Source organism: Hylobates moloch, unplaced genomic scaffold (assembly GCF_009828535.3).
Source record: "Hylobates moloch isolate HMO894 unplaced genomic scaffold, HMol_V3 SCAFFOLD_16, whole genome shotgun sequence".
Classification (NCBI taxonomy): Eukaryota; Metazoa; Chordata; class Mammalia; order Primates; family Hylobatidae; genus Hylobates; species Hylobates moloch.
Window position 1 is genome coordinate 23,321,025 of NW_026652291.1, and position 72,089 is coordinate 23,393,113.

Genomic DNA, 72,089 nt, shown 5'->3' on the forward strand with positions numbered 1-72,089 from the left:
GATTTTTACTTGACTTCAGTGACAGTTTCCTGTCTAAGTGGAATTCAGTTTTAAAGAATGCTGGAGATATTTTACTCTGATGCCTTATTGTGACCCATGTTTCTCTCTGTAAGGCAGGATTTCAAAAACTCGGTTTGGGGGTTTCCCTTTTTGGTGGAGCTGTCCTGGGTGCTGAAGTGAATACCAAAGCAATATTGTACAATTTATGAATTGAAAGGGCGTTTTTTTCTTTTATTTTTTCTTTCCTTTTGTCAAACAGAATTATGTTTTAATCCTGGCTGTGCCATATATTACTGTAGCATCCTCGAAAAAGCTATTCAACATCTAAAAGCCTTTATGTTCTCGTGAGTCAAATAGAATAAAGGCTAGCTTGCAATGATTTTGAAGATTAAACGAAATGATAGAAACAAAGTGCTTATCACATTGCCTGACTCAGAATATACACTCACAAAAAGTGTAGTTGTTATTATTGTTGTCAGTGGTTGTGTTAGTATGATGAGACCTGGTTACTTTTTTGTTTTTCGATAGAGGACAACCTACTTTGAAATATAATATAATCAGTAAAAAGATAACATTAACTAATAGAAATAAATGTCTCAGACAATATATTTAGAGAAACACAAATAGAAAAAAATATATCATGATCCAAAAACGGTTATAGAGGGAGTGAAGAGTCAAACTGAATTTTGAAGGGGGAATTATATATTTATTTGGACAGCCAGAAGATGGTAAGGGAGAAAGCATAGGCAAAGTTTTGGAAGAAGGAATGAGTATTACATAACTAGATGAAAGAGAATAAACTGATCTAGATAGAATAAAAAATTAGATTGTTATATACTGAAAGGTAGAATTTGGATCCTTTTAAATATTAAATAAAAATGGCTGATAACTTGAATGCCATGCTGTTGAGCAATGATTTAATCTTGATGTCATAAGTAGTCATTTGATTTTTGATCATGGGAACAATAGTATGTAATTGGCATTTTACAAAGTTAGTTTTAAAAGAACAAATTAAAGGTGATAGGAAGTGAAGGCAAGAAAAAATGGAATGAGTTGAAAAATATTTGAAAGAAGATAGAAGCTTTGGGAATAGAAAAGGCCAGATGCACAAGATATTTCAAAGCATGGATAAGTCAAAATTAGTGAATTGAAAATTTGAAGATGTTAGTTCATTTCCATTGAGGCTTTTTCTTTTATATTTTTATTCATAAAGTTCTTCTAACCCTTGCTTGATCTATCTCTTTGGAGAAGAAAGAGAATAATAAATAACCTCATCATTTATGTCTCAAGTCTATATCAACATCCTTGGCTCTCAAAATATAAAGGCCAAGTTTATAAATCAAGTGAGAGGGAAAACATATTAGACTGTGAGCCTCAGTGTATTTCAACTTGACTTGAATCCGTGACAGATATAGTGGCTCTGTCACAGGCAGTTTTAAGAACTGAAGATATTAAAATAAAAACAGTTCACTGATCAACCACCATACTTAGTAAAACAGATCCAGTGGCCTTCTAAACATATAAGAACAACTAATGCATTTAATATAATTCTTCCCAGAAAAAAAGGCTTGAAATATATGAACCATTTTCTAATACAGAGTACAAGTAAACTCATTTAGAATCTTGAACTCCAGTTTATAATTTTGATGAAAACCAAACATTTTGTTAGCAGCAAAACCATTCCTTCATGCATAATTTTACATGAAAACTTATTAACACAAGCAAAGCTGTTATAGTGAAATCGGTAGGGAGGCGGGAGGGGTCTTCGGAGTCCCAGCAGCACTGCTCTCTCCTCATAGCTGGGGAGTTTTGAAATCCCTCAGGCTCCACAGAACACAGTTTGAAAACCACTGCCTCAACAAGGCTCTAACATGAAATTGTTCTCTTGACCAAATCAATTCTAGGGTTAAAACATGGCCTTGGGCTCATTTTTTGAGTACCCATCCAAGTTCAATAGACTAATGCACCAAAGTTCATTCATCAAAATGAAAAAGAAAAACTTATTCACCCTCCCAATTTGAACTAGGTGCAAACAGTCAGTTTAAATCATTGTTAAACCTACATTTGATTTGGGATCATGTAACACACACACACACACATACACACACAAACACACACACACTGTATATTCATTACAATGGGGGTAGGGTTTTAACAAACAAATTTAGGGGAGACACAAACATCCAGTCCATAACAATAATCTTACATAACCTTTTCAACAAACTCAGAAAGTAAGCAACATTATCATTTCCCCTTAAATACACAAGGAACTTGGAACCTAAGGTTTAGATAAAAAATAAAATTTGTCCAAAATCATGTGAATAGAAAGTGACAAAGTCATGACTCACACAGGACTTCATTTTGAATTCTGAAGAAGAGAGGAAAAAAGGAGAAAGAAAGATGCAAAAAAAAAGGGTACAATGCACGATTCATTTAAAAAATCATAAATACGACTTCATTAAAATCAAAACCCTTTGTAAAACCCAATGTTAAAAGAATGAAAAGGAAAGCCAGAGACTGGGAGAACACATTTGCTAAAAACACATCTGATAAAGACTTGTATCCAAAATATACAAAGAGCCCTTAAAACTCGGCAATATGAAAATATCATAATTAACTTTGAGCAGACTCTCTGATCAGAGACTTTATCAAAGAAAATAAACAGATGGCAAATAATCACATGACAAGATCCACAAGATCATGCCACTAGGAAATTGCAAATTAACACAATGAGGTACCACTGCACACGTATTAGAATGGCTAAAATTCAAAAATGACAACACCAAATACTAGAGAGGATACGAAACAACAGAAATTCTCATTCGTTGTTGCTGGGAGTACAAAATGATGCAGCCACTTTACAAGACAGTGTGACAGCTTTTTACAAAATTAAACATAGTCTTACATAAGCTCAGTAATTACACTCCTTGATATTAAGCTTAAATTTTTTTTTTTTTTTTTTTTTTTTTGAGACGGAGTCTCGCTCTGTCGCCCAGGCTGGAGCGCAGTGGCACAATCTCGGCTCACTGCAAGCTCCACCTCCCGGGTTCACGCCATTCTCCTGCCTCAGCCTCCTGAGTAGCTGGGATTACAGGCGCCCACCACTACGCCCGGCTAATTTTTTGTATTTTTGCCTGCACAAAAACTTGCAAATGGATGTTTCTAGAAGCTTTATTCAAAATTGTGAAAATTTGAAAGCAACCAAGATGTCCTTCAATAGGTAAAGTATAAATAAACTGTGTCACTTACATACAACTGTATATAATTCAGTGATCAAAAGAAATGAGCTCTCCAGCCATGACAAATACAGAGGAATCTCAAGTGCATATTTCTAAGTGATATAAGCCAGTCTGAAAAGTCTACATAGAGTATGATTCCAACTATTTGATATTCTAGAAAAAGCAAAACTATAGAGATTGTAAAAAGATTAGTGATTTCCAGGGATTCTAGGGCAGAGATAGGAAGGGATGAGTAAATGGAGCACAGAATTTTTAGGGCACTGAAATCATCTTTTATGATACTATAGTGAAGAGTACATAACATTATACATATGTCAAACCTATAGACTGTATGATTAAAAGTGTGAACCCAAGTGTAAACTATGTGTTTTAGTTAATAAAAAAGAAAAAGAAAGAAAGAGAAAGTAAGATAAAGGAGAGAATGTGAAGAAGAAAGAAAAAAAGCTAGACCCAAGTCAAGAAGGTAATGGTGAGAATCCCCAAGACTGACCAAATACATTTCTTGCATTACCTCAGTGACTATCGTTACATTTGGTCAATTAACTATTACCTTGTCATGATAATATTCTTTATGTTTTACCTTTTCAGTTAAGAAAAATCTTCACACCAAGTCTTCCGCAAGCTAATCTTAACCCACTTCTGAATTAATCCCTTTCTCGATATATAATGAGATTATTCTTTGTTATAAAGCCTTAACTTAGTGATCTCTCATTTAATTAACTTAAATTTTCAGAAGTACTGATTTATGTATTGGCTCCCTGAAAGAAAAGTAATGCACAGACAGACATAGGTTTGCACTCACACACACAAACACCCACACTTGACAAGAAAACAAGTCTTCTGCTTTTTACTAGAAAACCCTGATTAAACTTGACAGTAAAGTCTCTAGAGAACTCTAAGAAAAAGAAAAAGCATGAAACTCCTAAAATTTTAGAATATAGAAATAAAAAACAGGTGACAAGTCACTAATCATGACATGATTATCACAAACAGACTAAAAAATAAATAAATTGAAAACTTGAGTAGGAAAACATTGCATTCTGGTGAGCTTTCAGGAAAGCAACTAGCCCTTGAACTTAATTCTCAGTTTAATGGGCCTCCAAATAATTGAATAAACAATAAGTGATGTAGGAGGACCAGGGATGAGAAGAACTAAAGTAGAGGCATGATTCTGCATAATCTGTCTAGAGACTGGAGAAGGGGGAAGAGGGAGTTAAGAATGAAGGTGAAAGGATTAATATTCAGTGTTATTTTACTGCAAACACAGACAGGAAAATAATGAATGCTGGACCTGGCTCCTGAGATGCAGGTTACCTCCATCAAGGCGAAGGAGGCATGAATAATTAATAATCCACTTCAAAGTTCACAACCCCATCTCCTCCCCAAGGGAGCCATCAAGAAAGGCAACAGCCAGCTAATTGGAGGATTGCTTAGTACATCTCATGCAAATTGAAGCTGCTCTGCCTCAAGGTTTTCTCTCCTTTGCCAGCTCAGGAAGCAGCTGGTTCCCTGAACTCCAGGAGAGAACATTTAGCCCCTTTCAACCACAAATCAGCCACCAGCCTTAGCTTCTTTAAAGGTTCAAAACACCATAGGGGTCTGACCATCAATCAGTGATTGTGTTTTCCACTCAGACCGCTGGAGTTGGAAAGTTATTGTTGCTGGAGAACGAAGTCAAAACACAAAAGCACAGAGCTCAGTACATGCCAGGACCTAATTTATCTGTTCAACCATTCCATACTAGAAAGCCATTATCTTTCATTACATTTTAAAAGCCAGCTTTCTTGCCTAATGAACAATTGAACATCAGGCTGAGTGAACTCAATGATTTTATGTATTTAATTTTCAATTTTTTCTACCAAACCCATTATTACAGTCTCAAACTTAGGTGTATGCAGAAAGTGTTTCAAGAATTCTTTTTTAAAATGAAAGCTCCTGGACTACGCCCTTAGAAGCCCTGAGGAAGGATGTCTTAGGTGGGACCAAAGAAGCTGTATTAATACTAAAAAGAGCTCAATCAATTATGATGCAGGAAATTCTTGAGCTAGAATTTGAGAAACACTGATTAATACATGATTGGTATTTACACATTTATCATCCATAGACTAAATGTATTCTCAGTTTTGACTCTTAGTGATCAAATCACAATGTGAACATCTTATGTTTTGTACCTGAGGCACCAAATTGAAACTCATACACACCAATAAACTCTTTGCTCATCTCAAGGTGATGGCTTTATTTTTGTGTGCCCACTTTTTTTCTGCAAGAATCCTCATGAAATGACTTACAAATAAATAAATAAATAAAAACTATCTTTATGGCAAATCGTCATCAAATGAAAGGGAAAATGTAGAGATGCATAACAGCTTTGTGGAAGAACAATCTAGGAAAAGCCAGATGAAATTGAGCTTACTCCACAGGATTCTCGGATTCTCAGCTGTTGTTTAGTAACGAGAGAACAAGCAACAAGGAAATTTGCCTACACATATACACATACACTTATACACAGTCACACATACATATTCTGCCATTAAAAGCAGAGTAATGAGAGGAATATAAATCATTCTACCAAAAAGACACATGTACATGTATGTTCATTGTAGCCCCATTCACAACAGAAAAGACATGGAATCAACCTAGATATCCATCAATGGTAGACTGGATAAAGAAAATGTGGTACATTCACACCACTGAATATTACACAGCCATGAAAAGGGAAATCATGTCCTTTGAAGAAACATGGATACAGCTGAAGGCCATAATCCTAAGCAAATTAACATAGAAACAGAAAACCAAATACCACATGTTCTCACTTATAAATGGGAGCTAAATATTGAGTATGCGTAGACACAGAGATGAAAACAGTAGACATGGGGGCTTCCTTGAGGGGCCAATGAAAGAGGAGGGTAAGGGTTGAAAAACTACCTATCAGGTACTGTGCTCAGCACCTGGGTAACTAAACCATTTGTACACCAAACCCCAGTGACATGCAATTTACCTATGTAATAAACCTGTACATGTACCCCATACCTAAAATAAAAGTTGAAAAAATAAAAATAAAAGAGTTAACAAGCAAGTTAGTCTCTTGGAAAATCTAAGTTTGTCACCTGCAAAATAAGGTTATTTGACTAAGTTTCCTTTGGCAAAATTACCTATGATTTCATTTACCAAAAATTTCACAGAACTCACTGCAGTGCCTGTGTTAGTGTTATTCTTTAACTTATTGTTGAAACACCAATGGCTGCTATTTCTTAGTTATATCTAAATAATGGTGTGTGTGTGTGTGTGTGTCTCCAGATTTCCTATCAATATTTAGCTATGGCATAAGTGAGTGTTTTAACATCTATATTAGTTACGCTTCCAAAAGTAGACAATTAGTTCACACGAAGTGGGTAATATAAGAAGAGTTCATTTTTAAAGTGAAGGCATTTGTAAAGAAAATCATAATGAGAAGAGAAGTGCACTGGGGCTAATAATTGCAAGTGAGCTATTATTCTTAGGGCTGAAGAGGCCATGGGGCAGAAGAAAAAGGCCTACTGAGCTGCAACCTTTGGTGGAGGTAGGCAACCAGCCTGTAGCAATGCTGCAGAAATGGAGTTAGAGAACTAAAGTTCCCACTTCATTTTCCTCCTTGCTCTCATTCCCTGCTAGTGCTCCCTATTGTCCAAAACAAATAAGGAGCCACAGGACAAGAGAACCCTCTGATAAAGTCCACAAAGATCAGCTGGGGCAGAGAATATGGAGAAGAAGCATAAAGAGTAATTCTAGGTGGATTTTTTTTCAATGGGGAAAAAAATCCAGCACAGTTTTTGTTATTTCTTTTGTAAAAAATTACTAACAACCCAGCATGAGATTACTTTAAATTCCCACAGGTTTATAATTCTCCTGGTCACCTCTGAATTTAATACTCTATTTTGGTTTAATTCTGATGTTCATTTTATCACTGTTTCATGTCACCTCATACTTACAACTTGGCTGCTTTCCTTTGATTTCTACAACCACTGCATAAGGCTTGTGTGCACAGAACAGACTTTACTCAACGATCAGGGAGGTAGGAAGGCTTAGGCCACAACAATGAAACAAATGTTAGAGTTCCATTTTCTCCAAAGATTCTCAATCCTTCCCACCAATTTGAGCTCTGGTTCCCTGCCACATTTTTGAATCCTTTTCCTATCCACCATCAAGTCCTAAATTAAGACCCATCTTAAAAAATAGTTGAAGAAATTTTAGAAATCACGTAGTCCCCAAGCCATGCTTCTCATGGATTCATACACATTTCACTTGCTTCTGTTTCCTTCCCCTTATCACACTATCCTGTAATTTCTTTAATTATCATCTCTCCGCTCCACTAGGCTCCAGGCATTTTTTTGAAAGCTGAGTCATAATCACATCTAGATATCCAGGGTCTACCATCATACTTAAATATAATAGGCACTCAGCTAATGTTTAATAAATAAACATGTGATTCCAGGATTTGGGGTACTTCCCACCACACACACAAAAAACATTCATCATGTACAGACATAAAAACTGAGGCTCTTAGAAGATAAATAAGATGCCTCAGGTCCACAGAACAAGAATCAAGATATATGATCTCTTCAGATTAATATTCCCTACGATACTCTGCAACTCCAACAGTTTACATATAAATGTGTTAATGAGTTTCCTTGTCCTCCTCACTCTGCTCTAAAACACCTCATCAACTTTTTTCTTAACAAGTTAAATTTAAGAGGAACAAATTAGGGGAAAGTTCTGCTGACAGAAAAAAAAAATTCCCTACATATTGTTTTCATCAACGTGTAAATTTGTTGTATTTGCAATATTAATATTAGAAACCAAAATTTAATCTCTGTAATTGGCACTAAACCAGAAGACAGGAAAGGAATCAATGCTTGGTGATAGGGATTTTGCCCCCAAAGGATCCTTTTAGATGTAATGTTTAGCCTAATACTGTTTTCCATGTGTGAGGCAGCAAAAAAGCAATTCTTACAAATGGTATATTTTGTTTTCCCAGTGAAAATTCATGAAGAAAACTTTTTCAATATTTCAAAACATCTCGATGCAAATCTGTTAACTTTTTTACAAGGTTTTTTTTTTTGTGATGGGAGTGGATTTCATCAGAGAATGTTGCTTATAACTTCATTATTACTGATCATTTTTTGATGATTAATCACCTCTTCACCTAAAATCAGTTGGATATTTTCACTCAACTATTCACACCAACAAAGTGAAAACACAACATCATCTTCTAGAAGTTTTGTGCCTCCAGGTTGGTCATACTACCATAGATTCTATGGAAGCTACCAACTGTGGAAAGAGACCCTTCCCCTCTGTGTTACCTCCTGCAAGCCCTTCCTCTACACACTATATTCTAAAAACCCTTCCTCTGCCCATTGCCTTGCATTATCTACTTTATTTTTCGAGTATTATAGACAAAATAAGAGAAATATTTTAATGAGAAAATCACTCCTGAAGTATATTTTTCAAATAGCTACATTTGTCTCTGGTTTATGCTTGGCAGCATAAAAACAGCCTTTAACTACTTTTCTTGTCACTTCTTGGTTGACTTTTTCTTCCTTCGATCTCACTTTGTATGTAAGAGCATAATTCAAATATATTAGGCTTATTATCAAATTCATTAATCAGAATCTGCCATGGTGGAGGCAGGTAATCTGCATGTTTGAAAGGACCTCCAATAATTGTGACAACTAGCCAGGTTTGAAAACAGACCCACTAAACCCCAAAATGCACCCATGTAAGCATTAAAACTAATTGTGAAATAGTTATGTGCATGTGTTATTTATTTTTCTGGAGAGAGGATGACTTCCCTTTTTTAGACTCTCAAATGTACCTTCAAGAATGGGATGGCACATGGATTAAAATAACTCATATGCTGAAAGATTTTGGGTATTTTAAGAGCTCATGTCTCTTGAGTTGAACCAAAAATAGAATCAACTTTCCTAAATTCTGTTCTCTGTTTACTATGAAAAATTATTTTTCCAGAGTACATGGGTCTAAAGAACCATAACAATAATTTTTACCCTATGCCAAAAAAAGGAGTACTTCTAAAGGTATCTGTTAGCTCATACTCCTTTCTTAATTGACCCTCTCAATACACGTGTCCACTATCATTTATTCCTTCTATGCCAGTACCCGCACTGGACCATATAATCCCTTCCACAGCCATCTATTTCCCAGCAAATTTACACCTGACTGCCGTGCATTTGAACAGGTTGGTGCTGTCCAAGGTGCTGGGCAGAAGGCAAATGGCTCAATGCACCATCAACTCAGTGCTGCACTACCCAGAGGAGGAGCCTCTTTCTAATTCACATAAAAGTGATTCACGTGGAAGCAGTAACCTTGCTTTTGCCTCCTCTTTTTTCTTCCTACTGGGGGAATGGCATATGCATATCCAAAGATAATGAGTCATATGTAACCTGTCCCCGTTCATCTGAGAGCCTTTATCCTTCTTGGGTTTTTCCAAAGTGTAAAAATTTTGTGAGTTTATTTCTACTTTACTGCATTAATCACAATAAAGTCAGAGTTGAGATAACAACAATACTGAAATCTTCCTACTTAGTAATCAATAAATTCTATGATATGTTTTGACTTTTGATAAATAACTTAAATTTTCATTTGATTCTACTTTTTCATCTCTAAAATTAGAGTAGACACCTCACACACAGGACAGTGGGGAGAATTTAAAAGATCACATACATGAAAATATTTTGTAAAACTCAATAAATAATATAAATATAAAATGGCATTAATCTTATCAATATGATTATGATAAAAATTTACTATTGGCAGACAGAACAGTGTTTAGAAACATGAGAATACAATGAGAATAAGCCTCAATGAGGCTTATTGAGAAAGTAACAAGAAACTGACAAGAAATGACAATGAGGCTTATTCACATTGTATTATCATATTCCTAAGTATTAACCTCAAAGAGCTTACAACTCAGTGAAGGACTTAAGACAATCTATATAAATAATGTACCATAGATTAGAGTGGCATAAAAAGTATCAATTGAGTCAAATGAATAGTAAGAGCAAAAATCTAATCATTGGACTAATGCAGTCCAAGAAAATTCATGGAGGATGCAGCAGCTAAGGTATATTTTAAGAGATGGTTAGGATTTAGGTAGAAAGAGTAGTGAGAAAGCCTGAGAACTGTTACTTTTAATTATGATACTTTTCCTTGCCCACCAAGTTTTTCTGCTAAATAACATTCCAAATGTTTAAAAAACTCCTGATCCTCCCAGGCAAAGTCATTAGAAGCATAGCGTAATGATACTATCAATAATAGGCAGATCAGAATTAATAAGAGAAAGGCAATTAGAGAAAATGAAAGGTCACATTGAAACTGCCTTGGCTTAGAGCTCGATTATTGTGTCAGTGTTGGTTGCCTTGTCATATCCACCTTGCTCATGGCAAGGGGTGTGTTGAAAAGTTTGTTCTAAAAAAAAAATGAAGTTAATAAAAGGGATATTTTCTAGGTGGATGTGTCCGTTGGGCATGGAGTAGAGAGATCTGTCTCCAAATTTTTAGTCCTTTTTTAGAATCTCGCAGCTTACAGAGGCTCTCCTCAGTGAACTATTCTGCAAAGCACAGGCTTCCCTTCCTATTTAGCATACAATTTATGCCTCAGGTCTGGGCATATTTATGAGGCCTAACTCAAATGCTGACTTGATAAACAACAAACTGTAGGCTCTCTATTAACAAGCCTGCAAAATTATCGTAGGCTTGTTATTATGATTATAATAAAGTATTTGGGCCCAAAATAAAATGAAACAGCTTTGGATTCATATAGGCATAGAGAATCATAAAGAATTAGGAAAATTCCTGTTAACAAAAGGACTCCATATAACATAGTTTATATTCCAACATTTCTATATACCTCATATTTCTAGGAGCATGTGATATAGTTCATGGCAAGTACATTTTTTGATAAATCAATGATTATCCTTCAAAGGAAAGCAGGAAGGGAGCACAAAAACACCATTAGTCATTTTTACCTCGGTCTTTCTTGTTCTCTTTCTGATGATTCTCCTGTAACTGGTCATCTGCTGTCTCATGAGGCCTCCTGAAAGAATAAATCATCAAAATATTTATTGAATGAATAAGTAAATAAACAAATACATAAAACAGAGATAGTGAAAGCATTTAAACCTGAAAGACACATGATTATGAAATCACACTTTCCTTAGCATTGGTAACAACAGCAGCAGCAGCAGACCTAGCATTGATTGAGTGCCTACTATATGGCAGGCACGATGCTTTTTTTACACTGAGTAATGATTAATTACTATGACAACCTCTGCACGTGGGTTCTATTATTATGACTATTTTATAATAAGGAAACTGTGGCTCGGTAACTTGTCAAAGGTCACACAGCTCACAAATAGACCAGAATTAAAAACCAAACCCATCTAATTCCAGAGTAGATCTCATAACCTCATATAGTTTCTATTTCTATTTCTTTACATTTCACAGACAGAAGATTTCTGGGCATGGAGTAAAAAAGGACAGCAGAGGAAAGCGTGGATTATTTGGAAGATGGGACAGAGATTGCAAAAAAAAAAAAAAAAAAATCCTCGTATAGAAACCCAAATTCTGAACTTAGGTAAATAAATGGATAAGACAAGCATACTATATTGAATGGGAAACAAACTACAACTTATATGCACATACTCTATGCAAGATGTTAACTTCAATCTGATTTTGAATTATATTCTGCAAGCTTCTTCAGTTATGGTTGCCATCAGTAGTAAGAATATCGACAATTCTTAATAAAGTCACAGACTCTGCAGGGCATCTACACTTTAACACTGAAGTAAGAAGAAGTTCCTGGAGTTCATGACCATCTTGTTCCCAAGAACACATGGTGATATTACTTAGTAGCCTGAATTGTCTTTACTCTTCATACAGGGGTGACACTTATTGTGACATAAATGAACTATTTCTAGGCACCAAGAGGAACGTTAATCATTTATCCTGGTGCTATCCTCTGGTTTATGCTCTAGAAGCTTCAGTCTAATGCTCTTATCCATTGCCCACTTCCTTGCCCCACCCACTTATCATCTACAAATAATTGAACCAAGTATTTTTGAGTGAAAGGTAACTCTAGTGTTCAACTGAATTAACTTGGAATAGTATCTAACCAATTGAATATAATCTGTCCAACTGCCTTTATTCTGGTTTTGAGGAAATTGCATCAAATAATATAGAAGGCAATATAAAAATGTTAGCTGTTGTGTGGAGATAAAGATACGTGGGTGAAGGAAGATTTCCATTAACGATTTTTCCAAACATTTTAGGAGACTGGGTGACAAAACACTCCTGCTTTTCCCATTATCATAGGGCCCCATTTCATGTATCTAAGCAACACCAAATAGTGACTTAGCTCACTATCAGGTGATGTGATATAAACACCTGGAATAGTGCCTGAAGTCCCCTATGACATTAAAATGCATTTTTCCCTGTCTGACTCTTAATTTTTTAAAAAAGTGTTTCTTTAAGTATCAGTGTATAGCATAGTTTTTCTATTACAGCTAAATTCACTACTTCTACTAAAAATTTCTAGTGACAGTAGATAGGAGAATAAGATGGGTACAGGGAAAAAAGACTATTCAAAGATGGCAAATTTTAAAAATAAAGTATTTTTTATAAAAGGTTTTTTTGTTTTCCCATAAATCATTGTTAATTTTCTACTTCTGCACATTTTCCGAGTTTGTCAGTATCGTTACCAATGTGAGGCAATTTTTATTCTTGTTATTAACAAATATCTAATTATGAACCAAAATACTTACATGATTTTATTTATCAACCCCATTTTAGAGATGAAGACTATTATACTGAACCGGTATTTAAATACGGATTTGTCTTGCTCTGAAATCTGAACTCACTTCATTCTGCTATACTATGGCCAAAGCATGACATTGAAAATGACAAATTGTGAGGATATTTCTTATGAAATTATCAGTGCTTGGTTAACTGTATAATTTTAAGTTTGTTATATTCTTGAGGACTAATCTTTTTATTCTCCAGGGTTCAATTTTGGTTGGATCAGACTTCAGAAATTATAGTATAAATGAGGGAAAGATGGTTATCATACAATAATCTGATTTACAAACCTTTGAGTTAAATGAAATATATTTATCATTGAATTTTCTTTTTCTGCAATATATTAACACGCAAAACTGAAATATTGTCTTTTAAAGATCTGTTTGCCTACTGAGAATCTCACAGGTCTCTGAAATAATGAAATCTTGCCTCTGCCTGAAAGTATCTCTGTAGATAGACAAGAGCGAAATGAAAACAAAAATAGATTTTTTTCCATGAACAAAAAGTGTTTCATCAAAGGAACAAAGAAACAGAGCTCTAAATGCTGGATTGTCTGCTTCCCTGAGATGTTACAGATCTTCAGAGGATGACAGGTTCTGAGGTTTCCATTCTGAATTTTAACCCTGTGACATGTCCTTACCACACTCCAGACATCTGGGGAACACAGGCATGAGAAATTATATTTATTGATTGTCCTCTATATGGAACACAGCTACATATATATATATAACAATAAACTACAAGTTATGTGCACGTACTCTATGCAAGATGCAAAGATATATATAATATATATATATATCTTTGTGTGATACAAAATTTATCAGTTTATGAAAAATGTTAAACTACATTTCTCAACTGTAACTTGAGAAGGAAAATATAATAATCCATTTATTATTACATCAATGCATAATGAGATATGCAATGCCAAAAGAAACTAAATGGATCCTATGCTGGCAAGACTTGTTTTTACTCAGAAGGAAAGCATCCACATATCCCAAAAAGGGATATAGGGATAGTCACCATGTAAGAAAGAACAATGGCAGAGATTAACTTGACAGTGAATATCCAGGCATGAACTAGGGAAAGGCATCCTTATCAAATAAGCACAGCTGTCCTGGTCACATTGCCAAGTCCTTCCCCAAAGGGAAGGTGGACAATAGGATTCTAGCCAAAGCACTTCGCATTTGCCAGTCCCAAAGACATGTCTCAGGGTGTCTCATCCTGTTGCCATTCAGCAAAGCATTAATCTAACTGCCCTTGTTCAGAGTCAGTGTTCTCCAAACTACCTTCAGCTATGACTCGTCTTTCCAGGTTTGTCTGTTGGCTGGTGGAAAAGAAGGTGCTTGGGGAAATGTTAAAGATTTCCACCTATGTGTTAGAATTTTATTTTTAATTATTAATCAATATACTAGAATCTTGATTACAAACTATTTCCTAAGCCTGTCAATAGACAGAAAACGGACTCATCAGTTTGACATGTCTTCCAGCCAACAGGAGAGTTCTACATCTCATTGAAAGTTGATGAATCATCATTGTAATTTTATGCATCAATCTCATATCTTGATTCACATGAGCGCATCCCAAAAAAGGGACATGATATCTGAGAGCTGGATTCTAAATCTGCAACCTGAAAGCTAAGCCCTGAACCTTGGTATTTGCTGAGAGTATCCTGTGCCTGCTGTAACAAATTACCAGAAACTTGGTGGCTTAATACAACACACATCTAATCTCTTACAGTGTTGAAAGTCAGAAGTCCAAGTCAATTTCACTGGGCCAAAATCAAGGTGCCTTGAGGCTCATGCTCCCTCTGGAGCCCTATGGAGGAACTGATTTCCTTGCCTTTTCCGGAGTTTAGATCTGCATTCCTTGCGTTTGTTGACTCTTGGCCCCTTCCTCCATCTTTGAAGCCAATGTGTAGCATGCTAATTCAGTGGTCACATTGCCTTCTTCTGTGTCAAACTTTACTCTGCCTGCCTTTTAAAAGGATACTTCTTATAGCATTTAAGTCTCACCCAGATAATCCAACATAATCTTGCCATCTTGAGATCTATAACTTAATCACATCTGGCAGATCTTTTTTGTCATATGTAGTAAGGGTCACAGGTTCTAGGTATTAGGACATGGGTATCTTTTAAGGCCTGTTATTCAGACCACCACACCATTTTTTGAGGCCTCTCCAACTAAAACCTGCTGGATGTATCAAGAACTGAGTACATACCCCTTTCTGCATTTGTTTGGCAGATCTTTCAATATTTTCTTTGAAATTCTACATGCATTACATATCAATCAGGGTTCCAACAGAAAACAAGATTTGTCTCAGATGGTTCAAAGGAGTGTGTAGTGGACAGGATTAAGAAAACAAACAATGGCTGGGCATGGTGGTTCACGCCAAAGTAATTCCAGCATTTTGGCAGGCCAAGGCAGGTGGATCACTTTAGCCCAGGAGTTTGACACCAGCCTGGCGAACACGGCAAAACCCCATCTCTACTTTTTAAAAATACACAAATGAGCCAGGCATGGTGGCATGCACTTAGGGTCACTGCTACTCAGGGAGGCTGAGGCACAAGAATCACTTGAACTGGGGAGGCAGAGGTTGCAGTGAGCCAAGATCACACCACTGCACTCCAGCCTGGGCAACAAAGTGAGACCACATCCAAAAAAAAGGAAGGAAGGAAGGAAAACAATAAATATGAGACACTCAAATATCAGAACATTAGCAACAGTGGGATACTTTTACTTGACTTCCTGGGGCTTTGGGGCACGGAGAAAAAATGATGTCACTGGAGCCCAGTGAGAATAGCAACTATGGAGTAGGTTTCACTCAACAGGAGATCTATCAGAACAGAACAAAGCTGCTGCTGTGGTTGCTAAAGTAGGGAGGGGAAACAGGTACAGTGGTCTGTGCCATTGTCCAGTGTGCCAGTGTCCTGGCTACTCCTACTCAAGAGGCTGAGGTTGGAGAATCACTTGAGCCCAAGAGTTGGAGTCCAGCATGGGCAACATGGTTAGACCCCATCTCTTAAAAGAAAAAAAGCCAGGCACAATGGCTCATGCCTGTAATACCAACACTTTGAGAGGCTAAAGCAGGTGGATCACCTGACGTTGGGAGTTCAAGACCAGCGTGGCCAAAATGGTGAAACTCCATCTCTACCAAAAATAAAAAATTAGCTGGATGTGGTGGCGCATGCCTGTAATCCCAGCTACACAGGAGGCTGAGGCAGGAGGATCCTCTGAACCCGGACACAGAGGCTGCAGTAAGCTGAGATCATGCCACTGCACTCCAGCATGGGCAACAACAACAACAACAACAACAAAAAAGGAAGGGACAGAGTGAGAAAGAAACACCTGAACACCTAGACTACTCTCTCCCTCTACTGGTACCTCCACAGTCTAATCTCACTCTGAAGTCAGCCAGCAGGTGAGTCCAGGGGGTGCAATCACAGGGACCAGTGTATCCAGTGCAAAGCAGGACAGAGAAAGGTAGAAACTGGATGAAGTCTTGGTAGGTGGGAGGGGTAATAGCTACCGTGCATATTGTCCCAATATTACCTATACAAAACTGAGACTCCAACCAAAGCAATTTGATATGTGGCTGACCCAAAATTCGAAGCCATATCTGAGTCTTGAATATCCTTTATATTTCTCTCAAGGCTTTCTACTATAACATTTAGAATTCAAATTTGCCTCATTTTATATATTTGCCTTTGAACTGTTCAACAACAACCAGATGATAAAGAATCATTCCTGATATTTATAACCATTCAATACACAAAATTTTGTTATCTCTTCATTTATTATCTCAAATTCGTTTGAATCCTCCTCTGTCTCTCTCCCCCGGCGTTACTCCTCTGTCTTGAAGAAAAAAATGTCTTAATTATATTCAATATTTCATTCTTATTGTAAACTCTGAATCAAGAATAATTAATTTCTATATTTTTTAGCTCCATGCCACATTCAAAATAGTTTAAGTTTCTTCTATGATGGGTCTCAGTTTCTAAGGATGTTCTGCTTGCTCATCAATGCTCACATAAAAATATTGATTTACACCCAGAGTCTACAAAGAGATCCATTATATTTTTGGTCTCTGCCTGATTTCCAGATTATACATTTCCCCAGAAAACACAAAGTATTTTAACCAACCATTCTCTCCTATTTCTCCCAGAGTTAATGCACTCAGTCTGACCTCCTTCGGAGCAGTGCCTGCTGTCTTGTCTAAACTGAAGCCAGTTCTTATCCACTCATGGAATTATTCTCCCCTACCCTTTTACTGGTATCCTTGGCTGATCACTCTTGTCTCATATCTCCCCACTCATCACCGTTTTAAAGAGTCTGCATTGAGTGTCACTACATCTGCTGCTTGGGAAATTACAGCCTTGTTCCAAATCTTAGGCACCATTAAAAAAAAGAAAAGAAAAGAAAAGAAAAAAAACCTTTTCCCTTGCCCTTTTCCTGACATCGCCTTGCAGCCGGAAACTCTCCCAGAAGAGAAGGGGAGGGGAGCAATCAATAGCGTCTCTAAACAGAAGATGCCATTGGCAAAGAGGTAGCACTCAACCACTGCGGTGAACCACAGGCTTCTGATTAAGACACCCGCACCAGCCTGATTGAGCTGCCTGTCCGCACGGCATGCAAACCAGCCACTTAACCCTCCCTCCCTCTGCTGCCTTATTCCCCTCACAGAAAATAGAGCACTCAAAGAGAAAAGTGGTGCTTGGGTCTGTAGAGAGCTTAAAAGGAATTACTGACAGCTGAGTGTTCTCTCTGAATTCAGATTCTGCAATCAATTAGGAGAGATTTCATAGAAATGATGATCGGAAATGAAAACTCCACATTAGGTCACATTATCCAGACTCCTCGTAGCCCTCCCCATTAAAGACAGCTAGCTCCCAGTGGTCTGCTCAACTTCACTCAGTCCAACTTTGGACAACTCAGGTGCCTTCCCCACACTGAGGACCTTTATGCCACAGTCAAAATTGCTTCACAGCAACTAACATACAGCCAAATTTTGAAACATGAAATTGGAGAATAGGTCTGGTGAATTTACTTATGTCTTCCCAAGGCAAGAAATGTTCAGGCTAATTCCAGTTTTTGAGGCTTCAGGTTTATATTAAATACATACATCAATATATAGTATGTAGTATGTTATATGTATATACATAAATGTCAAAACAAAATTTCAAAAGATGTGGCAAGTTGTAAAAAGCTTATAATATGTGAACAGGTTACTGTGATGGTCGAATTTAGGTGTCTGCATAGAGGGATACCTAGAGGAATTTTTGCCTGCATAAAGGGATGCCTATATGGCTGGTGAAACCATTTCTAGGTGTGTCCCTGAGGGTGTTTTCTAGAGAAGGTTGGCCTGTCAATTGGTGAACTGAGTGGGGAAAACCCATCCTCAATGTTGGTGGCCACCATCCAAACGGCTGGAAGGTTGGGTGGAACAAAAAGGTGAAATCCCAGCACTTTAGGAGGCTGAGGTGGGAGGATCACTTGAGCCAGGGAGTTTGAGACCAGCCTGGGAAACATAGCAAGACTCTGTGTCTACAAAAAATAAAACTAGCCAGGGGTGGTGGCACATGACTTTAGTCCTAACTACTTGAGAGGCTGAGGCAGAAGGATTGCTTGTGCCCAGGAGCGCAAGGCTGCAGTGATCCATTAGTATAGCCACTGCACTCCAGCATGGACAACAGAGAGAGAGGGAGAGAGAGAAAGAAAGAGAGAGAGAGAAAGAAAGAAGAAAATAAGAGAAAGAAAGAAAGAAAAAGAGAGGGAGAGAAAGAGAGAGAAAGAGAGGAAGGAAGGAGAAAAGAAAAAGAAAAGAAAGAAAATAAAGATAAGAAAGGAAAGAAATGGTGAATTATTTCTCTTTTTTGGAGTGGGAGGCCCTTCTTTACCTGCTCTTGGACATCACAACTCTAAGTGCTTTTGCCTTTGGACACTGAGACTTGCATCAGTGGCTTCCCAGGGCTCCCGGGCCTTCCACCTTGGACTGAGCCACACTACTGACTTCTATGATTCTCCAGCTTGCAGATGGCTTATCTTAGGACTTCTCAGCCTCCATAGTCAAGTAAGCCAATTCCCCTAGTGTGTTAGTCCCTTTTTGTGTTGCTATAAAGGAATAAGTGAGACTGAATAATTTATTTAAAAAGAGGCTTATTTGGCTCACAGTTATGCAGGCCATACAAGAATGTCACCAATATCTGCTCAACTTCTCATGAGACCTCAGGAAGCTTTTACTTATAGCAGAAGGTGAAGGAGGAACAGGCCTATCACATGGTAAGAGAAGAAGCAAGAGAGAGAGGAGAAGGTTCCAGGCTCTTTGAAACAATCAACTTCCTTGTGAACTAACAGAGTGAGTACTTGCCTATTACCACAAAGACAGCACCAAGCCATTCATGAGAGATCCACCTTCATGACCCAAACACCTAGGCCTACCTCTACAATTGGAGGCACATTTCAAAATGAGATTTGGAAGGAACACACATCCAAACCATACACATCTAGCAAGTCCATATATGTGTGTGTGTGTGTGTGTATATGTGTGTGTGTATATATATGTGTGTGTGTATATATGTATACACACACACATATATATATACTATGGCTTCTGTCTTTCTGAAGAATCCTAATACAGATTTTGATAGTAGAAAGGTTCTAAAGAAACAGAATTTTAAGATGAGTTTTCTTCATTCTTAATTGGGCAGTTTCTGGGACTGGCTCTTGTCAGGCCTCTGACCCCAAGCTAAGCCATCATATCCCCTGTGACCTGCACGTACGCATCCAGATGGCCGGTTCCTGCCTTAACTGATGACATTCCACCACAAAAGAAATGAAAATGGCCTGTTCCTGCCTTAACTAATGACATTATCTTGTGAAATTCCTTCTCCTGGCTCATCCTGGCTCAAAAGCTCCCTCACAGAGTACCTTGTGACCCCCATTCCTGCTCGCCAGAGAACAACCACCTTTGACTGTAATTTTCCTTTACCTACCCAAATCTTATAAAACGGCCCCACCCCATCTCCCTTTGCTGACTCTCTCTTCGGACTCAGCCTGCCTGCACCCAGGTGAAATAAACAGCCTTGTTGCTCACACAAAGCCTGTTTGGTAGCCTCTTCACATGGACTCGAGTGAAATTTGGTGCTGTGACTCGGATCGGGGGACCTCCTTTGGGAGATCAATACCCTGTCCTCCTGCTGTTTGCTCCGTGAAAAAGATCCACCTACAAACTCGGGTCCTCAGACCCACCAGCCCAAGGAATATCTCACCAATTTTAAATTGGGTAAGCGGCCTCTTCTCACTCTCTTCTCCAACCTCTCTCACTATCCCTCAACCACTTTCTCCTTTCAATCTTGGTGCCACCCTTCAATCTCTCCCTTCTCTTAATTTCAATTCCTTTCATTTTCTGGTAGAGACAAAGGAGATACATTTTATCCATTGACCCAAAACTCCGGCGCCGGTCACAGACTCAGGAAGGCAGCCTTCCCTTGGTGTTTAATCATTGCAGAAACGCCTCTCTGATTATTCACCCACGTTTCAGAGGTGACTGACCATGCAGGGATGCCTGCCATGAGATGCTTTACAACCTAGACCCTAAAAGGTCAAAAGGCCGTCTTATTCTCAATATACATTTTATTACCCAATTCACTCCCGACATTAAATAAAACTCCAAAAATTAAATTCCGGCCCTCAAACCCCACAACAGGACTTAATTAACCTTGCCTTCAAGGTGTACAATAATAGAGTAGAGGCAGCCAAGTAGCAACATATTTCTGAGTTGCAATTCCTTGCCTCCACTGTGAGACAAACCCCAGCCACATTTCCAGCACACAAGAACTTCCAAACGCCTAAACTGCAGTGGCCAGGTGTTCTTCCAGGCCCGCCTCCCGCAGGAGCTTGCTACAAGTGCCAGAAATCTGGCCACCAGGCCAAGGAATGCCCGCAGCCTGGGATTCCTCCTAAGCCACGTCCCATCTGTGCAGGACCCCACTGAAAATCGGACTGTTCAACTCACCTGGCAACCACTCCCAGAGGCCCTGGAACTCTGGCCCAAGGCTCTCTGACTGACTCCTTCCCAGATCTTCTCGGCTTAGCAGCTGAAGACTGACACTGCCCGATTGCCTCGGAAGCCCACATGACCATCAACAGACGCTCTGGGTAACTCTCACAGCGGAGGGTAAGCCTGTCCCCTTCTTAATCAATACGGAGGCTACCCACTCCACATTACCTTCTTTTCAAGGGCCTGTTTCCCTTGCCTCCATAACTGTTGTGGGTATTGACGGCCAGGCTTCTAAACCTCTTAAAACTCCCCAACTCTGGTGCCAACTTAGACAATACTTTTTTAAGCACTCTTTTTTAGTTATCCCCACCTTCCCAGTTCCTTCATTAGGCCGAGATATTTTAACTAAATTATCTGCTTTCCTGACTATTCCTGGACTACAGCTACATCTCATTGCCGCCCTTCTTCCCAATCCAAAGCCTCCTTTGTGTCCTCCTGTTGTATCCCCCCACCTTAACCCACAAGTATAAGATACCTCTACCCCCTCCTTGGCGACCGATCATGCACCCCTTACCAACTCATTAAAACCTAATCACCCTTACCCAGCTCAATGCCAATATCCCATCCCACAGCATGCTTTAAAAGGATTAAAGCCTGTTATCACCCGCCTGCTACAGCATGGCCTTTTAAAGCCTATAAACTCTCCTTACAATTCCCCCATTTTACCTGTCCTAGAACCAGAAAAGCCTTACAGGTTAGTTCAGGATCTGCACCTTATCGACCAAATTGTTTTGCCTATCCACCCCATGGTGCCAAACCCATATACTCTCCTATCCTCAATACCTCCCTCCACAACCCATTATTCTGTTCTAGATCTCAAACATGCTTTCTTTACTATTCCTTTGCACCCTTCATCCCAGCCTCTCTTCGCTTTCACTTGGACTGACCCTGACACCCATCAGGCTCAGCAAATTACCTGGGCTGTACTGCCACAAAGCTTCATAGACAGCCCCCATTACTTCAATCAAGCCCAAATTTCTTCCTCATCTGTTACCTATCTTGGCATAATTCTCATAAAAACACACGTGCCCTCCCTGCCGATCATGTCCAGCTGATCTCTCAAACCCCAACACCTTCTACAAAACAACTCCTTTCCTTCCTAGGCATGGTTAGATACTTTCAACTTTAGATACCTGGTTTTGCTATCCTAACAAAACCATTATATAAACTCACAAAAAGAAACCTAGCTGACCCCACATATCCTAAATCCTTTCCCCACTCCTCTTTCCGTTCCTTGAAGACAGCTTTAGAGACTGCCGCCACCCTAGCTCTCCCTGACTCATCCCAACCCTTTTCATTACCCACAGCTGAAGTGCAGGGCTGTGCCGTCGGAATTCTTACACAAGAACCGGGATCGCGTCCTGTAGCCTTTTTGTCCAAACAACTTGACCTTACTGTTTTAGGCTGGCCATCATGTCTCCGTGCAGCAGCTGCTGCCGCCCTAATACTTTAGAGGCCCTTAAAATCACAAACTATGCTCAACTCACTCTCTACAGTTCTCATAACTTCCAAAATCTATCTTCTTCCTCACACCTGAGGCATATACTGTCTGCTTCCTGGCTCCTTCAGCTGTACTCACTCTTTGTTAAGTCTCCCACAATTACCATTGTTCCTGTCCCGGACTTCAATCCGGCCTCCCACATTATTCCTGATACCACACCTGACCCCTATGACTGTATCTCTCTGATCCAACTGACATTCACCCCATTTCCCCATATTTCCTTCTTTCCTGTTCCTCACCCTGATCACACTTGGTTTATTGATGGCAGTTCCACCAGGCCTAATGGCCACATACCAGCAAAGGCAGGCTATGCTATAGTACAAGCCACTAGCCTGTCTCTTAGAACCTCTCACTTCCTTTCCATCGTTATCCTCAAAGAAATAACTTCTCAGTGTTCCATCTGCTATTCTACTACCCCTCAGGGATTATTCAGGCCCCCTCCCTTCCCTACACATCAAGCTCGGAGATTTGCCCCTGCCCAGGACTGGCAAACTGACTTTACTCACATGCCCTGAGTCAGAAAACTAAAGTACCTCTTAGTCCGAGTAGACACTTTCACTGGATGGGTAGAGGCCTTTCCTGCAGGGTCTGAGAAGGCCACCGTGGTCATTTCTTCCCTTCTGTCAGACATAATTCCTTGGTTTGGCCTTCCCACCTCTATACAGTCCGATAGCAGACGGGCCTTTATTAGTCAAATCAGCCAAGCAGTTTCTCAGGCTCTTGGTGAGAGAGTGACTCTCAGACTTAAGACCAGTGCATACCGGCTCGGCCAAGAGATCTTTATTGGAGGCAGCAGGCTAGGCAGGGCCGGGGAGAGAGCGCTGGGGGGTTTGCTTCTTTTATGCCCAGGAGGGCTGCGTGGATGTTTGTGATTGGTTGGGGTGGGGCTTAGAGCGAGGCGGGAAAAACACCTCTCTCTGATTGGTTTTTCCTTTGGCGGGCTTGCATTGAGGAAGAAGAACCCGGAACCAGCGCCATTAGGGTGCTCTAGTTATCTAACACTTGGTATTCAGTGAAACCTTTATATCCCTTATGGTCCTCAGTCTTCAGGAAAGGTAGAACGGACTAATGGTCTTTTAAAAACACACCTCACCAAGCTCAGCCACCAACTTAAAAAGGACTGGACAATACTTTTACCACTTTCCCTTCTCAGAATTCAGGCCTGTCCTCGGAATGCTACAGGGTACAGCCCATTTGAGGTCCTGTATGGATGCTCCTTTTTATTAAGCCCCAGTTTCATTCCAGACACCAGACCAACGTGGACTGTGCCCCAGAAAACTTGTCATCCCTACTATCTTCTTTCTAGTAATACTCCTATTCACCATTCTCAACTACTCATACATGCCCTGCTCTTGTTTACACTGCCGGTTTACACTGTTTCTCCAAGCCAGCACAGCTGATATCTCCTGGTGCTATCCCCAAACTGCCACTCTTAACTCTTGAAGTAAATAAATAATCTTTGCTGGCTAAGGCTATGCTGAATCTCCTTAGGCACTCTCTAATTAGATGTCCTGGGTCCTCCCAATTCTTAGACCTTTAATACCTGTTTTTCTCCTTCTCTTATTCCGTTTAGTTTTTCAATTCATACAAAACCGTATCCAGGCCATCACCAATAATTCTAAATGACAAATGTTTCTTCTAACAGTCCCACAATATCACCCCTTACCACAAAATCTTCCTTCACCTTAATCTCTCCTACTCAAGGTTCCCATGCCGCCCCTAATCCCACTCGAAGCAGCCCTGAGAAACATCGCCAATTATCTCTCCATACCATCCCCCAAAATTTCTGCCGTCCCAACACTTTACCACTATTTCGTTTTATTTTTCTTATTAATATAAGAAGACAGGAATGTCAGGCCTCTGAGCCCAGGCTAAGCCATCATATCCCCTGTGACCTGCATGTACACATCCAGATGGCCGGTTCCTGCCTTAACTGATGACATTCCACCACAAAAGAAATGAAAATGGCCTGTTCCTGCCTTAACTAATGACATTATCTTGTGAAATTCCTTCTCCTGGCTCATCCTGGCTCAAAAGCTCCCTCACAGAGCACCTTGTGACCCCCATTCCTGCTCGCCAGAGAACAACCACCTTTGACTGTAATTTTCCTTTACCTATGCAAATCTTATAAAACGGCCCCAGCCCTATCTCCCTTTGCTGACTCTCTTTTCGGACTCAGCCTGCCTGCACCCAGGTGAAATAAACAGCCTTGTTGCTCACACAAAGCCTGGTTAGTGGTCTCTCCACAGGGATGCCAGTGAAAGCTCTCCAGTTAAATAGGACTTAAAAATATTAAGGAGTCTACTTCCAATAATACAGAGGGCACTGATAGTCCATAATGTGAACTGTTTAAAGAGCTATCAAAAATATTTGTATTGAATACACCTCATCAACTACTTATAAGAGGCAAGGAACTTTTGAACATTTTTGGAAAACTGAGGAATATAATCTTAGTGGTTGGTTGCTCCTATATTGTTGGACAAAGTAATAAAAGAAACAGATGAGTTCAAGAATATAAATTTCCAGCTCCAGATGCACATAAATCACCTAAAAGCTTCTTACTGTGCCCTTAAGGAGAACCTTCTTCCCTGTAGCCACAGGATTGAATTTGCTAAAAGTCAAAGGCTATCACTCATCATGTGACTGGCTGAATTACAGTGAAAGTCGAATTCTCAGCCTTGCAGGGTGTCTACTGTTAAAGTGAGAGCATTGATTGGGAAAGAATGGAATCCCCTAAGTTGAGATTGGAATGTGTGGGAAGATCCTGAGGAAACTAGGGACACTGAGCATTCAAATTCTGATGAGTCTTTCTTGCTGGATAAAGTGACTTCCCCATCCCCAGCTGCACTGACTTCCCCACCCCACCCCCAGTGGTATTGGTCTTCCCTCCCCTGTTCTGAAATAATTAACTCTTCATTGCCTGAGAAAATAGCAATGGCCTCTCCTGGGTTGCCAAGCAAGACAGTGCTGTTTCTCCTCAGGACCTACCTCCACCACCCCTCTTCTTTGCTTCTAACCTATAACCAGACTCAAGTACCAGCAGCCCCCAAAAGCGAGGTACAAAGTGCAACCTGTGAGGAGGTGTGCTACACTTCACTAAAATACTTGAGGTTTCTGTTTGTTTTTAATTTATTCAAGCAGAAATCTAGGGAACACATGTGGAAATAGATATTATGAGTGTGGGATAGTAGTAGAAGAAACATAAAGTTGGATTAGGCTGAATTTATTGATATGACCCACTAATCAGAGATTCTGCATTTATGTTGCAGCTCAAAGAATTAGAAAAGGTGCTAAGAGTTTGGTTGATTGGTTGGCTGAAACATAAATCTTGGGGAATGACAGTGGATTATCATAAGCTTAGCCAAATGGTGACTCCAATTGCAGTTGTTATATCAAGTTTGGCGTTATTTCTTGAGCAAATTAGCACAACTCTGGTACCTATGGGTGAATTGCAGCACAGGACTTTAGGAGTTTGGAGAAAGGCCCTGCCATCATTTGCAGATAATTACTATCTTTTTGAGAGACCACTCTTGGCCTACTATGAAATGTTTGATGAAATTACCATGCAATGTGATCTGCCAATCATAAACTGAGTTTGATCTAACCCACCAACCCATAAAGTTGGATGTGCATAGCAGTACTCCATCACCAAATGGAAGTGGTGTAAATGTGATTGGGTCTGAGAAGGTCTTGAAGTGACAAGTAATTACAAAAACAAGTGGTCCAAATTCCCATGGTTCCTATACTTGCTCTATTGCCTTCTCTCTCCCAGCCCGCACCTATGGGCTCATGGGGGGTACCCTATAATCCAATGACAGAACACTAGGACCTGGTTTACAGATGATCTGCTCTGCATATGTAGGTACTACCCGGAAATGGACATCTGCAGCACTACGACCTCTTTCTGGGACATCCTTGGTGGACTGTGGTAAAGAGAAATCTTCTCAATGGGCAGAGCTTTAGGCAGTGAACCCAGTTGTATACTTTGCTTTGAAGGAGAAATGGCTAGATGTGTAATTATATGCTAATTCATGGGCTGTAGCCAACTGTTTGGTTAGATGGTCAGAGTCTTGAAAGGGACATGATTGAATATTTAATGACAAAACAAATTTGAGGAAAAGGTATGTGGATAGACACCTCTGAATGGGCAAAGGATGTGAAGATATTTGTGTCTCATGTGTATGTTTACCAAAGGGTGACCTCAGCAGAGAAGGGCTTTAATTATCGAGTTGGTAGGATGACCTATTTTGTAGATACCAGTCAGCACCTTTTCCCAGCCACCACTCTCATTTGCCGGTGTGCTCATGAACAAGGTGGCCATGGTGAAAATAATGGAGTTGATGCATAAGCTCAGCAACATAAATTTCTATTCACCAGGACCAACCTGGCTACAGCTATCACTGAGTGCCCCAACTGCCAGCAGCAAAGACCAATGCTGAGCCCCAATATGTCACCATTCCTCAGGGTAATTAGCTAGCTACCTGGTGGCAGGTTGATTACACTGAGCTGTTTCAATCATGGAATGGGAAGCATTTGTCCTTACTGGACTCACTTGCTCTAGATATGGATTTGCCTTCACTGCATGCAAGGATCCTGCCAAAACTACCAACTATGGACTTACAAAATGCCTCACCCACTGTCATTTTATTCCACACAGCATTGATTCTGACAAAGAAACTTGCTCCACAGCCAAAGAAGTATGGCTTATGCTCATGCAATTCACTGGCATGAATGCTCATGCAATTCATGGCATTACCATGTTTCTGACCATCCTGAAGCAGCTGCCCTGAGAATGATAGAATAGCCTTTTGAAGATACAGTTACAGTACCAGGTAGGTGACAATATTTTGCAGATTAGGGAAAGGTTTTTCAGAAGGCTTTATACTCTCTAAATCACCATCCAACATATAGTAGTTTCTTTCACAGACGAGATTCACAGATCCAGGAATCAAAGGATGGAAATGGGAGTGATACCACTTACCTACCATTACCCACAGTGACCCATTAACAAACATTTTCCTTCCTATTTCTGTGACTTTATATTCTGCTGGCCTGAAGGTCTGAGTTCCAGAGGAAGGAATGCTTTAAGCAGGACACACAATGATTCAATTGAACTGGAAGTTAAGACTATCACCCAGCCACTTTGTATTCCTCATGACTGAGTCAACAGGCTAAGAAGGGAGCTACACTATTGGGTGAAGTAATTGATTCCGACTACAAAGTGGAAATTGGACTACTACTCCACAATGAAAGTAAAGAAGAGCATGTCTGGAATACAAGAGATCTCCTAAAGTGCCTCTTAGTCTTACCATGTCCTAAAATTAATATCAATGGGAAACTACAATAACCTAATTTAGGCAGGATTACAAATAAGCCAGACCCTTCAAGAATGAAAGTTTGGATTAAACTGCCAGAATAAGAACCATGATCTTCTTATGGTTCTTAAGAAACATAAGAAACAAGTGGCTACCAAAATGTGGTCAGTTACAGAAATGAGAATTGTCATTATCATAAATATTTTCTCCTTATATTGCTAAGGATGTATTTATGTGTTTATATATTAATGTATTAAGAAAATATCTTTTTCCCTCTCATTTATCATATATAAGATTTATTCAACTTTGTATCAGTATTTAGGTATTGCTAAATTTACATAATAGTATTTAAATTATGGGATATCAGGAGAACAGTAAACACCTTTATCTCCTCTTCTGGGGACAGAATTAGTGCATTTTTTATTGTATATAAGATAGTTGTATCATGTTAGGTAGAACTGTAACCTTGTTGTTGTCTTTATTTGGAGATTAAGTATAATTTAAGGAGATGCCGTATGGGTGCCAAGTTGAGAAGGGGTGGGCTCATAATGCTTAATTTTAGGTGTCAACTTTACCGGATAGAGAGATGCCTCCATGGCTGGTGAAGTGTTGTTTCCGGGTATATCTGTGAGGGTGTGCTCCACATGAGATCTGCATGTCAGTCAGTGGACTGAGTGGGGAAGATTATACTCAATGTGGGCAGGCATCATCCAATGAATTGTGGGCCAGGATGGAACCAAAAGTTGAAAAAAGGATGAATTCTCAATCTCTCTCTCTCTCTCTCTCCCCCTCTCCCCCCCCTCCTCCCTGCCCCTTCTGGAATAAGTCACGGTTCTTCTCCAGTACTTGGACATTGGAACTCCAGGTTCTTCAGTCTTTGGACTCTGGAATTTGCATCAGCAGCCTCCCAGAGCTCTCAGGCTTTCAGCCTTAGACTGACAGTTACACCACTGGCATACTTGGTTCTTGGGCTTTCCAACTTGGACTAAGCTGTGCTGCCATCTTCTCTGGTTCTCCAGCAAATGGCCTATTGTGGGACTTCTCATCCTCCATAATTGTGTGAGCTAATTCCCCTAATAAATTCCCTCTAGTACATCTACATATCCATCATCTATCTACCTATCTATCTATCTTCTATTGGTGTTCTCTCTCTCTCTGAAGAACTCTGACTAATACAGCAATATTTTTTTACATTATTAATATATTGTATATTTACATAAGTAGAATATATGTAAACTATATGTTTATACTAAATTTATATACTACCTATTGAACTGACCTGCACTATAACAGTGTAATATATTATACTTGCTCTGTGAAAGACATTGGATTCGCCACTGTGAGAGGGAAAAGATAATAACTGGCATTTACATCTTGTAAATGTTATTATCCAAGCATCTTGTATATGATTAAATTTCTCTGAATCATTACAGTGTGGATATCATTAACCCATTTTGCAGGAGAAATGAAAATTTAACTTGTTCATGTAATTATTTCTAGTTTGTGCTACTAGTGAACAGCCCAGCTACTGTTAGAACCATGTGATTTGTTCATTGACAGGGAGACAAAGAAGGATAGCTGTGTTCCCTGCCATCTAGTAACTTACAGTTATGTTGTGGAAGTAAGACATACACAGGTAAAAGGTTGGGTGATAAAACAAAACCATATAAGAAATGTCCTGGGTAATAAAAATGACTAATTCCATAAAGAACAGTATAAACAATAAGTACTTGGAGTTTGGCAGAGAGAGAGCTTCCTTTCTTTCAATTGCTCCCAGCCATGCTGCCTGAAATCCTCTTCTCCATTTCCTCTTCCTCCTAGGTGTTTATACTCACCACAAACCTCTGGGCAATTATTCTTCCCCATCAGCTTGTCATTTACTCAAGTTTATTATACACTTGGCCTCTGACAGTTCCTAAGAACTTAATACTTTCAACCTGCCACACACCATATTTTCTTTCATTTTGTTGAGCTCTTTCCAACAGTCTTACATCTTTCTGAAACTTTGCCTCTCCAGCAAGCAAAAGAAACAAACCAGATAAAGGAAATCAAGAGTTGTCTGAAATAAACTTTCTCAGTTCTGCTTCTCCTTTCTGTATTTCATGAGTGGGGTATTTAATCACACATGTTTATTATAGAGAGCAGAGCTTAGAGTGAGCAAACTACTTGCCAATCAGTGACTAACACCAGACATGGGAGGAAGGAAGTAGCTTTAGTGAGAGGAGAATGAAGTCATTAAAACATGAAAATGTGTGTAAAACTTTAAAGATCTTCAGTTATTTAAATAGTGAGTGTTTTTGAAGTATTATTTCAGTTAGTTCCTTCTTTCTAGAATGTCTAACTCCTATAGAAGTTGGCTCTGTAACACAGGTAATACAGTAAGATGAAAATACCTCGAGTACGACCTGCCTTACAAAAAAAGGAAAAAAAGTCACATATTTTTGTTTTAAAAATACTTTGTTCTTAGTACATTGCTACTACCAAAAAAAGTTATCTATAGCCTGCCTACTTTCAAAAGAGGATTGTAGCATTTTATAGTACAGAAGATGGTTGTAGCATTTTATATACGTGTATAAATCCAACAGCGTAAGGTTGCGCAGCTATTACAATAGAGCATTAAATCTAGCTCTGAGTTTCCTAGTAGCCAGTGGGAAAAAAAGAGCAAAAAGGTTCACAATGTTTTTATTTGATAATAAAAAAGGATTTGATATCACTATGAATTACTCAAATTTTACTGTTTCTAAATACTTTGTAGACGATTCTCCACCAACATTATCTAATTTCATCATAATGATAGCCAGCACTAATTAATATAGTACTTATTCCATGCCAGTCACTGTTTTAAGAGCTTTCTACACATATTAACCAATACACTCTTTGAAATAACTTTTGCTATAGCTACTACTATTATCCTCATTTTACAAGTGAGTAAATCAAACCATATAGCCAGGCATGGTGGCTGATGCCTGTAATCCCAGCACTTTGGGAGACTGAGGTGGGCAGATCACCTGAGGTCAAGAGTTCGAGACCAGCCTGGCCAATATAGTGAAACCCCATCTCTACTAAAAATACAAAAAATTAGCCAGGTGGTGGCAGGTGCCTGTAATCCCAGCTACTCAGGAGGCTGAGGCAGGAGAATCACTTGAACCTGGGAGGTGGAGGTTGCAGTGAGCTGAGGTCATACCATTGCACTCCAGCCTGGGCAACAAGAGCGAGATTCCGTCTCAATAAATAAATAAATAAATCAAAGCACAAAGAATTAAGTGATTTGTCCAAGGCCTAGTAAGTGATGGAAATGGGACTCAAACCTAAGCCTGACTCCAGGATTCAAACTCTTAACCACAAGGCTAGACTAGTCCTCAGTTTAATCGTCTATATTGGGATACTAAGAAGGATGAGAAGAAAGTGACTTCAACAGGTGACTAAGACAAAAATTGCCAGACTCAGGGTTCAAACCCAGAACTAACTAGTTCCAAAGTCCACTGCATTTCACTGTGGGTATCCATGGGTCTTTATGCAAAAAGACCCAAGAACTTATATATATGCTATGTCAGTGTTCTGGTATTCATGTTTGATAAACATTGAGGGTGTTACATTAAAACTTAACTCACTAAAGATATGTCTAGAGAAGGTTAAGTTAAAGAGGTCCAGGAATCGTACTTTTTGGTGACATAATCTGATTCCAAGAATTTACTTAGTCTTGGAAAAAATAGTTGAAAAAAGTAGTCCTGTAAAATCCCATAAGGCAACATTTTTATCTCTTAGTGTTTTGGTAGAAGCTGGATATCAGCTGTGGAAAGCAGATTCACATGTTCTGGTTATGCAAGGAGGCAGAGAGAATGTTTATATCTTACCGTGAGAACTGAATATTTTTACCTGAAATTCCAACAAGCTATCAGAATGTATAGTGTTTTGAGCTATGCGGTAGCCTAAAAAAAGATTAAGTTAATTCAACCAAGTATATACATTGAGTAAAGACATTTGTTACACCCCCTAAATCCAGGTACTACACCTATATTTCCAAGTCTCTCACACTTAAGTGGGGCCACTGATAAGTTCTGGCCAATGAGTGGAGCATGATGTGGATCACTTCCAGGACAGAGCCTAGAGGAGCCAATGTATGTTGTGATCCTTCGCTGTGGTAACACTGGAGGCTAGTGTTTAGATGATGAAACCACAAGTTATTAGGGCTTCCCATTAGCATGGGGTTTAGGGTGGCTATATGGAGAAGAGTTTTCTACCAACTGTGTGGGACATATAGGATGAGACAGAAATTAACCATTGTTGGTGGTTTTCTTGTTGTAAGGTCATTGATATTTTAAGTCTAATTTGTTTTTGGAGCAAAGCCTATTTTATCCTGACTAGTATAATACTCCACAGGGAAGGACTGCATCTAAAAGCCTAAATCATTCTGAAATTTCCTAGAAGTACATGTTTTAAAATTTTGTTGTAAAGAGATATTTAACTTTCCATTCATCTTAACTTATTTCTACATATAATATGACATTTATAAAATGAAACATTGTTTTCAAAATGAAAGTATGTGCCAAAGTTTTAAGCGTTGAACTACTATTTGCTACTCCTTTCTTTTTGTTTTTTAGTCCAGTTTTATTCTACATGTTATATACACCTGCATCTATGACATATTTTTCTCTGAAATCAAGTGGATGGGCTTTTCTTTCTGCCACAAATCTAGTAGATTGTTGTTCTGCCATTTTAAAAGTGTCAAAAATCTCAGTTCTAATCTACAGCTTGTCACAACTTAACTTACTCTACAGACATGCCTTTGGAGTAGATACAGTTAAAATATTTTTTTTAAAAAAACAGCATATGTAATTATACCCTTGGGAACTGTCTCATATCTCAACCAGCAGGTGGCAGTTTTATCACATTATATGTCCCATTAGGTAAGCAACGGCCTAAATGGTGTAAAAAGATGATTTTTTTCCTGGCAAGCTGGCAAGTTTGTGCTTTAAAAAAAAAAAAAGGGAACAAAGCTCAGGACCATGAGTGAGAGGAGAAGCCCTCCATTCTCTGGATGGCAAGAAAGTCATTGTTCTCTTGGTACCTGTGGTTGTGTCAAGTGTATAGCAGGTGAGTTCTAAGCTGCTGTGCACTGAACACAACCACGGGTATGCAAGAGTATAACAGCAGTCAGGTGAGATCACATAAAGGAGAGTTGTAATTTTAGGGAAGCAGCAGACATTTTCTGTTACTCTGATGTTGGAAATTATATTATTTCTTGGGAAACTACAGACTTTAGGCTAAACCTTTTCCTTTCATAAAGGCTTTCAGCTTTTTGTTCAACATTTTCATGATTTTTATATTCATAATGAATATCTACTTAGTGGTTCTCAAATTTTAGTGCAGCAGAATCACAACCTGGGTCCCATCCCAAGAGTTACTGATCTAATATGTATGGGATGGAGCTTGATAATCTACATTCCTAACGAGACCCCAGGTGATGCTGATGCTGCTTCTTCAAGGAACACACCTTGAAAACCCTTGATCTACTCTGTGTCAAGCCCTGGGATAATCCTTGCAATGCAACAGTGAAGAAATATAGTTGCTGCCTGACATAAGCTAATTGTAAGAAATTTGACAAAACAAACTTTTTAAGCTTCACCATTTGTTGGCTATAAATGAGGATAATTTAATCTCCTGGGTTTACTTTCAGGTTATTAAAAATATAATACATGCAAATATTTTATGCAGTACTCAGAAAATAAAAAGCACTCTGTATAATACCTCATAAGGATGTGAGCATCCCAGAAGGGAGTCAGACATGTAGGCAGTCAACTACAATGCTGTGTAAGGAGGGATAGAGTCTATCTACTCCAATTTCAACTTAAGCTGAAGTGATCACTCACCAGGAAGCCCTTTCAACAGCTCCTTCTCCCCTTCCTACCAAGGACAGATACAGGAAAGGAATTAACACCTGTAAGTATTAGCAGCTGTAATATTGATTATTCTTTCAGGCATGAGTAATGAAAACCCACCTTAAACAAGCTTAGGCAAAGTACACACACACACACACACACACACACACACACACACACACACACACACAAACAAACAACCAACTTAATTGGCTCAGGGAACTGAGAAGTCCAGAGGCAGAAATGGCTTAGGTCTCAATTAGATCCAGGCATTTCCTTGATACTCTCCATTTCTTTCTCATCATTTATCTCTTTCTCTTTTCCTCTCTCTCCCTTTCCTTCTCTTCTCCATTGGCTCAATATTAGGCCCTACTTCCCTCTATGCTGTCTTGATTATTATACAGGCTCTCCTATGAGTCTGATGACATGGATAGGCCCTGCTTGGATTAGGTGCTCACCTGTAGTGGTTTGAATGGTGGCCCCCAAAAGATAAGTTCACCCAGAACCTGTGTGTGTGATCTTATCTGGAAAAGGGCCTTTGCAGATCTACTTGAGTTAAGGATCTCTGGATGATATCATTTTGGATTAACCAGCTGGCTTCCTCACTCCAATGACATGTGTTCATATGAGATGCAAAAGGAAGGAAACACAGAGGAGAAGGCAATGTGAAGATGGAGGCAGATATTGGAGTGAGGTGTCTACAAACCAAGGAACACAAGGGATTGCCAGCAACCACAAAATAGGAGACAGGCATGAAACAAACTCGCCTTAAGAGCCTCCAGAAGGCATGATGCCTACTGACACCTTGATTTTGGACTTTCAGTTTCCAGAACTGTGAAAGAGTACATCTCTGTTATTTGAAATCACTCCATTTGTGATTGTTATGGCAGCCCTAGGACATTAATGCACCATCTTTTGAACCCATTGCTGAGTAAGTTTGGTCAGGCGTGGCTGAATTCCTTGCCCAGCCCTTTAAGCAGAAGACAAAGGAAAAAAAAACTGTTATTGACAGCCTCATCAGAATGAGCCCAAAGAAAAACAATACTGATGATGATGATAGTTAACATTTATTGAGTTTTATTATAAGTGCTCTATATTTGTTACCACATTAAATTTCACAACCATCATATGAGGTATATATTATTATTATCTGCATTTGCATAAAAGAAACTAAGTCTCAGTGAGACTAATTAATTTAATGGGCACATAAAAATATTTCATTTGTTCTGTATTTTCAACACATCTCATAAGAAAAAGTTTGTGTCTAATGTTGCCAAAACACTTGGATACCACTGGCACTTCTAAAAGACATTTCTAAAAGACCTGTTGGGCCGAAAATAATTGAAGCCAGACCCTGCAGCATAGCCCTTCTCCTTAGATGCATTGCATCTAGCTAGCTGGAGAACGATTATCTTAATCCCTATCTTTTCTAGACTCCAAAATGTCACATGAAAGAGTAATCATCCGTCAGTTAGTCTTATGGCATTTAATTAGTAACTCAGCTTCATTCATGTAAAGTCCTAAAAGAGTCCACTAACCAGGGGACAAGGGTGCATTGAATTTGGAAGATTGTTGGCAATGTCTGAGTTAATGATCTAAGAACTAAGCTAAGCGATAGTGGTTCATTCCTATCTTCCACTCTGCATTTAAACTCAGGAGATTTGTGATGACTTCCTGACTGCCGGAAAAGAAATTGAGAGTGCCTAGTGCAACAAGTCTCTAACTGTAATAAAACCATAAAAACAGGAAACTCATTTTACTCTGACCCTTTGTAACAAATTTTGACCTCTCCTCCTGAATCTGCTTCCTGTTTTTTACTCTTTAGTAACTTCAGGTCATCGTTTTCTTATATCTTATCTGAAGATTAAGTTGTTACCAGTAGAAGGGTTGTTTGGAGAAGAAATTAAAGAAATAAGATATAAAACATGAAATTGGTGTATGCAATTGATAGATATTTTCTTATGATAAGGTAAACTATAAGAAGTAAGCAGTGCTGTTGAATACATGGGGGGTTAGTACACCTAACATAAATTAATGAATCGATCAGAAAGCGCTTTCTGTTAGAAAATCATCTAAGCTGAAACTAGAAAGATGCCTAGGAATTAGCTGAGCCAGGGAATGCTTGGAGTTAGAAAATTTCTGATTTAAAAAATAATAATAAAAGGCTTCTGCATGGGTCTTTTTGGTGTGGGAGATAGCACTAAATCTTTCTAAGAGAAGATTCATTACTTACTGAAATATAAATTTGGAGGTTTCAAGTAGTAACTCAGCTATCTTGGGTTTAAGAGACTTATAACTATAAAGTTTTTAAAACCTTCTTATCTAGGAAAAATTACAATACAACTGTAGCTTTATATATAGCTTATTCTCAGAGAAATGCTAATGTAACTACATAGTTTGATACGCAAATTAGGCTGACTTTCTTGTATGTTATTAAAAGTAGACTCATTTCTTTTTATCATTTGCTGCATAAACACTTTAAAAAATAAAAAGTTATAAAAATTCAAGGTCTTCACATAAACTTATGTGTATCATTGTAGTTCAGTCCAAGTAGATAAAGACGTGAAAGTTAATATTACTAAAGTTGTTGATAGGATAAAAGTCACTCAGAGTTAAGGCAAGGAAACAGAGTTGTCATTTCTGACTAGACATTCAAGAAAGAATGTGTCCTTGCCCTGCTGTGATATGAACAGAAATGGTACAAAGTCATAAGCAAATACTTACTGCCTGTTGACTCATCTGTGCCTTGGTACTTTCAAGTTTTCTTTGCTCTGTTCATCTTATAAATAAATAAATAAATTCTTTACAGACTGAAACTGATTCTAGCTGTACCAGCTTTGAAAAAGTATGGAATATATCAATATTCTCTTTTTCTCCTATTGGTGTGGAATGTCCAAGAAGCTCATCAATTGAAACTGGTTTTACAACAGATGCCAAAAAAAATTACTAGCAATTTCTAAACAAATATTAACAGCCATCAACTATTTGAACACTCAAAAGAGAACAGAAAGCTTGACTATGACTCAAAGGAGAGTGGGCAGCATGATCTATTCTTGTATTGTTTATAAGTAAACCTAGAAAAAGAATGACCTTCAACAAAGCAGCTCTTTATTACTGAAAAATAATTATACTGTGCAATGCCACACTAAGTCATAGAAGCCAGCATCTACCAGAATTGAAGACATAAGGTGATAAACATTTTATAAAAAATACTCAGAAGAAAATACCAATGCCTCTGACATACTTAATACTGTTTCTTTATTTGCTAGTATAAATGTTCCTTGCGTGTTTGGGGCATAGTTCAGTTTGATACTAAGCACTGCTTACTAATGACATTAAGAAACATCTAGAGGCTATGTGAGAGGGGTCCATTAAAGGTCTTTATTTTTTTCAGGAGTAATGGACAAGTTATCCCTGAAAGCAGTCATTTTAAGAAAAGACGAAGTCTGGCAGGCAAGGAGAGGAGCAAAATTGAGGATAGAATATTATCCAAATTTGTCTTAAAGAGCATCCCCCATGGACTGATCCAGATCTAAGTAGGGAAGATTGTCAGCATACAACTTGAAAGATCTATGTCTAATTGTAAAATGTTGAGAAATGTGGCAGTCAACTTGCTGTCAGACACTGGGACCCCAGAATCAGGGCAGGCTTAAAGGAGGAAGGTGCTGCCACATTAAGACACCAGAGACTGCAGAACTGCCATGGAATCATGGCTTCATGGCATACTTCAGAACCAATACCAGGAACCACAGTTGGGGTGGCAGTGGGGAGGGGGCACCCACAGCCCAGCAGACACTGAAGGCCCCAGAATCTGGTTCCAAACCAGGAGAAGAGAAAGCCGAAAACCATGAGCTCATACTATGACTTCTTTGTGAGCACACATGAGACATGACCTGGTCACTTCCAGAAATAATAAGGAGATTCCTCAGGGTGCAGAAGCCTCACTGAGATAATTAATGATAATTATTATTTATTGAGCAATGACTAGGTATCAGACACTGTGTTAATTGATTTTCTCATATTCATTCAATACCTACAACAAACCTATAAGATAGGTTCTATAAATACCACCACGTTACATGTGAATACACTTAGACTCAACTTTTATTTTTTATGGTCTGAGAAAACACAGGTGAGGTACATTTGTAACCAGTAAGGAATTAGAAGGCTGTGCCTTCAACACACTAGAATATTTCACAAGTCTGTTAGCTGAACATTTTCCTAGCATATAACCAGGTGCAAAGTAGATAAATAAACTCAACCATTCAGCACTGGAGATGGGTTCTTGTTTCAGGGGCCCTAGGATACCTTTTGTCTGAGAAGAGCCCTAAACACATTCACATATTTCTTTCACCTCCTGCCAACTTTCTGGTCAATAGCATTGAACTACCTCAGTTTCCCTATCTGTAACACTTCTCCTTATTGATTCAGAATCTTATTCAATACAGAACTGTGTTTGACTGGAGTCTGAAACTGCTTCTAGAATTAGAAAAAGAACAAAGTTACATAAAAAAATCAAAATAAGTTCTCGAAGTAAGAAAACAGTTAAGTTTCAAAATATGTGATGTCAATTTCCTGCAACATTGGATTGCCAATGGCCAACAAAAAATTAAACTGGACAATTTGTAAGTAGTAAGTACAAAATGACACAATTTTCTGTTTAACTTTTAATTTCTCAACATTTGTGTTTCAGTTTACAATACACCAAATATTTTTGCATTCATTATCTTATGGGATTCTTAGAATAGTTGCAGGATTTTGGCAAGTGCTCATTAGAGAGGCAGAACAGAATAGAATAGAATAGAATAGAATAGAATAGAATAGAATAGAATAGAATAGAATAGAATAGAATAGAATAGAATAGAATAGAATAGAATAGAATAGAGCCAGAATGTCTGGGTTGCAAATCTGATTTTGCCTTTTATTGTCTCTACAAACTTAACCAAATAACAATCTTCTTAGGACTCGGTTTCTTCATCTATAAAATGGGATGACAATAATAGTAATGAGAAAAGAACTTTTATCTGAGGAATACAAGTTGTTTTAATTATCAGGGCCAGAGAGACAATAAAATGAGACGGCAATTATATCCTACTCTCCCCTTTGAGCTATGTATTCATCTATTGAAACTGCTTTCTATTGCTGCTAGTAGTTATAGATCAACCTAATAATGCCATACCAGACACTTTAACCCACACTCTACAGCTTAACAATGGATAGCCTATCACTAATCAATGTTATTTCTGTAAACCAATAAGAATTCCTGAAAAACAACTTTGTGTCAACCCACTCCCTGTCCCCTTTTTCACTGCCTTTAAAAATTCACTGGTAGCTGTTGCTGATCAGAGTAAATATTCAGGGCAACTTGAATCTATTCTTCCTTCTGGTTTGCAATCCTCAAGCTTGGTTCAGATACATTCTCTGCTTATAGTAATTTTGCCTCAGCTTCTTCCTTCTAGACTGACAGTACCTGGTGTGTGGGAGGCAAATAGATGACATGCTATACGTGAAGTGGCTGGCACAGTGCTTGGCACATAATAAACACCTTACTCCATGCCAGGTGCAGCTACTAGTGCTTCACATAATTAATTAATTTAGCCGTCACAACAACTCTACAAAGTGGATACTACTACCCATGTTTCACAGGTCAGAAAGCCAAATCACAACGAGGCTCACAACTTGCCCAAGTGCATATATTCTCTGCGTGTTCAATCTTTTATTCTTTTTTTCTTCTTAGTAGAAGCATTCTCTTGTTTACAGATTAAAAAAACAAATCTTATAGAAAGGACCTGCCCATGTTATTTCATTAGAAAGTTGTAGAATTGGAATTTATACCTACATTCTTTACCCTGTTCACACAATGAACAGATTATAGAATTGTATGAACATTTTATTTCACAGGGTATATGAAAACTCTGTTCTTGTGCATCAACATTTATTCAAATGTTAATATAAATACGGCTTATATGAAATAGAGTTTTTAAAATAAAATGAAAACCTTAAAAATGACTGTTTAAAAAACAGGCTGACTAATAGGGAATCCTTCAATACACCACTGAGGAATCAATTTAAAATTCAGGATTCGTGGAATCACTAGATAATTAAGTTGTTTATCAGTGGCTCTTAACATGAATTTATGTTATGAACAATTGTTCTTTTTTTCTTCTTTCGAGCTCCCAACCCACTTGGTATAGATGGAAATAAAACACTCAGAGAATGAATAAACAAACATCAATGAAACAATTATTCTGGACCCACCTCCACACAACTCACTGCAGGAAACCAGCACAGAAGTGCAAATGAAACAAAAATACCAGCATTGATCTAGTACCAACCTACCACTGACAGAAAATCCACAGTCATTCTGTAAACATGGTAAGAACATGTAGTTACTAAAAAGAGTGTGCACTAAGTTCATCCCCAGAATCAAGTGGTAAAGATTCTCACAGTTTCTTTAAAGGTGCTCTAACCCTTTCTGCTTTGTTTCATTTTTGTTTTGCTTTTTCCTTTATTCAATTCTTACTCTTTTTTCAACATTTTAAATTATTTATGAACAACATTTTTCTAGCATAAGAGTTTGCATAGGGAGTTGAGCCTGTAGCTGCCTGGCCTTTGGTGGGCCATGGTTTCTGTGATTGCCTGTTTGCCGTTACTGGGCATGGAAGAAGGAAAGGATACCCAGATTAATCCTCAGGTTTCAGACATACTTCTCCCTCACCCCCATTACCTGGTAGCAACCCTAGTTTTTCATGGTAACCAAGTCTGATCACATTACTAGTTCATTAGCTTCTTTCTTTGCTTGCTGATCCATTAACATGACAAAACTGAACAAACTAAATGATAATCATGGTTTCAAGTTCAGTGTTTAAATTATTTACTGTCTCCTGATGGAAGTGTTTCTTTCTGGGAACTGGAAACTCTACTGGTACAGAGTCTTATGTTGTGGAATGGGAAGTACAAATCTTCAATCCAAATGGATCCCTTAGAGTTAGGGTGAGCTGGACCAATTCTACTCCCCCTTGGTTCTTGCATCCATGTATTCTAGCTATTGGGGGCACAGCATTGTATATTGGTCATTGTTTCAGCTCCTGTACTGCACTTTGGAGGTCAGCATCCCAAATCCACACTTGTTAGCCTTGACCTTGTACTCTAGCCAAGTCTTTAACAGGCAATCCATCATCGTGTTATTCAGCCAATTTTGGATAATACCATACATAACAGCTAGTATATCCTTCTTCTTTGCCATCCAGTGGGTTTCTTGTTCTAAGGCAATGTCATCAGATCTGGCATTCTGAGTGCCTTCTGAAGATGGTGCTAGCAAATACAAAGGGGGTAATGAAGACAAAGGCCAATCTAGAAGAGGTACGTACAGCTCTGGAAAGGAAGAACTTCGTCTTCTCCAAGAAACAAGGAAACATGAAAAATATATGCATTGACCACCCTCCCTTAGAACATTAACTCCTTCATGCTTCCGGATTGGACACTAAGACGTACATGTAAATGTACAGAGTCTCCAATCCTCTATATCAAGAAAGCCCACTGCAGGAAATGAGAGGTTTGCAGGCTGAGATGAGCCCACAGATTGCTGGTTGCTTTAGCAGCAGCTGGAATAAAACAGCACGAGGCGAAGATGAACTCAGGCAGCTCATAATATAGGGCTTCCTTTTTAAACAGCGCTGTAACTTTAAAAATCATAGTGACCTGTTACATAGTTACAAGACTCATGGACACAGTCATCTAAAAATAGTAGCAGACATTCATAGCAAACATTCATACGGCAGTTTCTATTTGCCAGATATCCATCTAACGGCTTTACATATATTAAGTCATTTAATCATTACCACCAACCAATAATCATGCAGTTGAGGAAGCTGAGGCACAGGATGGTTAAGTAACTTACTAGCATAATTCTAGCAAGTGAAAGAACCAGGACTTAAACCCAGATTTTCATACTGCCTAAAATGTAAATGGCTCTGTGACAAGTGTGAAATAAGAGAAAGCGTTAATGTGCAGGCAACTAAAAGCCAGAAAGAGTTTGGAGCTGAGGATGATCTTGGGAGTGAGGGAGAATAAAGGAGATTTTATCCTAGGACTTACAGAGCTGTATCATCTGCTTGTGACCATAGCGAATAGCCCAGGTTATTGTAGCCTTTGATTTACTGTGCTGGAATCTGTCAAAGCACAAGGTAAATGCCTCTCAGATAAGATGAAAGAAACAAAAATCACAGCTTACATGACTTACAGCAGAAATTCTTAGATACTTTGTTCCATGGATCCCTTTGTCATTCTGGCAAGAGAATAACATTTTTTTTTTTTTAAGACAAAGTCTCACTTCCATTGCCCAGGATAGAATGCAGTGGCATGATCTCGGCTCATTGCAGCCTTGACCTCCCGGGCTCAAGCAATCCTCCCACCTCAGCCTCCTGAATAGCTGGGACTACAGGCACACGCCAGCATGCCTGGCTAATTTTTTGCATTTTTAGTAGAGACAGGGCTTCACCATGTTTCCTAGGCTGGTCTCAAAGTCCCAAGCTCAAGTGATCTGCCCACCTCTGCCTCCCAAAATGTTGGTATTACAGGCATGAGCCACTGAAGCCAGCCAGAATATTTTTAAATGCATAATAGGCAACTGATGACAAAGGAAACCAAGTAAGTTAACAACATTATTATAAAGAAACAAATTCTGTGATACAATATACGCATCTTCTATATCATACACTAAATGATAAGACCTTGCTGGAGTAACTGCCACAATTTCAAAAACATCTCTCAGATATATGAGACAATCATAGTAAGAAATATTTCTGGTGTTCTTTTAGTTTTGTTGAAGCCTAATTGTTATACAAAAGTTGTACATATTTATCGTATACATCTTGATGAGTTTGGACATGAATATATAGCTACGATGCCAACACCACAATCAGGGTATCACCATTTGTATCACCTTCGAAAATCTCCTGTGTTCTTTTGTGTGTATGAGCTTGTTCGTTTGTTTGTTTTTTGGTTAGAACACAACATAAGATCTATCCTCATATATTTTAAAATGCACAATATCATATTGTTAACTACAAATACTATGTTGTACAATAGATCTAGAACTTATTCATCTTGCATAACAGAAACTTTATACCTGTTGAAAAATAATTTTCCATTTCCCTCTTCCTGACTCCCTTGCAACCACCAATTTATTCTTCATTTCCATGAGTTTGACTGTTTAAATATCTCATATAAGTGGAATCATGCAGTAGTTGCCCTTCTGTGACTGGTTGATTTTACTTAACATAATATCTTCTAGGTTCATCCATATTGTTGCAAATGGCAGAATTTCCTTTATTTTTAAGGCTAATATTCCTCTGCACTTCTATACCACATTTGCTTTATCCAAGATGTAAATTTTTTCCATTCAAACTAATTGAGCCCCAAATTCTTTGACACACACTCTGCAGAATCACATAATGCCTGGAGACAGACAGGAAAATGAAAATATTCAGTGTAGGAGCAATGGGGAGGGATTCCACTTCTTAAAATTCACCCAATGTCCCTATGCAGTTTAACCTAATAGGCAAATGGATAAACAGTAGCAAATAGTGATTCCCACACTCCTGTAATTCCAATTATGTGTATGTGTGTGCATGTATTTATCGGTGTATTGAGGTGGAGGTTGGACAGACATTGAAATCGATTACATGAATTGCTTTGTGTCAAGATCAGCATTATGGTGGTAAGTATTATGTGGGATGTTGACATTTAGAAGTTTCTTATGACAATTTATGCCACTAAAGAGCATCTTCTTGTTACTATATGTTTTATTACATAAGCAATGCTGGTATTCAAGTGCTCCCTAAATTAATTTAGCAAAAAATTAGATGAAAGATTTTCTCTAATAAACTTTCATCTCTTCTTTCCTTTTAATTCTTCACACAACCTATACATACAATAAGAGGAGCTTAAAAATAAAACCATTAAGGCACATTTCTTTCAAGAACCAAAAAGCTAGCAGAAGGGGCACGAGTATTCAGAGAATGAGATACTAATGTTAAATTGGTGTTTTTCACATACATTTTCGAATCTCCCAAGCAGACGTATTCATATTCATCCATAAATACAGAAACAGGATCCAAGGACGAATATAAAATATTTTTATATCAGCTGCCACTTGGAGAATACCAAGACTTACTCTTTCAGTGTAATTGAGAGGGGCATTGACATAGAATATAGAGTGGAAATCAGAACTCTTAGTCCTGAATTCTAAGGAGTCCATCTAAACAGTCAGTAAATCTAGGGAGGTTGCATGAACCACTGATTTTATATTTTGTATTTGAAGCCTTGATGTTACTAGAAACTAATAATGATTATAATACTAGGAAGTAATTAATTATCATTGTAATGACTAGTGTAAAATTAAGTTATAAAACAGCTTTAATAAATCAAGAGACATGGACACAATCTAAAAGGGTACTATGAAATTGCATTTTCATTAAGTTGTTAGAGGACACAGTTTACCAATAAGAGATTATCACAGGACTATTATCCAAGGTCATTCCTAGATAGACGAGGTTGTGGAAGGGTCCTGCGACATACAGTCTTCAACCAACTACGGTATATTTTCGCATCAGGAACTTGTGTTTAAAGAGTATTTACTGATTAAATACTAGAAGCTTCCAACAAGATCCAAAACTTAGGCTGCCACAAGCCAAAGAGCACCTGGGGCTACCAGAAGTGGGAAGAAACAAGCAAAGACCCTTCCCTCGGGGCTTGGGAGGAAGCATAGCCCAGCTGACACCTTGATTACAGACTTCTAGCCTACAGAACTGTGAGAAAATACATTTCTTTTGTTTTAAGCCATTACATTTGTGACAATTTATTATAGTAGAACTAGAAAATAAATTCCTTAGGAGTTTTGACTTATGCCAGAGAGAAATGCCACCAGCGAGATTTGATAGGGGAGCGATATAATCAGATTTAAAGCTTAAAATGATGACTGACTACACTGGAAATAAAGACTGGCAGGGGAGCAAGATTTGTTGAACAGAAATTAAAGATTGTAGCAATAAAACTGGAAGTTATGTAGCTAAGAATTAGACCCAGTCATATCCCGTTAGAGTTGTTCTAGCAAAAGCACTATGGCTCCTGCTGCTTGGTTGCAACACTTTAGCTCAAATGAAGACAATCCATGTTGGAAGCCAAACGTCCTGTGACTTCTTCTCCTGAAGAATTCAACCTTTCCACCACTGTATGAACCCAAAGATTGACCCTGCATATGCTTTGTCCTCATTCTCCTCCTCTTGGGGAAAAAGGTCTCCTGTCATGTAACTTAGCAATAAAGAAAGCTGTGTAAACAAATTCTAGTGTCCACTTTAGTGTGACATATTCAGAATGTAAAAATTTCCAAACACAGGAGGAAACTTTAAATCTCTACAATGCCTAGTAAATGGAATTATCAAACCATTCACTCTGTATTTATTTATTTATTTATTTGAGAGAGAGTCTCACTCTGTCGCCCAGGTTGGAGTGCAGTGGCACGATCTCCACTGACTGCAACCTCTGCCTCCAGAATTCAAGTGATTCTCTTGCCTCAGCCTCCCGAGTAGCTGATTACAGGTGCCCACCACCACACCTGGCTAATTTTTTTTATTTTAAGTAGAGACAGGGTTTCACCATATTTGCCAGGCTGGTCTTGAACGCCTGACCTCAGGTGATTCACCTGCCTCAGCCTCCCGAAGTTCTGGGATTACAGGTGTGAGCCACCGCACTCAGCCCCGTCATTTAATATACTTGTTCTCGCAAAGTGCTGGGATAACAGGCACGAGTCACCACGCCTGGCCACCACTCACTCTTTAACCAGAAATCTGGGATTCATATTTAATTTCTCTCTTCTTTTATCTCCTTGTCCAATCAATCTTCAAATTATGTTCATTTTATAAGCTTGATGTCTCTAAATGGACTTTTTTTGTCTCTTTTGTTCCCCTGTTCTAATATAACTTGGTATTATTCCTGGCTGAATAACTTCTGAGGCTGGTACTCTCACAATCTTGATGGTGTGTGAGCTACCTAAAATCTTTTAACTAATATCGTCTTCAGCACAAACCAGTCAGAGAGGATTCTATTGTTTGCAACCAAGAATCTTGACTTTCGCACAAAGAGGAAAAACTAGATCATGATTGCTTAGAAAGGAATAGTTAAACAATAGATCATCTTCAAAAACAAAGAGAACTTGTACTTGTCTGGTTTATATATAATGGTGTCAGGAGAGTGAAATATCCTGAAATCATTTTAGTTAAACCACAACTAAAATATTATCTAGGTCATTTTCTTATCTGAACTGGCCTTTGCCGATAAGTTTATCACCAAACAAATGCAAGAAATATTTTGTGTGTCTCTGTATGTGTATCAATCAGAAAGACTAAAATTTTGCAATTTTAGGCATGGGGATAAAAAATAGTTGTCTAAACACATGTCATTGGAATTCTCATGAGAACGAGCCTTTCATTATTATATAAAGTTATTTTTCTAGTCAAGTAATTTGGGGTGGAAGGTGAGGCCTTGTGAATATTAGTTAACAGAAAGAAGATTACTAAATAGATCTGCATTCAAAATGAGCAGAAATTGGATGTGTGCTAATTAGAAAGCAGAAGAGAGAGAGGAGATCAAGAGAAGAGAGAAGATGGCAAAGGGAAGGAAGATAAAAGAGAGAGAAACAAACTTTTCAGACACAGATATTGATGTGAGGTGTTTTTTTAAAGTGAGACCTAATATTAAATTTTCAATTTGCTTACATGGCTACACTATAACTTTATCAGTAAACCCAGTTCTCATAAAATATACTACCCACACAAAAGCTTTGGGTAGCCCTTATTTTTGTGGTAATCAAGAAAAGTGGCCAGGTATGGTGGTTCATGCCTGTAATCCCAGTACTTCAGGAGGCCCAGGGTGGTGGATTGCTTGTGCCCAGAAGTTCCAACATGGTGAGACTCCGTCTCTACAAAAAAATACAAAAGTTAGCCAGGCATAGTGATGCATGCCTGTAGTCCCAACTACTTGGGAGGCTGAGATGGCAGGAGGAGGATGGCTTGAGCCCAGAACTCAGGAGGTTGCAATGCACCAAGATCATGCCATTGCACTCCAGCCTGGGTTATAGAATGAAAACTTGTCTTTAAGAAGGGGGTGGAACTTAGTGTCCTATCTCACTCACTCAACATGGTAGAGAACATAGACAACATCTATGCAATAGTCACCATAAACAACTCATTCCCATGAGGGGGTCACAGATAGGACCTTCATGACCTAGCCCTTGCCTGCTTCTCTGAAGTCATACTTCTCATCCTATACTAATCTTTAGCCACCGTGGCCTGCTCTCTGCTTTTTTGAATAGCCTGAATTATTTCCTACCTCAGGACTTTTGTATATACCCATCACCTACCAGGAACAACCTTTTCTCCATTCTCCTAGTGGATATTCATTTTCAGATTTTTGCTTCGGTGTGTGTTTCTCAGGAAAACCTTTAGAATATGTAGTTTCTCCCCAATTTACTGATGCAGAACAATGTACATTTTTCCTTCATAGTACTTACCTTGTAGGATCATATTTGAATTTTAAAGCAGATAGCTCTAGGAGGTTTCTCCTAAGCAATAGGTACTAAAAATTTTCTAATTGTTATTAATATCATCCTAATAAAAAACGATCTCACCTTTGCTGTTGGTTTCATCTTTCCTAAGGAAAAATAATCCAGCTGGCATGCACATGTAATTCAATATGCCACCTACTTTATTTCTCTAATGTCTGCTCTACCTCCAGCAAGTTTTGAGGCTCAGTCACTGGGGTGAGAGAGATGCAGTGTTGAAAGGATTTGAGCATTGAAAGGCTGATTTTATTCAGACTATATATATATGTATCTAAGATTGGCCAAATTCACTATGATGTTGCTATAAAATTCTTTGATGATGGCTATTTGGAAACATAAGTCCTATCTTTTATAAATGGGGCCCAGTACTTCTTGGGAATTTAAAATAATCTTTAATGATATATGCTGAATTTAGCAGAGCAAAGAAAAGGGCACACTCACCATGATGGGGCATCTCTTAATAAAAGTGGAATGCTGAAAATACACTTTCACATTTTGTAAATTCTTTCCCAGGCATTTATGGCTGAACATTGCCTTAAAGAGAGCTCTGCTGCCAATTACTTTCTTTATTGCCAATTATTTAACATAAATAAGACGCATTCTCATATAATTGCATATTCACATTGCTTCATAAAATAAGAAAAGATAAATAGCCATTTCATTTTGCTATGTGTTGTTTTATAACTGGCAAATGGTAAAATGTTAATACTATGCAAATGTTGTTCTCAATTAATATAGGAATATATATTGACAATTCTTCAACTATGTCTCTAAAAGTTTCTCTTCTCTAAGACAAAAAAAAAAGGAAAACAATGAAAAGAGACTTCGTTAATGGTGGGGCTCCATCATATGGGAAAGCCCAAAAGAAAACAACACAAGGTTTTTCTGACTGTCGACAGTTCTAGTCAATCTCATTAAAGAAACATTCTTCATCAGCCTATGTCAATGGACAGATCCTGAACATAAGGCAAAAGAAGGGGTGTGGAGAGGAAAAACATATTCCACATTACCCAGTTAGAGGCTCAGTCAACCATCACACATGTTGACCATACACTGAGAAAAAGATAAAAGAACATGTACTTCTTTTAAGATTATATAGAATAATCACTATTGTCAGGCACTTTGTAGGTAAGGATAATTTTTAATAAAATATGTAGCAGCATCAACCATTGCATGAAACACTCAAAAGTCCTCCTCCTGACAACCCTCAGGAACCCTATTTACTTAAATAGGAAGGAAGAAGGAAAGCCTCAAAGTGTCTCTTGGCTTCCCCTACTGACCCTCCAATATTCAGGGACACCACAACAACACTCTAATTTGGACCTAGAGCCATGTGTTCTCTCTAAAGCATTTAGCCTTGAAACTGTTACTGATGGAGTTACTAACTCAACTCAGGGCTCAATGCCAGAGCTGCCCAGGCAACCATTATTGGCTCCAAACTGTCATCATTACACAGCTCTCCTTCTGAGAGCCAGAGCTGATGGAAATCAAGTTGCTTCATCTGGCAGAATTATCTCTATGTCTAAGGAAATACAAACTCTGAAGAGTGAGGCAATCCTATAAAAAGATTCTGTCCTGTTCTTCAAGGAAAAAGTTGTATTGGTTGTTGGGCATGATACATTCAGTTCCCACATTTTTGTTGACATGGAACGCTTTGGTCAAAGGATATTTCTTGTTATTTTTTCACGTTTTATTTTGTTTTTAATTGACAAATATTCTATCTATGTATAGGGTACAATCAGATGCTTTGATACATATGTGTATTGTGCAATGATTAAATCTGGCTAATTAAGATATATATCACCTCAAATACTTATCATTTCTTTGTGGTGAGATCATTTAAAATCCACTTGTTTGATTTTCAATTTCAAAAATATGTTTTCATTTTTAATTATTTTTATTGTGGTAAAATAGAACATAAAGCTTGCCATTTCAACAATTATTAATAAAATGTAGTAATATAAATAACATTTGTGATGTTGTATAACTATCACTATTTCCAAAACTTTTCTGTAATTCTAGATACTTTGTACACATTAAGCAATAACTCACCATTTCTCCTTCCCACCATCCTCTAACAACTTCTAATCTACTTTGTCTCTGTATATAAGTGGAATAATAACAATATCCATCTTTTTTTAATTATCATAATGTTTTCAAGATTTATCCATGTTGTAGCACATATCAGAGTTTCATCCTTTCTTACGTCTGTGTAGTATTTCACCGTATGTATATACCTCAGTTTTGCTTATTATTTTATCTGTTGATGGACACTTGAGTTGTTTCTACCTTTTGGCAATTGGGAATAATGTAGCAATAAACATACAAGTATCTAAGTCCCTGTTTTCAGTTTTGGGGGGTATACATCTACAAGTAAAATTAATAGGTCATATGGTAAGAAATTCTATTACTATGTTTAACTTTTTCTGGAACGCCAAACTGTTTTCCAAAGCAACTGCACCATTTTACATTTTGTTTGTTTGTTTGTTTGTTTGTTTGTTTTCTCCTGAAACGGTGTGTCCACATAAAGGCAGGACAACTCTAGTGGAAGCAAAGCTTTGGCTTCTCCAAACACCTTGAAAAAGCCCTCCAATCCCTCTGTCAACAGATGACAGAAGGGACACCACAGGGTCTGAGCAAATTCCCACCAATTCATACAGCTAGTTAGTGTTCAATGAGGGTCTCAAATACAGAGTGCTAAATCCAGGTGAGATTATATTCCTTGCTGGTGGCATCTCGCTAAGTTGGGCATGTTTTCCTTTAATAGTCTACTCTTTTGCCTTTCCAAACACAAACAGTTAAAGATGTTAAAGTGAATATTTGACTTCCAAAATCTTCCCTAGATGTCATAAGATGAAGAGGGTTTGTGCAATTACATACATCCATGGGTTATATTTACAGAAACTTAATTGTTCAGCTATAAATAGTAATTTCCCCTTTCTCCTGGTGTTACAATTTCAGAAAAAGTACCAAGACTATCAAAGAAAACTGAATATTTTGACTATAGTACTAAAGGAGATGAAAGGGTAGTTTTACCCTCACAAGTTACAGCCAATCTCCTTGTCCTTATTATCACTCATGTTATTTAACATGGGTCGTAAATTTATGAGGCAGGACAATGTGGCCTCTACAGTCCTGATCATTGGACCTGAGATGAAAAGGTGAACCCGTATTGACCCACAGCCTCCTAACATGCAGGCAACATGTTGGATTATTTGATTAATTGCATCCGCAGCATCTCCGGAGGTGAAAACTCCAAAATAATCTGCATTGTGATTGCCACTAATTTCACAACTTTTACAGGCCAGGCTTTATGATATATTCAATCAAAGAGGCTTGAGATTACAGGCAAGTTCCTAATTCAGGACTTAACAAAACAAAGGTTGTGCTTCATACCACTGACCAATACAGGAAGATATGGTATAGTACCTGGTTCATGCAGTTACTTAAAATCCAAGATTCTTCCAACAAGTAGCTCTGCCATTCCATTTTCTACTGTATATTTGCATTTGTCCAACTGGTGAGATATACGAGAGAGGGCATAGAATATAGTGTATTAGTTTGCTACGGCTACTGTAAAAATGTACCACAAACTTTAGTGACTGAAGAGAATAGAAATGTCCTCTCTCACAGTTCTGGGCATGGGAAGTTGAAATCAAAGTATTGTCAGGGTTATGCTCTTGCCTAAGCCTCTAGGAGAGGATTCCTCCTAGACTCTTCTAGCTTCTGGTAGTCCCAGGCATTCATTGTCTTGCAGCTGCAGCACTTCAAATATTTGTTTCCTCTGTTACATGGCAAATAAGGACACCAGTCACATTGGATTAAGAACACACCCTACACGATTCAAGCCATAGCAATAGAGGATTTTCTTTGGTCCAGGACCGAAAGTAGTATATTTTACACCCACAGCTGTTTTATTGGCTAGAACTTGGTCACATGATCTCACCCACCAGGCAGGAAGTCTGAGGAATACAGCTCATCTACTGGGTTTGGTGACTATGTAACATTCACTGCGCCACAAGTAGTCACTGTGCAACCCAGCTATTCAATCCTCAACCTTCCGTTGGTGAAATATATTAAAAACATTGTCATTAGTTAATTTTAAATGTTATCAAATATATATATGTAAAAATAATTGAACTACATTTTTATCCATGAAAAGGTTTATGTTCTTAAACTAGGATCAGAGTAAAATGCTAGAAAAGTGTGTTAAGAAAGAATATGAGTAGAAAAGGGAACCTGGGATGATTTCCAGCCTCATATACTTGACTATTCAACTTGGGTTAGAGAAAAAAAGATACATGATAATTTTTGTTGTTATTGTTTTGTTTAATGTTTTTAATTTTTACTTTTTAAATTTTTCATTTTTAGTTTTTTATGGGGACAGAGTAGGTGTATATATTTATGGGATATATGAGATATTTTCATATAGGCATGCAATGCCTAATAATCACATCGTGGAGAATGGGGTATCCATCCCCTCAAGCACTTACCCGGTATGTTACAAACAATCCAATTATATGCTTTTACTCTTTAACATATTTAATTCATCATTTTATTATTGTATTAAATCAAAGGGGTGACCTCTGCAATTTCAGATGGGTCTTTAAAAAATGGGCTTTGAAGGTTTTATTTCTCATGTCACAATGTGGTTAGGTAAAACAATATGGGCCAGGCATGGTGGCTCATGCCTATAATCCCAGCACTTTGGGAGGCCGAGGCGGGTGGATTACCTGAGGTCAGGAGTTCAAGACCAGCCTGGTCAACATGGTGAAACCCCCATCTCTACTAAAAAGACAAAAATTAGCTGGGCATGGTGGCGGGTGCCTGTAATCCCAGCTACTCGGGAGGCTGAGGCAGGAGAATCACTTGAACCCAGGAGGCGGAGGTTGCAGTGAGCTGAGATCACACCACTGCACTCCAGCATGGGTGACAAAGCAAGACTCCATCTCAAAATATATATATATATATGTATATATATATATATGGAAATTTGGTTTATATCAGGCACTATCTCTAGTTGAATCTGACTCACAATCTTATAGAAATGTTAAGTCAGTTAACAAGTGTGGCTGACTGTTGGCTTTATTTTCAATTTTCCATATTCAGGGAAACAAATTTTGCTCAAGTGAAAGTATGTCTAGCTGTAGGAGGTGAATTTTGATCCACAGTCCCCTACCATGCAGGCAACATGGGTCATTGGAGTCACTGCATCTGCAGCATCTGCAGAAGTGAAAACTGTAGTTGGCGTAAGTAAATTATGGCAAACCTGTTGACAGCTAGTAATTGGTCAAGGTATGTCACATGACCCAGTTCTGGAAAATGAAATGCAATGAAAATTCCCCAAGAGAAGCTTTTTATTTTTTAATTTGAAAGAATACATATTTATTTTTCTTTGATGATGAGAGAAACACCCAGATAAAGCCCTTTCTCCTTTTTACTCCTATACCTAGTTTAGAATTCTGTCACATAAAGATTAATGCTTGGAGCTGCAGCCACCATGTTGCAACTAAGGGAGGAGTCACCACCAAGATATTAAGAATAGTACGGTGGCAAAATTAAGTAATTGCATTTGAGTCAACAAAACAACCCTTGGACTGCCTACCATCAGATTTCTTGTTAAGTAAAAAATAAGCATCCATATGATCTGAGCTGATTTTAATCAGGTGATCTGTACTTGTAGTCAAATGTATCCTGGTTCATACAATATGCAAATGCCTAGGATGCCAACATTAATTGTCCACAGTCTCTGTCAGTTAAATCCAAGAGGTCTTCAATCTGCATGTTCCCCTCCTCTTTTTAAGTAGTCATTCCTGACAAGGGAAAGAAATAATATTTGGCTCAACTACACCTACAGACTAGTATGGGAAGATTGCTGAATTCATGGTAATCCACATGAAAGAGACAAATCCTGATTATTCATCTTGTTTCCAAGTATCAGTCTTTCTCTATCAGATAAAATGTGGGTATAGAAATCTTCCGTACTAGACATCTGAGTTGCATCCTGGATTTGGAGTTGGCTTTGTCCTAACCTTAAACTGCTGAAGTTCTGATATGCTCTGACATGCTACTTCATTCTTCCCAGAGCCTTTCTCTGGGTATGAATCTTCTTACCTCAACCCACAACTAGAGACTGCTTTTTGTAAAATGAAGATCTCAAATCTTAGACTCCATCTTTTTTTTTTTTTTTTTTTTTGAGATGGAGTCTCGCTTTGTAGCCCAGGCTGGAGTGTATTGGCGCAATCTCGGATCACTGTAACCTCTGCCTCCCAGATTCAAGAGATTCTTCTGCCTCAGCCTCCCGAGTAGCTGGGATTACAGGCGTGCACCACCATGCCAGCTAATTTTTGTACTTTTAGTAGAGACAGGGTTTCACCATGTTGGCCAGGCTGGTCTTGAATTCCTGACCTCAGGTGATCAACCTGCCTTGGCCTCCCAAAGTGCTGGGATTACAGGCGTGAGCCACTGCACTCGGCCCCATCATTTAATATACTTGTTCTTACAGTTCCTCCATTGCCCTGTTCACTGTAGTAAATCCCTGGTGTTGCTTTATTCCAGGACCCATATCAAAGTTTGTCACACTCTCTGTAGAGTTTTTGCCATTGGTCCTTGTGTCTTCAGCCCTCCAGTGTATTCTGCATCTATCCTCTTCCCTGCAAGTGCATGTTGCTGCTCAGGCACCTAGATGCCTCCTTCCCAAACTGGCATTGGCTAGAGGCAGCAATGAGAAGTAGTATGAAAAGGCCCAGGACCAAAAGTCAGACAAAATGAAATGCAGTTGTAGTTCCATACCACACTGGCTGTGTGACCACAGAAAAAATCACTTCACCTCTCTGGGCCCCAGCTTTGTCATCTGTAAAATGAAGGGGGTAAATTTAATGAACTCTAAGGTCTGTCCCTGCAGATCTCCAAAATGAAAAGCAAAGCTTTGAGCTGGTTTGACCATAGTCATTTATTTTCACAGCATGAGTCTTTCAAAAGTTTGCCTTTTATTTGAAGTTTCTTCCATTTTCCTGATTTTGTTTTCTTCCTGAATAACTCTGATTCTCCTTCCGAAGGTCATTCTCTATTTCTGTTATAATATCCTAAAAAATTGTGCTCTACGAAATAGCTAGGCTTCTTACCAAAGTACGATGTAACACTCTTACCCTTTAGAGGATCCTCTCTTTTTTCTCTCACTCTTTGGAGATAAACATGATGAAAACTTTGAATATCAGTTAAGGGTGGACCTTCCCATTATATCATCAGTGTTAGAGCAACTCAGTAGAAAACCAAGGAAAAACAACTCCAGGGATATTAATAAACAGATGTGAATGTCATAATAGATTAATTGGCTCTGAGAAAGATTTCCTGATTCCTCCATCCCACTGTGATTCTTTAATTCGTACACTTACACATTCTAAACAACTAAACAACCTAGCATTTGTATTTTCCTCCTTTACAATATGCAGATACATATAATACTACTTCAAAACCTTTTTGGGGTGAAATAGATAATGGATAAGTGAATTAAAATTATCCAGCCATTAAGATTCTGACTTCAGTGTTCATAACACCAAAAATACATATTTTAAAATAATCTGGATCTAAATGTTCTTCTTTATTAAGGTATTGGGTGGGAAGAGGTGGGTGGAGAGGAGAAGGTAATTCTAGCATAACTCTAAGACTTTCCAGTGCTAATGAGTCAGCTCTGGTACTCAAACTGAAAAGGCCACCCCCGCAGCTGCCTCTGAAAGGCACCCACAGAACTCTCTCATGAGAATATACGTGGAAGAGAGAAAGGTGGGTGTTCAGTTTTTAACACTGATATCTGGTATGCAGCCAATTCCTATGACCTGAATTTGTGAAAGGGAATCTAAGAGGAGGAAGCAGGAAGCAACGGGTTGGATTCATTCCACCTCATAGCTCAGTCATTTTTTGCTCTCTACCCATCAAATTCTGATCAACCACACATTGCTCAATAAATTTGTATTGAACACTTAATCTATATAAGGCAGTTGATATAGTTTGGCTATGTCCCCATCCAAATCTCATCTTGAATTCTCATGTGTTGTGGGAGGAACCCAGTGGGAGCTAACTGAATCATGGGGGCAAGTCTTTCCCATGCTGTTCTCATGATAGTGAATGGGTCTCACGAGATCTGATGGTTTTAAAAATGGGAGTTTCCCTGCACAAGCTCTCTTCTCTTTGCCTACTGCCATCCATTTAAGACATGACTTGCTCCTCCTTCCCTTCCACCATGATTGTGAGGTTTCCCCAGCCATGTGGAACTGTTAAGTCCATTAAACCTCTTTCTTTTGTAAATTGCTCAGTTTCAGGTATATCTTTATCAGCAGTGTGAAAATGTACTAATAGAGTAAATTGGTGCCAGTAGAGTGGGGTGCTGCTGAAAAGATACCTGAAAATGTGGAAAGAACTTTGGAACTGGGTAGCAGGCAGAGATTGAAATAGTTTGGAGGGCTCAGAAGAAGACATGAAAATTTAGGGAAGTTTGGAACTCCCTAGAGACTTGTCGAATGGCTTTGACCAAAATGCTGATAATGATATGGACAATAAAATCCAGGTGGAGGTGATCTCAGATGGAAATGGGGAACTTGTTAAGAAGTGGAGGAAAGGCGACTCTTGTTATGTTTTAGCAAAGTGACTGGCAGCATTTTGGCCCTGCCCTAGAGAGTTGTAAAACTTTGAACTTGAGAGAGATGATTTAGGGTATCTGGTGGAAGATATTTCTAAGCAGCAAAGCATTCAGGAGGTAATTTGGGTTCTGTTAAAGGCATTCAGTTTTATAAGGGAAGCAGAGCATAAAAGTTTGGAAAATTTGCAGCCTGACAATGTGATAGAAAAGAAAATCCTACTGTTTGAGGAGAAATTAAGGCCACCTGCAGAAATTTGCATAAGTAACAAGAAGCCAAATGTTAATCACCAAGACAATGGGTGATTATGTCTCTAGGACATATCAGAGACGTTTGTGGCAGCCCCTCCCTTCAAAAGCCCCAAGACCTAGGAGGAAAAAATGATTTCATGGGCCACGCCCAGGGTCCCTCTGCTGTGTGCAGTCTAGGGACTTGGTGCCCTGAATCCCAGCCACTCCAGCTATGGCTGAAAGAGGCCAATGTAGAGCTTGGGCTGTTGTTTCAGAGAGTGGAAGCCCCAAGCCTCAACAGTTTCCGCATGGTGTTGAGCCTGTGGGTGCACAGAAGTCAAGAACAGAGGCTTGGGAATCTCTGCCTACATTTCAGAGGATATATGGAAATGCCTGGATGCCCAGGCAGAAGTTTGCTGTGGAGGCAGGGCCTTCATGAAGAAACACTGCCACGGCAGTGCAGAAGGGAAATGTGGGGTTGGAGCTGCCACACAGAGTCCCTACTGGGGCAGTGCCTAGTGGAGATATGAGAAGAGGGCCATCATCCTCTAGACCCCAGAATGGTAGAACCCTTACAGCTTGCACTGTGTGCCTGGAAAAGCTGCAGATACTCAAGGCCAGCCCATGAAAGCAGACAGGAGTAGGGCTATATCCTGCAAAGCCCCAAGACCATGAGAACCCACCTCTTGCATCAGCATGGCCTGAGAGTGAGACATGGAGTCAAAGGAAATTATTTTGGAGCTTTAAGGTTTGACTGCCCTGCTGTTTTTCAGACTTGCATGGGGCCCGAAGCCTCTTTGTTTTGGCCAATTTCTCCCATTTGGAATGGCTGTATCTACCCAATGCCTGTACCCCCATTGTATCTAGGAGGTAACTAACTTGCCTTTGATTTTACAGGCTCATAGGCAGAAAAGACTTTCTTTGTCTCTGATGAGACTTTACACTTTGGACTTTTGAGTTAATGCTGAAATGAGTTAAGACTCTAAGGGACTATTGGGAAGGTAGGATTCGTTTTGAAATGTGAGGACATTAGATTTGGGAGGGGCCAGGGGTGAAATGATATGATTTGGCTGTGTCCTTACTCAAGATCTCATCTTGAATTCCCATGTGTTGTGGAGGGAACTCACTGGGAGGTAACTGAGTCAGGGGAGCTAGTCTTTCCCATTCTGTTCCTATGATAGTGAATAAGTTTCACAAGATCTAATGGTTTCAAAAATGGGAGTTTCCCTACACAAGCTATCTCTTTGCCTGCTGCCATCCATGTGAGACTTGACTTGCTCCTCCTTGCCTTCTGCCGTGATTGTGAGGATTCCCCAGCCATGTGGAACTAAAAGTCCATTAAACCTCTTCCTTTTGTAAATTGCCCAGTCTCACATATGTCTTTATCAGCAGTGTGAAAACAAATTAATATAGCAATGCATTAGGTACTGTGAGGAATGTTACATGCATAGAGACGTGATTGTTGACCTTATGAGGTATTTTAAGACACCAGACATGCCTAGGAAAAGACACACGGTCGCATATTGCAGCTCATGCCAAGAGTTAAATCAGGGATACAGGTGTGGATGGTTGTCTGTTTAATCCCTACATGCCCATCTACCACCTCATTCTCTCATCAGTCTGGGGCAGGACTCATATCCACTCTGGATGCACAAGAATCAAGCTGAAAGAAGAGAGTAATCTTACTTGAAGGAAACTTGTGTCTGCTTACAGATCACTCATTCTAGGACTGGACCAGGGGGAATATCCCCTCACTTTCTTCCTTCAAGGACCTGAAAGGATTTGAAGCAGTTCCTCCAATTCCACTGAGGGGAAAAATTAGGTGAAACCAACTGACTGATGGACTAAGTGAGATGGCATTTTGGTGGGACTGAGGGCTTTGAAATGTTGTCATTTGGACTCACTTTTCCTCTCAACATCCCCCTATTGTTTTCCACTTTGTGAAGAATAAAATTCTAAGTACTGCAAGGTCCTAACATGATCTGGGCCCCCCTCCCCAGCCTGACTCATCTCTGGCCACTCTCATCCTAGCTCCCTCAGCTCCTGCCACTCTGACCTTCCTGCAGTGCTTCAGGCACACCAAGTTCCCTCCCACCCAAGGATCTTTGTATCTGCTACCCCTCTACCTGGAGACCCCTTCCCTTAGATGACTGATTCCCTTACATTCATTCAAATCTTTGCTCAAATGTCCACTTGTGAGATACATTGTCCCTTAGCACTCAGATATCTGAATTCCAGAATGGTGAGAGAATATATATATGTTGTTTTAAATCACTAAGTTTATGGGAATTTATTACAGCAGCTACTGGGAGCTAATACAGAAGGCAGAGAAGAGAGTAAATGACTGGAGTCAGAAATCTGAACTCTGTTTAACTGATCTAAAATCAAGGTGTCAGGGCGGAGCCAAGATAGCCAACTAGAAATAGTGGTGTTCAGAGACTCCCATCGAAAAAACACATAATAAGCATGTGAATCCTTCACTGGCAGCCAAGGCTTCCAGGTTCTCTCATCAGAACTGACTAGGAGGCTGGCATGACCCACAGACAGAAGGAAGAACAGTGTGGTGCAGTAGCCCACCTGAGAACCACACAGGGCAGGGGAACCCCCTCCCCCCAGCCAAGGGAGATGGTGAGTGAGCAGGCTACCCAGCCAGGGAAACCATGCTTTTTCTACAGAACTGTACAACCCATGGATCGGAAGATCCCACTCGTGAACCTGTGCCACCAGGTCCTAGCATCCCAACCCTGGAACGGGCAGTTTCTCAACAGCCTCTCAGCTGGAATCTGCTTAAGCCTACTGAACTCCCTGGGGGAGGGGTGACCAGCACCAAAACAGCATGGTACTGGTACAAAAATAAAAGAGACATATAGACTAATGGAGCAGAACAGAGACCTCAGAAATAACACCACACATCTACAACCATCTGATCTTCAACAAACCTGACAAAAACAAGCAATGCGGAAAGGATCTCCTATTCAGTAAATGTGGAGAAAACTGGCTAGCCATATGCAGAAAACTGAAACTGGACCCTTTCCTTACACTTTGTACAAAAATTAACTCAAGATAGATTAAAGACTTAAATGTAAAACCCAAAACCATAAAAGCCCTAGAATAAAATATAGGCAATACCATTCAGGACATAGATATAGGCAAAGATTTAATGACAAAAAAGCCAAAAGCAATCACAACAAAAGCCAAAACTGACAAACAGGATCTAATTAAACTAAAGAGCTCTGCACAGCAAAAGAAACTGTCATCGCACTTTGGGAGGCTGAGGTGGGCGGATCACGAGGTCAGGAGATCGAGACCATCCTGGTTAACACGGTGAAACCCCGTCTCTACTAAAAATACAAAAAATTAGCTGGGCGCAGTGGCGGGCGCCTGTAGTCCCAGCTACTCGGGGGGCTGAGGCAGGAGAATGGCGTGAACCTGGGAGGCGGAGCTTGCAGTGAGCCGAGATTGCGCCACTGCACTCCAGGCTGGGCAAAAGAGTGAGACCCCGTCTCAAAAAAAAAAAAAAAACTGTCATCAGAGTGAACAGGCAATCTACAGAATGCGAGAAAATTTTTGCAATCTACCTATCTGACAAAGATCAAATTTCCAGAATTTACAAGGAACTTAAGCAAATTTACAAGATAAAACAAACAACCCCATCAAAAAGTGGGCAAAGGATATGAACAGACACTTCTCAAAAGAAGACATCTACAGAGCCAACAAACATGAAAAACAAGCTCAGCATCACTGATCATCAGAGACATGCAAATCAAAACCACAGTGAGATACCATCTCATGCCAGTCAGAATGGTGATTATTAAAAAGTCAGGAAACAATAGATTCTGGTGAGGCTGTGGAGAAACAGGAATGCTTTTACACTGTTAGCATGAATGTAAATGAGTTCAACCATTGTGGAAGACAGTATGGCGATTCCTCAAGGACCTAGAACCAGAAATACTATTTGACCCAGCAATCCCATTACTGGGTATATAGCCAAAGGAATATAAATCATTCTACTCTAGAGACACATGCACATGCATGTTTATTGCAGCACTATTTCCAATAGCAAAGACATGGAACCAAAGCAAATGCCCATCAATGATAGACTGGATAAAGAAGATGTAGTACATATATACCATGGAATACTATGCAGCCATAAAAAAGAATGAGATCATGTCCTTTGCAGGGACATGGGTGAAGCTGGAAGCCATCATCCTCAGCATACTAACACAGCAACAGAAAACCAAACACAGCATGTTATCACTCATAAGTGGGAGTTGAACAATGAGAACACATGGACACAGAGATGGGAATGACACACATCACGGCTTGTTGGGGGGTGGGGTTGAGGGAAAGGAACTTAGAGGACGGTCAATAGGTACAGCAAACCACCATGGCACACATATACCAATTAGCAAACCTGCACCTTCTGCACATGTAACCCTTTTTTTTTTCTGAGATGGAGTTTCACTCTTGTCACCCAGGCTGGAGTGCAATGGTGTGGTCTTGACTCACTGAAACCTCTGCCTCCCGGGTTCAAGCAATTCTCCTGCCTCAGCCTCCCAAGTAGCTGAGCTTACAAGTGCCTGCCACCATGCCTGGCTAATTTTTGTAATTTTAGTAGGGACAGGGTTTCACCATGTTGGCCAGACCGGTCTCGAACTCCTAACCTCAGGTGATTCAGCAGCCTCAGCCTCCCAAAGTGCTGAGATTACAGGCATGAGCCACTGCGCCCAGCCATATCACATTTTTTTTAGAAGAAATAAAGGAAAAATAAATAATAATTAATAATAAATAATAATACATAAAATAAATATCAAATCAAATTAAATCAAGGTGTCAGCAGAGCTATGCTCCCTCCAGAGGCTCTGGAGGAAAATCCATTACTTGTCTGTTCCAGCCTCTGGCCTTATCACTCCAATATCTGTTTCTGTCTTCATGTTGCCTTCTCTTGTTCTGTCTGTGAAATCCCCCTCTGTCTCTCTCTCTCTTACAAAAACACTTGTGATGCCATTTAGGACCTACTCAAATAATCCAGAATAATCTCATCTCAAAATCCTTAACTTGGTGTATCTACCACAGCCAAGAACCCTCTTTCCAAATAAGGTAACATGTGCTGGTTCCAGGGATTCAAATGTAAAATCTTTGGGGAGCATTTTTTAACCTCCCACACACTACTTTATTTTCTTTTAGTAACGCATGTCATCATTTTGCATTATATTATGTATTTATTTATTGTGTATTTCTCTCTGTATCCCTGCCATATTTCCAATATAAATAAATAAATATCTGTTGAATGAATGAATGCAGAGACACCCTTTTGACCAACCAGATGAAGAAGATATAGTCAAAGAGATGATCTGTGTGATGGAGCAAATCCTGTTGGTGCTCTTGTCCCTCAGAGGGAGTTTTAGATGCTCCAGAAACTCCTAACCGCTAGTGTACACTTCCCTGTACCTGAAGGGCTATACAGAAGACCATGCTGTCCAAGGATAACAGACCAGAAGTTCCAGGAAAATAGCACCCACTGAGAGTAATACTTATCCAAGGACCCTGGAGTTTCAGTGTACAGATGCTGCAGCTACCTTAGTCCTCAGATGAAATAATTCTGTGTGATTGGCATCATTTCCCAGAGCCTTCCCATGGAGTTTATCCCTAATCACCCACATTGTAGCTGACTTAATAGCACACCATTTGTTGACTGCTTTCCCTGTATTTAATCACTTCCCCACTTCCTACAGGAGTCCCTTTCACTTCCCAACATTCTACCTTGTGTCTCAGTGCCTGCCTTCATATGAACCAAAATTTAAACAAAGATAAAAGTAAAGAACTATTTTGTGCCAACCTCTAAACTCCTAATCAATGTCTGATAATAGTTAAGAATTTTCAGCAGTAGACTATATCTTCCCACCTTTAAAGACTCTGAGTAAAATGAAAAATCCGTATAACTATTCAGGGTGGCACTTAAGCCAATTTTCCCTATCCTTTACCAGCATTAAAGTACGTCTGCATCTGAAACAGCACAAAGAATTGGAATGTCAAATCAGACTTACAAGAATCAGGGATCTTGCCGACTGTCAACCTGTATCAATAATTTTAAAGATATAATATGTTTTGGCTGTGTCCCCACCCAAATCTCATCTTCAGTTGTAATCCTCACCTGTCAGGGAAGGGACCAAGTGGGGGTGATTGCATCCTGGGGGTGGTTCCCCCATGCTGTTCTCATGATAGTGAAAGAGTTCTCACAAGAGCCGATGGTTTTAAAGTGTGACATTTCCTTGATCACACATACTCACACTCTCTCCTGCTGCCTTGTGAAGAGGTGTCTGCTTCCACTTCTGCCATGATTGTAAGTTTCCTGAGGCCTCCCCAGCCATGTGGAACTGTGAGTCAATTAAACCTCCTTTGTTTATAAATTACCCAGTCTCAGGTAGTATCTGGTTTTTTTTTGTTGTTTTTTGTTTTTTTGAGATGGAGTCTCACTCTGTTGCCGAGGCTGAAATGCAGTGGAGTGATCTTGGCTCACTGCAAACTCCGCCTCCTGGGTTCAAGTGATTCTCCTGCCTCAGCCTCCCATGTAGCTGGGATCACAGAACATGCCACTATGCTTGGCTCATTTAGTAGGGACAGATTTTCACTTTGTTGGCCAGGCTGGTCTCAAACTCCTGACCTCAAGTGATCTGCCCACTTCAGCCTCCCAAAGTGCTGGGATTAGAGGTGTGAGTCATTGCACCCAGCCTACCAAACCTCTACAGAAAGATTAAAACACTTCTAATATTAAACATTGAAATAAATGAGAGCTATGTGTACATTTAAGAAAGATTAATACAAAATCAAGTAAGATAATTATTTACCCAATCATTCTACTTCAGGATCAAGGGCGGCCTGATCACTCTTGATCCTGAACTAGAATGAATGGGTAAATCACACTTTATAGCAGTGTGAAAATGGACTAATACAGGATATAAGTAATCACAAGGTACAGGTGGGAAGAAAAAAATATGGGACCATACATGCACATAAGGACACACTGTAGCTCCCATATAACAAATAGTCTCCAAGAGATGCTTGTAGAAACATAACTTACAGAAAAGGGAGTTTGTTTGGTCCTGATGCATTTCCATTTTGTATCCTCATTGTTTTATATTTTACACATTTTTCACAAAGCTACTCTTCATGAATTAATAGATTCTAGGTTTGATTATCATAGTTTATCCTAAGCAGATCAGGTACAACATTCTAAAAGTATTCCATAAATAAGGATTCTTCATCTAGTAAATACCACATGTGTTTGCCAGGAGATCTATAATTAGCATGTTTCAAAAAGGATTTGACCAGATGATCATTCTTTCTTTCCTGGACCACCACTCGGTAAAGGGAGAAAATAGATTATAGATCTACTTCTAGATATTTTCTTCCTAACAGCTAAATTCATATGTAAAATATTTAATATAGAGTATGCAATGACCATCAAAAGTTCATAGACACATCAATTGACTTTGAAGACTTTGAAAGTATCTACTCTTAGTTATCCCTTATACATAGGGCATATATTTTGGTAAATATAAGCTATAAGTGCCATTATTTTTAAATAATTTTGAAAGATATTTCTATAATTAATTAGCAAAGCCTAGGCTTTTATGCAATTTTTTTTTAAAATGTAAATGAATGAAGAGCTCTAAAAATGACATCTTAATGAGAATAATAAAATTCAAGCCCACAGTGAAGGCATAATAGACAATTTATTATGTGGAACTTGTTCAAGGTATAAATAACTCAAGAAAATAGATTAGCAGCCTGATGGAAGTCTTCATCTGCTTTTTAACCAAAAGTTGGCAGTTTAATAGGAAGAACAGCATGCTATGCCTAACTCCTGTTTCTTTGACAGGAGGGAGGAAAAATGAAAGCTGAGGAGAGGCATTTTTTTAATTGTTTAGGGCTGACAAAGTTTTATGGAGTACTCAGTATAATATAATTCCTCAAGGTAAAAATTTATCTTTTTAAATTTATTGTAAAGCAGAGAGAAAAATCAGGAGAACACAAAAAATGAGAATTGGGTCAAAATATGTGATACCACTCTCTGTGTTGTCTTTTATCACATGTATTTTGAACCCTGAAATTTAAGTCCAGAGACTCAAAAATATCCCTTCTGCTTCCAACTGTAGCTATTTTATTTTGATTAAGGCCAGGCCTAGGCTCTTGGGGCTAGAATTAGGGGAAAAGCATAGAATCCTCTATTTGCTCATTTGTCTTCACATTCCTAGTCTGACTCTGAGTTGTAGTAGTTGGTTGTTAAACAATTTGACTACCTAGGCTGGGTGCAGTGGCTCACGCCTGTAATCCCAGCACTTTGGGAGGCCAACGAGCGGATCACGAGGTCAGGAGATCAAGACCATCCTGGCTAACACAGTGAAACCCTGTCTCTACTAAAAATACAAAAAATTAGCTAGGCGTGGGGGTGGGCACCTGCAGTCCCAGCTACTCAAGAGGCTGAGGCAGGAGAATGGCAGGAACCCCGGAGGCAGAGTTTGCAGCGAGCCGAGACCACGCCACTGCACTCCAGCCTGGGTGACAGAGTGAGACTCCATCTCAAAAAAAAAAAAAAAAAAAAAAATTGACTACCTAAGTGAAAGAAGTATCCTCCCTAGAAGAAGCACAAAAGAGTAAGCCCACCTACCTTGTGCATGGGAGGAGAATATTTACCCATTCCACTGATGCTGGGCTTGGCCATGCAACTTTGGCTTCTTCCTCCACCAATCAAAATACAAAGCATAACAAAAATCCACGTACACATCACTTCATACAAATACACCTAGAAGGAAATCAGTATCTTCATATGACCAGTTTTCAGATAAGCTTGGCTAGGACCATCATGCTATGTTAACTTTGTAACTAGGGCTCATTATCCAGTAAGGAGCAGGTCCCCACACAGAGGCTACCATCACGATTCCAGTTAATTCAATGGGCTGACTTCCCTCTCTAGATCAAGGACAGAGTGTACTCAATAAGTCTACATCACCATTACTGGAGAAAGTTCTCTTCAGTTCTTTGTGAACATTAGCATAAGAAACAAAGGTCCTGATGTTAGGTTATAATGTTAAGAAGAAAAAAGGCACACCAGTTTTCAATATGAGAATAGCATAAAACAAATGTAAAACATGAAAACTTTTATCTTCAGCATTCACAGCAGACCCACTCTACATATTTTCCTCTCCTCTTCTTTCTCCCTCACCTTAGGCTTCCTGAAATTTCTGTGCCTCTTAAACATACTTCCAAACCACCTATGTAGAAAGAATTTGAGATGTTAATTTTAATTTAGAGTAAAATTAAGGATGTTTTTCCTGTCCAAAGGGGTTGGCAATTTTAAGTTTTCTTTCAAATTATAAACTAAAAACTCCTGCTGACTCTTTTGGCATTCTGCTCTTTGCAGAAAAAGAAAATACAAAATATTAAACAGTATGCGTCAAATACAAAGTGACCCTGAACATTAGGCAATTCTCTATTTTCACAATGGGAAGATCAATACAAATTTTGGATGATTTTATTGTTATTTTAGCCAAGCTAAAATTCACTTAGTCGTAGTATAAAGTGAATGGTCAAATGTATACCTGTAATATTTAGTCTTAGTTTAATTATGTGTGCATATTTAAATCACATATTACATAGAAGATAGAAAATGCTATTTTTTCTGTCTTACATTCCTTGCAACAATTTTATCTAAACCCTTCACATACTTATCTAACACAGTATCCTGGAACATATCATTTCACTTCTGCCGAGTTATTTCCAGTAAGACATTTCAAAACACAAGCAGTGTTCACTAGATATTTTCTTCCAAGCTAAAAGCGCCCATTCATGAAATTAGGATATTTTATTTTCTTCTTTCTATCATAGATAATACACCCACAATGCAAGCACACAAACAGACACAAAACCTTACTTACCCTATTGTTTTTAAAATGGTCTTTACACTTGTGTACTGTTTACTGTGGCATTCTACCCTGACAATTGTAAGGTCATGACCAATAATAAACTAATCCTGAAGTCACTTTTTTCTCCATTTCCACAAATTTTGTAAAGTGACTTCTGCAACAACCCAAACCATCTTTGATTAAGGTCATTTCAGGCTAATGTGCTTCTTCAACAATAATTTTTTGTTTCAAAAAAACAAGGAAAGTGAAGAAGCATGCATAGTATGAGAAACTTTGTGAAAGTTCTAAATTAAGGCAATTAGCTCTTTATTGAGAACAACTGTGTGACAGGGACAAGTCAAAACCCCAAGGAAAACCAAAGTTAACATCTTTCTGCATTTCTCCTAATAATAAATTATTTGACATATTAGTTCCACATTATAGGCAATTTTATATCCTGCCTTTTCTTGTCTATTTTCCACATCATTAAATATTCATCTTAAATATCATTTAAATGACTGCACAATATTCCCTACTGTACACACATCATAATTTACTCAACATTTTCCCTCTTGATGAATGTTTAGGTTATTTTCAATGCCTTATTATAAGCAGTAGTTCAATAAATGTTATTGTGCATAAATCTTTGACTACATTGCTGATTATTTCATTATAATGGATTCCTAGAAGAGAAATTATGAAGTAAAACAATATGTACAACTTTGAGGCTGATGAAACAGATTGATATATTGCTTTCCTGACAGTTATGTTAAATTTTTCACTCTTAGCAGTGCCAAGAGAGAGCCAACTGCTATATCTTTACTGGTATTGAGCATTTTGCATCTTATTTTATTATTTGATAGTTGAAAGTATTCTTTCTGCAGCATTTTAAATCACAAACCAAGCGAAACCCTTTTGTTTTTTCTTTTTTTGAGACAGAGTCTCGCTCTGTTGCCCAGGCTGGAGTACAGTGGCATGATCTCAGCTCACTGCATCCTCAGCCTCCTGGATTCAAGCAATTCTCCTGCCTTAGCCTCCCGAGTAGCCAGGATTACAGGCACGCGCCATCACACCCTGCTAATTTTTTTATTTTTAGTAGAGATGGGGGTTTCACCATGTTGGTTAGGCTGGTCTCGAATTCTCGACATTGTGATCCACCCACCTCGGCCTCCCAAAGTGCTGGGATTACAGGCATGAGCCACCGTGCCTGGCCAGCAAAATCTTTATATACATTTTGGTAGCCATTTATATTTTCTCTTCTGTGATTTGTTTCATGTTCTTTCCCATTTCTTTATTGATTATTTACTGCTTTATCAGTCTGTGTGAACTTTGTATATGTTTATAATATTAACATTTTGCTAATTATATCTGTTAAAATCACTGGTCTATTTTTTATAATTTTTCCATCATTTTTGCAATCAGAAATGTTTATATTTTTACATAGTAAAATATCATATTTTAAATTAACTATTTTTTATTCCCTTATGTTTATAGTGTTATTTGCCATGCGGGGTCAAATAAATAGTCACCTATATTTTGTCTATTTTTTCTTAATGGCTTGATAATAACTTGTCTACTGATTTCACATATAATTATTTAAACCATCCATGGCAGATAAGCTTTCAGGTGGTCCTTGTGATCTCTATCTCCAGATGGGAACCCTCCCTGGCTGCCAATTTGGTTGAGACTTTCAGGGAACACAGCTAAGCCATGCTCAGAATCCTGACTATGGAAACTGTGAGATAGAAAAGGTTGTTGTTTAAGCCTCTAAATGTGTGGTAATTTATTACACAGTGTAGAAAACTAATACAGATTTTGATGTCAGCAATGGGGTGCTTATATAACTAATACCTAAAAATATGGGAGTATCCTTAGAACTGAGCACTGGGCAGAGGCTAAAAAAATTTTGAGCAGCGTAATAGAGAAAGCCTAAATGGCATTGAACAGACTGTTAGTAAAACATCTGGACCTGGACTGTTAGTAAAAATGCTGCCAGTAAGCGCTCAGAAAGTAAAAGTAAGACACTGAAAACTGAAGAAAAGTGGATCATATTTGTGTAGTGGCAGACAGCTAAACAAAATTGTCTCCTGAAGTGATATGAAAAGCAGAAATTTTACATGATGAACTTGGATATTTAGGTAAGGATACTTTAAAAAGGAAGTGGCAAAGTTGCCACTTTGTTTCTTCTTTCTAATTATAGTAAAAGGTTAAAAAGAGAGAGATAAGTTGAGGGAAGAACTGATGAACGAAAAGGAACCAGGACATAATACTGAACATTCTCAGTCTTACCAGAAGGCAAAAAATGCTGAAATTAAGGAGCATGGTCATGAGAAAAATCTGAGGAAAGAACTATACAATCTTTTGCTAAAAATTTAGAGTATTCAGTCATACTGGATAGTCTTTTAAGAGATTAAAGGACTGTCTCAGAGATCCTCTCACTCACCATAGTGCCTCAGCCACCTCAACAGGAGCCCAAATTAGATAACAGATTAACTTGAAAAGATCCTCTGTGTGTTGCTTTGTCTAATGGGATGAACACAATTGAGGTCCACAAAGTTCTTGAGAAAATTATTTCAGCACAAACTGCCAAACTGGACTGAAAGAGACGAAGTAAAAAATGAAAAGAATCTTGTCATACTCTCAAAATTCTATTTGCAGGAAACAGGCTGATAAAACTATTCAGCTGGAAAACACACGCTAACATTCACGAAAAAGAAGAATGTCTCAGAGAATGGAAAGAAGAGCCCAGAGGGCAGAGCTTAGAACCACAGAGAATCATTCTCAGGCCTTCAAGCCTAATCAACAAATTTCTGACATTTACCCATTGGGATTTCAGAACTGCTATTGACTAGTGACTCATACTTACTTACCTTCCTTTTTCCTCTTTTAGAACTAAAATGTCTATATCTGTTATTCTGTCTGTCCCACACATACATGTTAGGTATATTGGGGGAAGATAACTCGTCCCTGTAGTGATGCAGGTCCACAGAGAACAATGTGCCTTATAATCTATAATTAACAGAGTACACATGAGAGTTTCATTCACACCTGAACTTGATGTACATGATGAAACTTTTATTTTTACTCTAAATTAATGCTTTAATGAAATGAGACTCCTGGGAACCTTGGGATCGTGTGAATGCATTTTGCATGTGGAAGTAACAGGAATCACTGTAAACCAGAGAGAAGACTGTGATAGATAGACTATTAAAGTAACTTCCATGAATTCCACCTTCTGGTATTCATGCCCTACTATAATTTTCTACCCTTTAGTGGGCAGCACCTGTAACTTGCTTCAAATCATTAAAATATGACTAATGTGATGAAATGTGACTTCCATGATTATGTTACATTATATAAAACTGTATCTAACTAGCAGACACACTTTGATTTATCTCCATTGTATTGCTGGCTTGGAAGAAACAAGCTTTTTTTAATCCTGCAACTGCAAGGAGATAAATTCTGCCAACAACCTGTGAAAGCTGAGAATCAGATGCTTTTCAGTCAATCAGATGCTTCTCAGTCAATCAGATGCTTCCCAGATGAGAATCAAGTCCCAGCAGACAGCTTGAGTGCAGCCTTGAAGAAGACCCAGCCACATCGAGCCTAGACTAGCTATCCACAGAAACTGTGATAAATGTGTAGCTTTAATCCACTAAGTTTGTGGATTTTGTATGCAGCACAAAAAAACTAATACATGACTTATAATGTATTTTGTTTGCTTTTGGTTTTTTTCTGATTTCAGATTCAAAGGGTACATGTGCAGGTTTGTTACATGGATATATTATGTAATGATGAGGTTTGAGCTTCTAGTTTACCCATCATTAAAATAGTGAACATTGTACCCAATAGTTTACTTTTCAGTCCCATCTCTCACATCCTCCCTTTTTTTGTACCCCCAGTGTCTATGTTATTCATCTTTATGTTCATGTGTACCCATTCTTTGGCTCCCACTTATAAATGAGAACATGCAGTATTTGATTTTCTGTTTCTCAGTTATTTCACTCGGGATGATGGCCTCCACTTCCATCTGTGTTGCTCTGAAAGACGTGATTTCATTCTTTTTTATGGCTACATAATATTTCATGGTGTGTGTGTATACACACACACACACATATAACTTTTTATCCAATAATTCATTGATGAACACTTAGGATGATTTCATGACTTTGCTAATGTGAATAGTGCTGCAATAAACATATCAGTGCAGATGTCTTTGTTACCTAATTTTTTTTTTCCTTTCAGTAGGTACCAAGTAGTAGGATTGCTTGGGTGAACAATAGGTCTACTTTAAGATAAATCTTGTTGAATTGAACCCTTTATCATTATATAATGACCTTATTTGTCTTTTTTTTACTGTTGTTGATTTAAAGTCTGTTTTATCTGATATAAGAATAGCTACTCCTGCTGGTTTTTGTTTTCTATTTTCATATCTTTTTGCAACCCTTATATTTGAGTGTGTAGATGTCTTTACCCCTTAGGTGGGTCTCTTGTAGGCAGCAGATAGTTGGGGCTTGTTTTACTTTTGTATCCAATTTGCCAGTCTATATCTTTTAAGTGGAGCATGTGGGCCATTGATATTCAAGGTTAATATTGATATGTAAAGTGTTGTTCTTGTTATAGTGTTGTTAACTATTGTTAACTAGTCACTTAGTAGTCTCAATTGTGTAATTGCTTTATGTCCTCTGTAGCTTTGTACTTACATGTGTTTTTATGATGGTGATTATTATCCTTTTAGTTCCAGGTTTAGAACTCCCTTGAGCATTTCTTGTAGGAAACAAGTGGTGACAAATTCCCCTAGTGTTTGCTTGCCTGGGTAAGACTTTATTTCTCCTTTGTTTATATAGCTTAATTTAGCAGGTTATAAAATCCTTGGCTGTCATTTTTTTTTCTTTTAGAAGTCTAAAAATAGGCTATCTCTTCTGACTTGTAGAGCTTCTGCTGAGATGTTCATTGTTATAGGTTTCTTTTATGGGTGATCTGACACTTCTGTCTAGCTGCTTTTAAGAATTTTTTTCACATTGACATTAGATAGTCTGGTAGCTATATGATTTGGTGATGTTCATCTTGTGTCTTTCAAATGTTCTCTGAGTTTCTTGTGTCTGGATGTCTACATCTCTAGTAATATCAGAGAAGTTTTCCTAAGTTATTCTTTCAAATATGTTTTAAAAACTTCTTACTTTTTATTCTTCTCCCTCAAAAATTCCTGTAAGTCATAGGAATTTGTCAAAAATAAAGAATAAAGGTTTTTTAAAAAAAAATAAGCAAAGCCTTTAAGAAACAGGGAATTATGCAAAGTGTCTAAACCTATGACTTACATGCATTCCTGAGGGAAAAGGAGAAAAAGTAAGAAGTTTGGAAAACATATTTGAGGGAATAATTTGAAAGGCCAGTCTTCAAGCTTTGACATTTATTTATTCTTCTTAGTTTAGCCTATTGTTAAAGCTTTCAGTTGTGTTTTTGAATCTCTTCAGTGAACTTTTTATTTTCAGAAGTTCGGTTTTTTTTAATATAACTATCTTATCTTTCATATCCTGAATTGTTTTCCTGATTTTTTTTTCTGATGCTTTTCAACTTTCTCTTGGATCCCATTGAGCTCTCTTACAACTCATATTTTGAATTCTTTATCTGTCATTTCAGAATTTTTATTTTGGTTAGGATCCACTGCTTGAGAGCTAGTGTGGTCTTTTGGGCGTGTCACATCATTTTGTTTCTTCATGATGCTGGAGTTCTTACACTGGTTCCTTCCCATCTGGAGAAGCTGTCACTTCTTATTTTTGAATTTACTTTTGTATAAGTGCGATTTTTCCCCCTTGAGGATATGACTGTTGTGTATGTTGGGTAGGGCCCTTTGGCTTTGCT